Below are 72,089 nucleotides of genomic sequence, written 5' to 3' on the forward strand. Positions count from 1 at the left end.
CTCTGTGTGTTGGTAACCTGAAAAAAAAAAAAGTTCACGTATAAAGATTTGGTTATTTATTTTCAGTAAAAGTGGATCATCCACTGCGTCTGCTCTGACGTGCTGTGCCTACCAGCAACTACAAATCTGTCATGTGTGCTACGGCGGTCCTACAGAATAGTTATAGTAAACTCCGAGACGCCTATATTAAATAATAGTCGTCATGTTTTAAAATAAAATTTAAAAAGCGCAAAACATCTAAAAAATATGTATGAATATCTTTAATAGTTGGAGGGTTTTTTTTTGTCTTTATACTTTTTTAATAATTTTGTTGGCTCGAGTTTCGCATTTCTATTCAGGCACATCTGAAGACCCCTATTCACTAAGAGTTTTCAGTGTGACCTCTACTGCAGTTGAAAATACTTGAGAGCGGAGACTGCATCTTTTGATTTTTCTGACGATGTAGCCTATCTCTGTGTAGATAGAGTGACTGAATTTCTTTTAGCACGAGTCCTTTCATTTTTGTCCTCAGCCATCGCAACAAGGGCATATGTGCGCCTTTCTGCTTAATTTCGGAGTAGGGGTGCTGTGTGTTGCTGGGGTAGAGTCCGTTTTAGCAGCACTGCATCAACATGGTGAGTATGACATCGAGCACCTGCACGCAATGCTTCCACTCTTTTACCGTTATCACAGAAAAAATATCAATATATTAAGATATATGCAGTGGCTCCACTATTTTGTTTACGTTAGCTTTCATATATTTTAGATTAGCTGTCAGATATAGGTTAAAAATCCTCTTTTTAGCTTAGCCTGTTAGCCCTAGCAGGTGTTTTTAGCTGTTGCTTTATCACTTCTAACAGCTCTCTTTTAATAATATATTTGTCATATTGTTAGATATGCTTTTGGTGTCAAGATGGCTTATGTTACACTGAATGTAAGTTTATTCAATTTAAAGCAGGATATCAGTGGAGCTCTTTATTAGCTTCCTAGCTATAAAATTAGCCAATATGGAGAAAAATAACCTGAGTTGTGATCAATTGTATGACCATTCACAGTGATTGGACGAAATATTTTAACCCTTGATTGGACAAATTATATTACGATATGTTTATTAAAGCAGAAATAAGAAAATAACTTGATGGCAGACACGTGTCACTTAGGTCAAAGCTGGGTACCAGGTGTGTTCATTCATTTGACCTCCAGACGCTCTCAGGTAGACTGTCAGGAACATCTGACACACTCATTTTTAAACCTGTCACAGTTATCATATCTAAATCTGTCAGAGTTATTGCAAGTTCAAAATTTGCGTTTACCAATGTATAAACAAACCTTAGTAGTAATTAGCATACATGCCATAATTTAGTGATTATTTATAACATCACTTTTAAAAGATCTTAGGTTTGTTCTATATCAATTGTTTCTTTAAAAAACACTTAAAGCTATTTAATGGATCTTGGATATGGGTAGTCACTAAAACAGAAGCGATATGGCAATTAGTTAGCCTGATAAACCAGACTAAATGTGAGAATAAATGTGTAATTTAGTCTGGTCCCGATGAATGAGACATTGGAAGATTGTTGATGAGAACAACCCAGTGTCTTTCAACCCATGGCCGTTTCTCAATATACGTTCTTGCGTGCTTGTGATACTTCATCAGCCTCAGCCCGAGCACTGTTCGAATTGCCGAGAACCCAAAACCGAGATCGCACCAAATCCCCGGATGTTGTTCTCGCCCTGCCTTCTTTATCGAGTATGCATCAGAGCAGACTTGTGCGTTCTTGAGATTGACAGCTGTCCCAGCATGCACTGCGGCAGCAGCAGCTTTCAATGGGGCGCTCCATTGAAACTTAAAAGTTATCTTTTCTGTTGCTGTTGTTCAATAAAAGTACGTTTTAAGATCATTTGAGGCGAGAATATTATACTTTAAAGCGTCTCTATATGGTCCATTTACTGATTTAATGCGTAATTAAAAAAAAAGATTTCCGAAGTTGAGAGGACCTCGGCAACCAGCGGAGCTCCAAAGCTAACGGCAGCCATGGCTAACCGCAGCCTGTCTATAGCAGCCCTCTCTCGGCATAGCCGTGTGTCATGGACTGCTGGCTCTGATGGCGATTTGTTTTTTTGTGTTTTATTTGGCAAAATGTTAATTTGATTTGTGTTTATCTGACTGTGTTAATAATTATTCCCCCATTAAATGAAAAAAGTCAGAATTTATTATTACATAGAGACTATTAATAACAGGAGGTGAAATGCATCTCTAGACGAGCTGAGCCTGTGGTGACGTCACGAGTACGCTTCTGTTCAAATTGACCCATATCTATGCTGCGTGCTTGTATTCTCACCAAGTCCAGACTTTCCTGTGTTCTTGCCAAGACCGGACTTGACGAGAACGCAAGTCTGTACTTGTGTTCCCGTGAATTGAGAAACGGCTCGTGTCTGTGCCTATCGGCCAACGCTCTGACTAATGAGCGCATCTGACTGTGACCTAGGAAGCACGACAGAAAGCTGGTGGGGGAGTGTAAACAAACAGCCTGTCGGTAAAACGGAGAATACGTACTTATTAAAAAGGAATGAGCGTAGAACCTCTTCTTGTTCATGTTTCAACGAAAACCACAAGTCTAATCCTTCCAAAACTGATTCCAAAGCGGAGTCAAACGAGAACTATTCAATAGTTGTTGCCATCTTCCTTGTTGTGCTTTCTCCAGCTTTGCGCAGCTTTGTCGTCCGGCCCTCAAAACCCCACCCGCTTTGCATCCAAAAATTCAAAAACACATCTCTGCATTGTGATCAGCCCGCCACTTTTTGGGCCTGGGGCATCCGTTTAACCTTAACCATCCGTTTAAATGGGGTTGTTGTCTGCTGTCATCAAACCACGTGTAGCCATAATGTTATTTTAAATATAACAAGCATGTGACTACAAAGGCTTCCTGCTTAGAAAGGCACCACTACTACCTCATATGTCACATTTGCAGGGCTTTCTCATCAGATATTTTTTTTCCTGTGTACACATCAACGGAGGTTAGGATGCTTTCAAAACATAACACATTGGAACCTGTTTTCAATTACAACATGGACATTTGTGGTTTACAAGAGGGTTTGAAACTGAACAAAACTTTTGCACTTTTACCAGAAAATGTTGTGTAAACAGGCCTTAACTATTTTCTTGGTCTCAATAAGTTTGTAAAAAAAGAAATTTTAGAGTGCCAAAAAAAGTACTATTTCATCCTTTTTTTTCCCAAACCCATTTTCTAAATGTAGCAGCCATCCACCTGCAACCTGCATCTGGTCAGTTAGTTTTTATTTGTATGATTAATTTAGAATAGCCACTAAAAACGTATTTACACCATTTATTTTTCATGGAAACAAGGTAAATCTCAAACATATACAGCACAAAGATATAATGGTTATGACATTGTCAAAAAATTTTTTTATTTATTGATCTCCTTTGCAGCCCTGTCAACATAGAACCATGAAAATAGAAATGACAAAATGTGTATATACATGTATATAGATGGTTACACTTTACTAAATTAGGTATATATGAAATGCCCATCTATAGAGAATGTATATGTCTTGTTTCTACAAGAAAAAGTCAAAGGACTTGGGCAGATCAGATCATTACTTCTAATGTTTTTCTTTAGCTATGGAAAAACAGTTTAGATTTAATATTAAGCTAGAATATTAACATTTTATGATGAAAGATTACATTTCATATTCTGACATTCATAGTTTTTACACAATACCTCATGAATGGTTTATATTCACTTTAAATTGTAGACATATACAGGCAGCTGAAGACCCCTGAGTCCCTGGCCCCAGTAATGCTGCTACTGCTTGGTTAGTTTACCTAACCTAGCTAGCAGCTAGTTGGTATATCTGAGGGACTCTAAAAACATATTTGAATCTTGATCAACAGACTATACAGATAAGGTTCTGAGGCAGACTTCCCAAGTTAGAACATCTTTAAATTGCTTTTTAATGAACAAGTAAGGACTGACACATTTTCTGACGTTATGGCTGCAGTTGGCTGGAGATCACACTTGATGTCCCTGCTCAGTAGGTAGCCCATACCGGCCTGAACCTGGGGCTCTAAACACTTCAACATCAGTTCAAAAGGAGCTCCAACTTCACATCCTTTCTGAGTAAACAGTCCGAACCGGCTTGCCCTAAAGACCCAGGACTCTGCTGTTTTTGAGGCTGTGAAGCCTTTTGAGTCCCTGGACTTGATCAGTTGCTATACAAGTAGAGGCAATTTACCATTTAAAAGTTTTTTGTTTGTTTTTTGACAATAGCTTATTTGATTTTTCTGTTTTTGGAAAACAAAGTATGAGTCAACGATAGAAACAAAACCAAACAAAAATCCCACATGGTGGCAAAGACAATAAAAAATAAAATAAATGATATAAGTAAATTAAATGGATGAATACAATGACAAAGCTAAACTGACAGTTGAGAGGGTGTTATAGAACCACTCAAAGATTTTAGCAGGGGTAGGTAATTCCAGTTCCTGAGGGCCAGTATCCTGCAACTTTTGGATGTGCCTTTGTTTCAACACACCTGATCAAGTACTTAAATGTTTGAGAGGACTCTACAGGAACTGAGTGCATACTGAGGAGGTAATTCAGCCATTTGATTGGCTGAGTTGGACCAGCCAATCAAATGGCTGAGTTGGACCAAGGATGGATGTAAAAGTTGCAGGATACCGGCCCCCTGTAACTGGAATTTACCAGACCTGTTTTACAGTATAGTGCTTGGTTAACATCAAAACTCAAAAGTCTAATTCTAAATGTTTTTCCAGATAAGCCATGGATGCCTTTCTGTACAGTCTGTGCATTTGCAGAACCAATGTAATCCAAGAAAAGAGTCCAAGTTTTGCCAAGTCTTACTCCAGTAATTCAGTGCTTCCAAAGGGCTGAGTTCCATTGTACTTTGGAACCACTGTGAGAGCTTAGGATGTTCCACTCAAGTAGATGTCTCATCTGGCATTTAAACGGTTTTCATGCAAAGCCTTACTACTTTAAAAATATCCAATTGAAATAAATTATAAAGTTTTGTTTAATACCTTAATATTAGATTAGAAAAGCAGTTGATAACTCTGGAAGTTTGTGTGAAAGTGTAAACACTTTACTGACATGAACACTTTTTTAGAATTCTTTTATTCACCAGGGTTGTCATGTATCATCCTATTATTTACAACCACTTGTAAATAAGTAGTCCCAAATGTATGAAAAATTAATCTGGTGATAACAGATAAAACAGTTTGTCATATGTTACTCTTGTGTATTTTTCTAAACCTTTTAATTAAAATGTGACATTGGTAGGGTGTCTATTTACTTTTGTAATTACATGTGTATATATGTGCTTTTGGGTTATTGACCAACTTAATCTCATTTATGACCAGGCCTACATAATGACAACTGTTTCTGACCTGGTGTGACTAGCTTCTAGAATTAGAGCTAACAGGTCTACCAACTTGAATGGTTTGTTTGAAAAAAAAAATAATTTCAAAATTTTTGCTTGTTGCTGTTGGTTTTAGAAACTTTCTGTAGCTTACATTTAGTGCTACTCTGCATCACGTTGAACTTCTGTGTTAGCATGTGTATGCTTGTGGTGTGTTCAAAAACAGCTAAAAAGAAGTTACTAAACACTAGAAATGGGTTTAACAGATGTAATGGTTGAATGAGATCCATACTTTGCCATGTTTTGTTTAAAAACTCCAAGGAAAAAATTGGGACTTGCTTATAAAAAGAAAAGGCTATGTGATCGGCCAACAAACCCTGAGTGTTGTGTGTTGTCTTTTTCGCTGCCCAGCCAACGTGGCAGGTAGATTGACAGTTTCACCTGCCAATCACAAACGTTTTCCGCATATGCTGGGTTTGTGTGTGCCAATTTCATGCTATAGATACTTATAGCCACTTTATTAGGTACACCTTTCCAACTGCTCGTTAACACTTAATTTCTAAGCAGCCAATCACATGGCGGCAACTCAGTGCATTTAGGCATGTAGACATGGTCAAGACAATCTCCTGCAGTTCAAACCGAGCATCAGTATGGGGAAGAAAGGTTATTTGAGTGACTTTGAACGTGGCATGATTGTTGGTGCCAGAAGGGCTGGTCTGAGTATTTCAGAAACTGCTGATCTACTGGGATTTTTACGCACAACCATCTCTAGGGTTTACAGAGAATGGTCCGAAAAAGAAAAAACATCCAATGAGCGGCAGTTCTGTGGGCAGAAATGCCTTGTTGATGCCAGAGGTCAGAGGAGAATGGCCAGACTAGTTCGAGCTGATAGAAGGGCAACAGTGACTCAAATAACCACCCGTTACAACCAAGGTGGGCAGAAGAGCATCTCTGAACGCACAGTACGTCAAACTTTGAGGCAGATGGGCTACAGCAGCAGAAGACCACACCGGGTGCCTCTCCTTTCAGCTAAGAAAAGGAAACTGAGGCTACAATTTGCACAAGCTCATCAAAATTGGACAATAGAAGATTGGAAAAACGTTGCCTGGTCTGATGAGTCTCGATTTCTGCTGCGACATTCGGATGGTAGGGTCAGAATTTGGCGTCTACAACATGAAAGCATGGATCCATCCTGCCTTGTATCAACGGTTCAGGTTGGTGGTGGTGGTGTCATGGTGTGGGGAATATTTTCTTGGCACTCTTTGGGCCCCTTGGTACCAATTGAGCATCGTTGCAACACCACAGCCTACCTGAGTATTGTTGCTGACCATGTCCATCCCTTTATGACCACAATGTACCCAACTTCTGATGGCTACTTTCAGCAGGATAATGCGCCATGTCATAAAGCTGGAATCATCTCAGACTGGTTTCTTGAACATGACAATGAGTTCACTGTACTCAAATGGCCTCCACAGTCACCAGATCTCAATCCAATAGAGCATCTTTGGGATGTGGTGGAACGGGAGATTCGCATCATGGATGTGCAGCCGACAAATCTGCGGCAACTGTGTGATACCATCATGTCAATATGGACCAAACTCCCTGAGGAATGCTTCCAGCACCTTGTTGAATCTATGCCACGAAGAATTGAGGCAGTTCTGAAGGCAAAAGGGGGTCCAACCCGTTACTAGCATGGGGTACCTAATTAAGTGGCCGGTGAGTATATATATATATATATATATATATATATGTGTATGTGTATATAGGAATTATTTTCTGTAGGTGTGATCTTGTTTGGTCATATGAGTAGAGAGAGAACGGTACATTTTCTACAAAAAAATGCAAAAATGACTAGATAGGGGGTAAATAAAATGTGTTACAGATTCTGACCAGAGTTTTGGCTGCAGCGGTTAGTAGTTTACCTCAGATATGCACTGAGATTTGGCGAGTATCTATAACCCCAGTGGTAGGCATGCTGAATAACACCAAAGAGCATGTTTTACAGCTGCAAAGTTAGTTTCATCAGTAAAACAGGTATTTGAGCACCTATAGAAGCTGGTTATCCCCCCTACAGATTTCATTTGATTGTCGTTTGGAGGGGGTCAAGCGGACTGGGCAAGATAAGGGAGTACATGCTGGGTCAATTTCCCCTAGGTCTGAGATCCTTATGGGTCCCCACAGGGAATGGTCAGCATCCGCATGAGGAAGTCTGTGTGCTTTTGACCTATATAGCATGACCGTTACTCCGATAAAGAAATGTCTCAAGTCAGACAGGCTGTGTTTGCTCACACATCAAGTATGAGGGCCCCCCCCCACCCTCTCCTCCAGTACTTCTAGAGATGTGTTGACTCCATCTTTTAAAGCTCACCCCTTGCAGTGTGTCACTAGGCTTTCTTCTGACCAATCCAAAATGAAGAGTAAATATATCTTACTTTTTTATATCCTCCATGTATTAATCTCTGTAGCTCTTCTTCTTCCTGCTATCATTTTCCAACTATTACACTGTCATTTGCTATGGATTTTGTTATTGTTTTGTTAAGGTATTCAGATCACTGAAAACAAAAGACTTAACATGTTTTTTCCAAATATGTTGATGTTCAGACCAAGTCTACCTAGAACAAAACAATAAATCTAATATATAAATACAGAAAAAGTAACAATCTTTTTAAGGTGACCACCGAGATGGTGATCAAGGGTTAATAATATTGAGGAAATGGGAATTAGTTAAAGAATTTGATTTGATTGAAATCACTTAGACTTTATCTAGACTGTTAAGAACACAAAGAGACGGATAATGGGTTTTTAAGTGTAGTTTAACTGGCATTGAGTTCAAGCATCGCAGCCATTGGACTCCCCCTGGAAAAGGAAAACATTTTATCACAGATTAATTGGCCTTTTTTCCTGAAGTGTGCACAGAAAAAGATATAAATGATTCTTACCGATTGCCAAGGAGAAACCCACCAAAAGATCTAAGCCCACAGTGAGTGGATAAAAGCACAGCTTGATGGGAATGATTCTGGCCTCTTAAACCTAAGCGAATATTGATCTGAGGTTTCTGGGCTGAGATTGAGCTTCTTTTGTTGTTACATCTTTGTGTAACAACCATGAAAGCTCTGTCTGGCCAAAAAAACATGATAAAAAATGAGTAGTAGAAGGGTTAGATAGAAAAATTAAGTAAATTTATGGAAGATGCAGCACTTATGCATTATAAAATGTGCCGCTGCTTCACTGCTGTGGTAAACCAGGTTTGATGGTTTGCTTCCATTTTTCTGTCATACGAGTTATTTTATTTAGTTCATTCAGATTTAGTATGTCCATTTGAACCTTCAAACAAAGATGGTAACAAAATCATCCATTTATCACCTAAAACATCTCCTCAATTAAAGGACTGATGTCTCAGCAGGACCTTTAAAAACTAATTCATGTTCATACTTAGTAGAATTGATTACTGCACCAGTATCCTCACAGGTCTGCCTAAAAAGTTGATTACAGTTGCAGTTTATTTTAAGACACTACTTCCCACCTCCTCATACAGCTGAATTTTATTAGTAATATATATCAAAATATCATTTAGTGTAGTATCGTAACTGGACTGCACTTATAGTACCTTTTCAAATCAGGAGTCTTAACCGAAGCATTTTCCACTATATTAAGGAATTCACCCATTCTTCCACATACTCTCACACTGAGGGTGGCATGCTAGATAGTAGCCACAGCTGCCCTAACAGAAGCCACGCTGCTGTACACAGGGTCTTCTGACCACCATCCTACATAACAGCTACTGAAACGCTTCAACTAAATATTTACAAAATGGTGTGTTAGAGGATTTTTGTCAAAATTGCAAAATAATTGTAAGAGGTTTGTTCAGGGATCTTGTGGGCAAACTTGGCAGTCTTTCTCATGCTTTTTATTTTATTTTATTTTGGATGTCAAATTTATATCATATCGACCAAACTTTAAAAATGTTATTTTGAGTTGGTGCTATATAAACAGATTTGAAAAATAACTACCTAACTGTGCTTTATTACTCATAAAAAGAAATACAGTTTTTATCATACCTGGCTTGTCAAGTAATCACCACCAACTACTTTTTTCTTGTTTATACTTTCCCTTCCCTTTGCTTTTTTTGTTTTACTACAATGTCAGGTTGAAAATATCAGTAAAATGTCATCCATTACCATTTCAATTATTACTGATGCCAGAATGATGAAATGACATTTTACTGAAGGCTCCTAATTTATTCTTAAAGTTACTCTGTTTGATAGTTATTAGGGAGGAAAAACCGAATGAATGAACATTGTTCTGTCTTTTTTTTCTGTTCTAGTTTTTGGGTTGTAATTTTACAATACATGAAAGTATCCATAAAAATAATAGAACATTGAATAAGTTAAAAAGTATTTACCGTAAATATCTTTTTTTTTTAAAGACAGTTTTTATTTCCAATGTTTGTAGTGTCTATCAATAACTTTATATACTTTTCCTTTTTTTCTTACAGGCTTTGTTTGGCGTGCAGCTGGTGGTTACCATGGTAATGGCCAGTGTTATTCAGAAAATTTTACCTCATTACTCCTTCGCAAGATGGCTACTGTGCAGTGGCAGGTAATATAAGATCATTCCTTACACCTGAATGATTTGATTAAAAATGTAGCTGATCTCTGTTAAAGTTTGACACATTTAAAAGTGATACATGTTGAAAAGGAACAACAGCCAAACACCATGGCTAATGTGTCCCGTTTTCCCCTTTATGAAGAAATTGAGCAACATCTATTACATTTTATTATATGTGCATTATTATCAGTTTATATGCATGGCAAGCTATGTTTTCAGATAACAATAATCTTACTTCTTTCATGAAATATTTCAAAAATATGTATTTACCAACGTACAACTATGCTTTAAATCCTGCAGGAAGAAGCACAGATACTTTGGTTATTGAACACATGGTAGTATGTTTACTGAAAGCAAACCTTCTTGCTCTTATTGACACTATGACAAGCAATGAGCTAGGGCTGCAACTATGATTATTTTGTTAATTGATCTACCCTATTGTTTTTATTTAATCAATTAGTTAGCAGATTGCAAAAGCTAACTTAAAGGATAATTAAAACTGACTTTAAACCAAGTTGAATTTAACTATGCCTGTTGAGGAGTTTTGGATTGAGCATATTCACAAGAAAATGTTTGTCATCTTAAATGTAAATTGTTTTTATATATTTCACAGTTTTTGCATGATTACCTTTCTTAGTAGGATGCTCTTTCGGTTAATGGCATGTATTAGTCTCTATAGTATAGTCTAGTTTAAGATTTATACATTTCCAAATTAGTTGACAGATATTTCAATAATCGATTAATCTCAATGAATCCAAATAATTGTTTCATCTCTACACTGATCTGTTATTTAAAAAACATTAACTATTAAAAACAATGGTTTCAACTCATACTCTGAAGAGTAATGGGCATTATAGCAAATCAAATAGTAATACTGACAGGCTTACGCAATGCTGGTTGATATAGCACTCACGAATATTTAAATTCCTAACAATTTTACATGTTTAGTGTTAAAGTTTTTTTACAACTCACCGAACAGAATAAATGCTGTTACTTGAGTTACCTCTGTTCCCTGAGCTTTCCCTATAGTGCCATTTGAATGCTAAAGGGACCTGCAATTGTTCCTTTCTGCCTGACTTTCTGTCTTGCTTGGCCAATTTCGCAAACCCGGCATCTCCATTGATGAGCGACGTACAGCTCCTAGTAGAGTGCTGGCACAGCTTTTACAGTTGTGTGCATTTAGTTTTCTAACAAACTGACAAACTTGTGAGTGAGCCAGGAAGTAAACCTTGTAATAATGGAGAGTGAAATTGAAAGCGAGTGGAGCCATGCTTCCTTTACTTCATCAGGATTCAAGCTGCACTTTCCTGTACATATTGAGGTTTTTTGATAAGTTTTGAATCCCATTTTTGGAAAAATACAATTTAGAAGTCAAGTCTTGATTAGGAGGCGGTATGAAATTCTGATTGTATGACACGGCATCAGCTACTAAACACTACTTGGGTATCTGAATCCTTTCTGATGAGATTTATATATAAAGAATAACCAGTTCATAACTAAATGAAAGAATATATATATTTTAGCATCAGAAAAAGATAGGAGGGTTGTTTCCCCCACTATGTTATAAGCCTTGCAGGCCGCCAGGCTTTACTTGCTCCCCCCAGCTGACCACACAGCTCTGATATTGTTCTACCTGAGTTTCTCATATACCACATTTCATTCACTTATCTTGACTATAAGTTGCTTCTGTGTACTCTTGAATAGCTCCCCATCCCCCCCATCCTGAAGGTTCTTTTTTTCTTATTTAGCCTTTCCTTCAGTTAACTGGTTATCCAGGGTTTATTATTGGGGAAGCATTTCACCGTTCTGGTGGGATAAGTGTCATCAACACAAAAATTGGAATATTTATACACTCAGTCATTGTATTTATTTCTTCTTTGTTTGGGTGACACAGTATAGCTTTCATAAGGAGGCTCATAATTTTGAGCAAAGACAAACAAAAATTAGACCCGATTTCCCTAAGAGGATTCTTGCTTTAGAGATGTACGAGTCCTGAAATTTGCCTAAAGAAGTCCAAAGTATTCAAGTTAAATATAAACTGAAGTATTCTTTGTTTACTCTATTAAAGGTATACTATGCAACCGGTGTTGATTTTCCAGCGAGGCTCCCCCCAGAGGGCGAAAGTAAAAGTGCACTGTCGTAAAAATGCTCAGCTGTTCTCCTGGTTTCTCCTTCAAGCCAGGCGCGGTTGTTTTGAGCTTAGCAGACAGGCGAACGCAACAAATGACTAACACAGTGAAAGTATGAACATGCACACAGAGAGAGAGAAACCATTCCAATGTTACTTACAATCGCATCAGCAGAAACGCTAGGTCCGCGTCAGCCTTGCAGCCTTCTTTTTATTTTAGCTCTCGCCATTCGGAAAAAGCTTGCCTGATGTTCACCCGTGTACGACTCCTCTCTCTGTCCGGAGCCCTTTTCCTCTTTCTTGCCTGCTCCGACATGGGCTTTCGCTGTTTTCACGCTGGTTCCGCCATGATAACTGCACAAAGATCGCCACTGTGCTAGCAACGAGCATGCTTTTAACTGGGGGCGTGTAGCAGTTCTCGCCGTAAAGCAAGACCGACTCTCGCGAGACTTCTGAGCCTGTTGGTGCGGGCCGAGGGCTCCTGCAATTGCAAGTGCTGTATTTCCCCCACAGACCACCAGGGCGGCCGAGAATACCTTTGTCCAACCTGAAATGACTCATTTAATCATCCAAAACGTTATGGAACACATTAATTAACTGAAAAATGTTGCATAGTGTGCCTTTAACAAAGATTGATATGTAGAGCCTCATTCTATTTAAAATAAAACAAAGGAATATGTTTGTTTATTTGTTATTTTGGATACTTTATGGTTGTTAAAAGCTGTGTGATTTTCTGGACGCAGAAGAGAGACGATAGACCAAAGAGAGAGAGATGAAAATGATACTGGCTCACATTGTGACCACTTATTGGTCAATAGAAATGTTCTTGCCATCCCAGGTATTAATTTTCTATGAATCATTGCATGCAATTTGTGTGTGTGTCTGTATTTTTCTTTTCTTTATTTTGTTCTTTACTGAACCACATATATCAATTGAGAAACCATACAATTGATGTTATAGACAATAACTGCTGATAGGTGAGTAATAAATACATACTTCCAACTCTGTCTATAAATCTGACATGCCAGGATGCCCCCTATTCAGCAGCCATAACCACACCTCCATTCTCCTCCTTCTCCCGTCTTCAAATTTGAATTGATGAAAATAAACCCCACTAGAGCTGCTTACTATATATATTGGTTGTTTTGTTTCTCTAAAAGCACAGATTGATGGTTGGTGCTGATGAAGGTGGTTATTGCTGTACGTTGTAACAGCTTGGTGGTAAATGTCTATTGTACATTGTTTAAATCAAACTTGATGGTATACTAATGTTTATTAGATCCATATTGCATAGTGTATCATGGTATACAGGTGCTGGTCATAAAATTAGAATATCATGAAAAAGTAGATTGATTTCAGTAATTCCATTTAAAAAGTGAAACTTGTATATTATATTCATACATTACATACAAACTCATATATTTCAGATGTTTATTTTGTTTAATTTTGATGATTACAAATGACAACAAATGAAAATCTCAAATTCATCATATCAGAAAATTAGAATATTGTGAAAAGGTTCAAAATTGATGGCCCCTGGTGCCACACTCTAATCAGCTAATTAACTCAAACCACCTGCAAAAGCCTTTAAATGGTCTTTCAGTCTAGTTCTATAGGCTACACAATCATGGGGAAGACTGCTGACTTGACAGTTGTCCAAAAGACGACCATCGACACCTTGCACAAGGAGGGCAAGACACAAAAGGTCATCGCTAAAGAGGCTGGCTGTTCACAGAGCTCAGTGTCCAAGCACATTAATAGAGAGGCGAAGGGAAGGAAAAGATGTGGTCGAAAAAAGTGTACAAGCAAGAGAGATAACCGCACCCTGGAGAGGAATGTGAAACAAAACCCCTTCAAAAATGTGGGGGAGATTCACAAAGAGTGGACTGCAGCTGGAGTGAGTGCTTCAAGAACCACCACACACAGACGTATGAAAGACATGGGTTTCTGCTGTCGCATTCTTTGTGTCAAGCCACTCTTGAACCACAGACAGCGTCAGAAGCGTCTTGCCTGGGCTAAAGAGAAACAGGACTGGACTGCTGGTGAGTGGTCCAAAGTCATGTTCTCTGATGAAAGTAAATTTTGCATTTCCTTTGGAAATCAAGGTCCCAGAGTCTGGAGGAAAAGAAGAGAGGCACTTCATCCACGTTGCTTGAAGTCCAGTGTAAAGTTTCCACAGTCAGTGATGGTTTGGGGTGCCATGTCATCTGCTGGTGTTGGTCCATTGTGTTTTCTGAGGTCCAGGGTCAACGCAGCCACATACCAGGAAGTTTTAGAGCACTTCATGCTTCCTGCAGCTGACCAACTTTTTGGAGATGCAGATTTCATTTTCCAACAGGACTTGGCACCTGCACACAGTGCCAAAGCTACCAGTACCTGGTTGAAGGACCATGGTATCCCTGTTCTTAATTGGCCAGCAAACTCTCCTGACCTTAACCCCATAGAAAATCTATGGGGTATTGTGAAGAAGAAGATGCAATACACCAGACCCAACAATTCAGAAGAGCTAAAAGCCACTATTAGAGCAACCTGGGCTATCATAACACCTGAGCAGTGCCACAGACTGATCGACTCCATGCCACGCCGCATTGCTGCAGTAATACAGGCCAAAGGAGGCCCAACTAAATACTGAGTGCTGTAAATGCTCATACTTTTCATGTTCATACTTTTCAGTTGGCCAACATTTCTATAAATCCTTTGTTTTTATTGGTCTTTAGTAATATTCTAATTTTCTGATATGATGAATTTGAGATTTTCATTTGTTGTCATTTGTAATCATCAAAATTAAACAAAATAAACATCTGAAATATATGAGTTTGTATGTAATGTATGAATATAATATACAAGTTTCACTTTTTAAATGGAATTACTGAAATCAATCTACTTTTTCATGATATTCTAATTTTATGACCAGCACCTGTAGTCATATAAGACTGCTAAAAGAGAATACTATAAAAAGACCATGAAAGGTTATGCAAGAAAAGAAAAATACTTTTAGGTATAGGTTTCAATATACAGAATAATCACTTTTGTTTTTGAAAAAAAGATATTTATTTGGTTGATTGGATCAATTGTATTTTTGATTAGTGTAGAGAAGGTCTCCAACCCTGGTCTTCAAGACCTACTGTCCGGCAAATTTTAGATGCATCCACTCCTACACAGTCAATTCAAATGACTGGTTACCTTTTCAGCATCTTCAGTTTGGCAAAGGCCTCGTTAACGAGCCATTAGTTTGAGTCCGCTTCGTTGGAGCAGTGATGCATCTGAGACTTATGTTGTAGACTTTTTCAGTCCAGTTTAAGCCCAAGTTATTTTAGATTTTAAAGTAGATTTTCTCAGAAGTACTCCAACATTCTAAGAAGTATTTAAATGACCCTTTCCTTGGATACTGAATCATGGGCCACTATATGAGTTATTTACTGTAACTCCTAATGAATTTCCTGAAAGAACTAAAATTGTATTCTTTGTAACCTCTTCGTCCAGTAGGCCTCATTTAAACCTGTATATGCTGCAACATGTTTGAACACAGCTCACTTTGTGTAATTATTGCATTAAAGGTAATGTAAGGTGGACTCTCCAAAACGTGGTGTGAATGACATGCATGTAATTACCCACTATGGAGGTCTTAATGTGTTTTCAGTTATTTTTCTGAAACTTAGATTCCCATGTATCCATTTGTCTACCGTTTACTCATTTCTGCATCCATCCTTCTACGGATTCATCCATTGGTTCATCAATCAATCTGTTCATCCATATTACTGTTCTTTTCTACCTATCTGTCCATCCATCAATATGCCCGTTTATGCATCCATCAATGCCACTCATTAATTCTACTGTAGGTGTTGTAAGATCCACATTTACATGCCAAATTCCAAAATTCAAATAGAACTCTGGAAATTATAGCGTAAAAAAGTATAAATCTTTTGCCTTGGAAACTGGAAGAATATCTTGGCTCTAAACTATGAGGATCAGTGTGTTTTTGATTTATTTATTTATTTTTTAATCAGAAAGAAATTTGTAAGTGTAAGTTTTCTCTAGGAAGCTTTCAATGTGCAGTGACTGTATTATATGTATGTATCGACTGTGTCACAGTTACTAAGCTGTTGTCATTATGCACTGAGTACTTTGTTTTTTTAAAGTGAAATTGTAAAATGTATGATTTATATTATAAATCATAGTTTTCAGTGAAACTTAAATATTTCTGATAGTGATGGATTTAAAAGTAACAAACAATGGGTGAAATGTACTTCTCATAAAAAGCAGGGTTAATAAACACACAGTGGTAATTTGATTCATTTTAATGCAGTATTTCTAAATCCAAACTTATTTCAGAACAAATTTAATCTACTTTCTGCTCAATGATCACATAGTTGGATACATTTTGCTTTAATCTGTTGTAAACATGTATTATATCCACAAAAACATCTGCTTTGTTTTGTAGCTTTTGACTCTTTGCGGCTGTATTTCACTGTTTGACAAAACATCTTGTCCCTTTTATTTTTCTGCAGTCTGCGGTGGTATCAACATCCCACAGAAGATGAGTTGAGGAACCTGGCTGGTAAACAAAAGGGACAAAAACGGAAAGACAGGTGGGATACTTTTTTATTTGGGCTGCTATTCTGAAAGGTAATGGTGTAGAATGCTGCAGTTCCTATAAAAGCAATATATTTTTAAAATAGAGAGACTTTTATTCCTAAACATTGTTTTCGACTTAAATTATTTTTCATCTCCGAAAAGGTTTCATTTATGCCGAAAAAATGTTATACCATCTGTTTAGTTTACTAGCTGTTTCTGCTTTGCACCCCACACCCACCTACCCTGGCAGAGTGAATCTGAATAAGGTATCTTGACGTTAATCCTTACCATACCACATGGTATATCTGAACTAGAGATGTTTTTTGTAGTCCTTTCTCTGACCCTGTCAGAGGCAGGTCAAGTCTCTCCAGCACCACATGTTCAATAATTCCTTTAAGAAAAAAGATGGACCACTATCCTTTTCAGCTCTTTTCAATCAACTCCATTTTCTTTGTTACCAGAGTGACTCCCTCAGTCAGGGGTGGAGCTAATCCTTTTTTTTTTCCTGTGAGGTGTCTCATAGATGAAATCTGTCAAGGGCATGTTTGGTGCTAGCGTCTTACGGTGGCATTGTATTTCTGAGTCCAGGATGTACGCAGTTTTTCTCTATTCTCCACCTGTTAGTGTTGACCTCCCTCTGTTAACATGAAAGAGGCCTCTGGTATTTGTCACGAAGGACTACTCAACTTTTTTTTTGCCATAGGCTCATTCAAGATTACTATAATCCTCAGGCTTCTGAATTTGGAGATGGGAGAGAAAAAGTAATAATGAATACAAAGTTGAAAAATCTCTAGCCTACTTTGATTATAATGTTCCTGATTCTAAAAGTAACTTCTAAACCCTGTGACACCCAACCTTAGCAGCACTGAGGCTAATGATTGAAGGGTGTAATGGAACTTTTAGCTCATTATATTACATTTTATTAGGTATAGGGCTGAAACAATTAATCAGATTCATCATGATTAATTGATTATTGAAATAATTGTTAACTTATTCCGTAATCGATTAATCGTTAACTGGACTATAGACACTCTAAAATATGCATTTAGTGTACAGAGCAACATACATAGAGCAGTAACTATATCAAAATTGTGAAAATTTAAACATTTTGCATTTAAGATAAAAAAAAAAGAATGTTTTTTGTCTACCAATATGCTATATCCAGAACTCCTCAAATGGAAACGTTTTGGTTTCACCTGGTTTAATTTTGTAAAAAAAAACTTCTTTAAAGAACCTTTGGCCATCTGATTATTAACCAGTTAATCGAAAAAATTATGGACAGATTAATCGATTTGCAAATAAATCGTTAATTTCAGTCCTAATAAGGTTCATAAGAGCAAGGTGTCAAGTTACAGGAATCGCAAAATGTATGTTAGAAAATGTTCAAGGTAATTTTGTTTTTTTTAGTTCAGATTTGGTCGATCTAAGTATCGTACATTTTGAGCAACATATGAGGGGGCTCTTCCGTTCAGCAAGGTACAGGTAAAAGGTACAGGATGTTTAATTTTAAAAATACATGCACATTAAATATTAATACAGTGTGGACTGTTATTAGAAAGCATTTTAAAAAACGGCTTACAAATGGCATTTATGAAGAACTTCCAAAAAGAAAGTGCTGTTCCTCAATAGACTCTACAGAAAACTCAGAATGTAAAGGACAAATTCGGTAAGCATTTGCTGTAATGTATATTGAAACACCTGAAATGTCATATCACAGTTTTAATAAAGTTTTATTATGATACATGTTGATATTGAATTATTGTCTTCATTTTGTGTGGTAAACCCAGTTTTACTCCTTGTGTTTTTACACAGCTTTGAGATTGTCTATGTTTCTTTGTATTTTAATGTTAACACTGATTTTCTTGGTGCTATCCTCATGTACTAGGAAGTACAATGGTCACATAGACAATAAACCGCTAACGGTTCCAAAGGACATAGACCTGCAACTGGAGACAAAATGCATCACAGAAGTCGACACATTAGGTATGTTTTCAAACTTCTCCAACCCAGAGAATTTCAGACAAAGTTTATTTATGTTTTTACGTTGTATTGCATTAACACTTAAATAGTATAGTAATTTTAATTTCTTCTTTTCTCCCTTAGCATTGTACTACTTTCCTGAGTTCCAGTGGCTGGTGGATTTCACAGTAGCAGCTACAGCAGTGTATCTGATTACAGAGCTTTACTACAGTGTGGCCCAGCCCTCAGGGGAGATGAACATCAGCGTGGTCTGGTGCCTACTTGTACTCGCCTTTGTCATGTATCCTTTCATCATCCACTCCCTTCTCATTCTTAATTTTAATCGGAAATCCATCCATTAGATGTCTTGCTAAAATCTATTATTTATTTTTACATTGTAGACCACCAATAGGGAGGGTTAAACTGCTGTAGTCTACTGTATAGAGAAGATTAGGACTTTCCAGTTTGTGTGCATGCAGATGAAATGACTAGAAGGCATTTGTGGCTAAATTTGGCAATAGTTGTTTACATATACTGACTATCTAGTCTTATAAACCTGGATCTAGAGAGGAAAATGGGAGCTATCCCAAAAGACTTGCAGCTGCAACAACAGGTGATTTTAAACCATTTGAGTTAGGAGGTTCCATATACAGATCCCTTCATATTTTTCAGTTTTAATTAGTGAAAAAGTTTTTAAAAAACAAATATATTTAGTTTATGTTTCGGTGTATTTCCTTGACAGCTTTTTTTCTCTAGTAAAATCCTTTCATCCCTCACGGCCCACTACTTCAAGCTAGAGGAAGGAGGCGAACGCTCCCTCTGCATAACCTTTGCTTTCTTTTTTTTTGTCAAAGCAATGATTATTCTCATTGTCACCGAAAACTATCTGGAGTTTGGTCTGGAGACAGGTCAGTGCATCAAAAGTTTTTCTAAAAAATTACTTCAAAGAGTAGACAGCCTTTTTTCACTTCTTATGGCGAGTCACTGTTTAATCTTTCTTCACTCTCAGGTTTTGCAAATTTTTCTGACAGTGCTCAACAGTTTCTAGAGCATCAGGGCTTAGATTCACAGTAAGTACTTATGTTTTTGTGCATATAGTTGTAGTTGAAGGGGGTTCTAACATAGTGGAAAATTATTCATCTGTGCCACTTTTTATTTAAAAAAAAATCTTAGCATTATTTGTTTAGCTCTGACATTAACGCCTAAAATGACCATGATTGTTTAAATACATGATCTAATCTTCATCTAACTAATCCAACAGTATTACATTCATATTGAGCTTGTTTTAGGCTTTTCAACTTACTTGGTATACTCAATGTTATATTAACATTACTCATAGCCTGTATTTCTAAAGCACTTTTAAAATAACAAAGGTCCTCAAAGTGCTGGACATACAAATGAAAACATTAACATTAAAATAAACATAATTTCCAAAATGTCAATGAAAAGACAACTCCAAAATAACATAAATTACAGGTCCATTAATGAGATCGATATTAGAGGATTTAAAACCGTTTTAAACCATATAACAATTGTGCTAATAGTTGAGTTTGAGCTGCTGTTTTATTTTTTTAACTAATGTCCATGTTCTCTGTCCGTGGTACTGAAACACTGATGTGTGAAGATTGTTTTAAATGGTCTTTTACAAATGTTCTTTAGCCAACAATCAGAAACATTATTATTAAATTAAAAGCTAAAATACCTTATGAGTGTTATACTGTATTATACTATACATATGAGTTCACATTTTGCTCTCTCACCGTCTAGTTGTTTTTTTTTTTTTTTTTTTTTTTTTAAACAAAGCCTTTTACATAATATGGTCTCAAAACTGCATGAGCCTTTTTGTTTTTTACTCTATACATTTTTATAATTATTAGCAGGCTGTTTTTTTTTTCTTTTTGTATATTTCAAACATTTTATATTAGCAAATGTCAATGTAGTAGGGCTGAAACAATTATTCGAAATATTCGTGATTAACTGATTATTGAAATGATCATAAGCTATTTTAGTAATCGATAAATCGTTAGCTTGAGTATTGAGACTGTAAAACATTCCTTTATCTGACAGAGGAACCCACTTAGTGCAGTAATTATACCAGGATTGTAAAAACATATGTAAACATTTTGCATTCAAGATTAAAAAAGTTGTTAATCTGTTAATATGCTCTATCTAGAACTCCTCAAGTGGAAAAGTTTGAGTTCCACCTCGTTTAAAGAACCTTTCGCAATCCGATTCTTAATTGTTTAATAGGAAAAATAATTGACAGATTGTAAGCAAAATAATTGTAAGTTGCAACCTTGAAATGTAGTGTTTTTGGACCTAATCATGCTTAGGAATGGTTTACATCTGCTTGCTGTCTTTTAACATAAATTGCAAAGTATTAATGAATACTAATGAGGAACCCCACACCCTCAGCAGTTTTGCCTGTGTGCAACTTTTACCTAATCATGTCATCATAGAGTTTTGCTTTTGCTTTTTGGTTACATTTAGGGCATTTGGATGAGAATTTTTAAACTACATCCTTTTATTTCTCACAGGGGCCCCATATCTAAACTCACCTTCAAGCTGATCCTGGCCCTTCTCTGCTCTCTGATTGGAGCTTTTCTTACGTTTCCTGGCCTACGATTGGCCCAGATGCACCTAGATGCACTTAATCTAACCACGGCAAAATTTACACAGTGAGTTTTTGGTTTCATCTTGTTTTTTCTGCAGTAGGTTTCATATTACCCTTGGGGCTGAAATACTAAGATTCCAAATAAGGAACGCTAAATTGCTTGTGAAGTGATTGCATGTGGAATTTGTGGGCATGTTTGATGTTTGCAAAACAGATAACGGGTGCAAAAGAGGTGTGGACACCCTTATTAAAATGAGAGTTCTATGTGTACCACTGGAGATTTCAGGAGAGCAGAATAGATTTGAAGTTAAGTAACTTGTGCAAAATTTTGTTTTTCTCAATTTGAGTAACTGAATTAGTACTGCTATGGAGATTGGACAGCAAAAAAGTGAAACACTGAAAATATAACAAACAAGTAAAAGTCTAAATTTGCCACTGTAAAATTTAGAAGGCTTCACTGGTGAATTGAACCACTAACTCTGTGGTGGATGGCACAGAAAGCAAGAAGATTAAAGACTGTGAGCTTATGCTGTTCTAGTGATTCTTGTTTTGGTTATTCTGTTTTTTTTTCCATGTTATTTTTTTCCTGAATTTGGCATCGCTAAAGCAAACAAAACATTCCCATTTTCAGTGGTAAATGATTTTATTTATAACAGTGCTTTTCTCGTCCTCCACTGAAGTTCACTTTTTACTGTAGTCAAATTCACCCAAACACATTCACTAATGCGCACATATTCATACACCGATCTGCAGGTCAGTAAGCAATGTGCCTTGCCTTAGGGCACATCGACATGTGACCAGGGGAAGCTGGAATCGAACTAACAATCTTTCCGCAGCGTTACTCACTGATCCACTGTCAAAGCCATTGTGCACTATCACTGTTTATTTGTAGATCTCCATCATCCTCCTCCTCAGCTCAGTTATAATTAAGATAGAGTTTGTTTATCATGATTGTAACAGGGGAAGGTTAGATTTCTAAAGCAGGACATTAGGGTTAAAATGAAAGACTCCAGGTCAGCTTTTCAACAATACACTAGGTCAGAATGATAAAGCTTTGCAGCACTGTTTACCAGATGTCTCTGCTTCTTAATTGTTTCACAGAACTTTGCTTTATATCAACTTCCTTTCCCCTCTCATTATGGTCCTGCTGTGGGTAAAGCCTATTACCAAGGACTACATACTGAATCCCACTCTTGGGAAGGAGAGTGTGCCTTTGTAAGTAAAAGTATCATGTCCTTACCATACAATACTATATACTGCTTTTTTTCTTTTAAATACTGTAAAAATCATATTTAGTTCTCTTATCGGCAAAAATACATTTCCAAAAATAAAATCTACATTAGAAATTGTGTAAATGTTGACTTCTGATTAATTTGTAATGTTATGCAACTTTGCCTAATATTGCAGTAACTTTCATATGAACTGTCAACGTAGAAACTTGTAACTTTCTATTACAGAATGACTGCTGACTGTAATATCTTAGCAGCAGAGATTCTAATGAATTAGAGGTGCTTTACATTTGCACGATAAGACGAGTTTAAGAGATTTAATATAGTTTAATTCACCAGTTTCTGGTCTCTCTGCTGCAAGTCAGCTTCTGAGTACTGTAGATCTACCGGTATATGATCTTATACGATACAGTTTAATGTTTCCATACAGATTAGAGGTTTTTAATGAGAAGTAGGAGAATGTTGAGTTTAGTCCCTCAATGAAGTGACAACAATGCAGACGTTGTCTTCATACAGTTGAATGAAACCAAAAGCAAATATATTATTGACAAAACAGTTTTGTTTTTTATCTTAACTCTCATCGTTAATTCTAACATGTCTTATACTTGTTGTTTGAAGTCTGTCTCCTATCTAACTTTCTTCTGCCTTTGACATAGTCTGTTATACACATCAAGGTCAAACCTGATTAAGTTTAATTTCATGTTACACTACCCCCTTTTCACCTTTTTATACCTCAATTTCACCCTCTCTTGCTTTTTCCTCTGAGCTGTTTGTGTCTCTTTTTCCTCCCCTCGTCATTTCTTTCTCTCTCAGCATCTCTACTTACTATCCAGATGGAGCTTTATGATGTTTTTTCGAACCAGAAAAAAAAACAAACTAGTTTTCTTTTTGTTTCTCCTCCCTTATATCCGCCTTCCTATTAATACCAGGATGAGTGAGGAGACATTTGATACGTTGAGGTTATGGCTTATTATACTGATGTGTGTGCTCCGACTCGCCATGATGAGACATCACCTACAGGCCTACCTCAATCTGGCACAAAAGGGTGTGGACCAGATGAAGAAGGAGGCAGGACGGATAAGCACAGTTGACCTGCAGAAGATGGTAACTACTTTGTTCTTGCTTCTTGTTCATGTTTTGCCGTATTTAAACAAAACCTCAACTGCTTCCTTTATAAAATACTTCATACTGCACCTGCTTGAAAAATAAATATCTATTACTTTCTATCAGTAAAATCTAGAATAATAAATATTTTAGTTAAAACGGTTTTGAAAATATGCTTACTTAGTTGAAAAATACTGACCGTTTTATGCATTGTTTTATGAAAATAGTTTGGTAAATGTAAATATGTTGTGGTTTTAGTATTTGCATTCTTATGAAGTCAGAATTCTGCAATAAGTGCACAAGCATAATAAATACTCTAATGAAAAGTTTTATTTAAAGATGGGATTAAAAGATAGCTAAGAGGAAAGCTCCTTTCGTATTTTAACAGCGAAGACCTGACAGTTATCATAAACAAACGGCCAAAAAATGTGATCAGATTGCTCAGCCAAATCCGAGCGCATGTCATAGCAACCGCCGTAGCAACTATATGCTTTGGATGCAGCCACAGAACCAGTAATGTCAGGTGTGTACCTGTTTCAGGGCGCTCATGTCAATTTTTGTCACTTTGAGGTGGGAACCAACCTGAGAAGATAAACTGCTTGTTATTGATTACTTTTCAGGAAAATTCTACCGTTGTAATGCTGGACAGATGATGCTTTACAAAAGCCTCAAACTGCAAAGAAGTTTAAATGCCTGTGTTCACCTATAAACTAGAGTTAATTCAAGTCTTACTTTACTCAATAGAAACAGTGAAGCTAGCATAAACTTAGCTCATACTTCACATTCTTCATTTTAAAGCATATCAGTACTCCTGTCAGAAAAGTGACAAAAGTTGACCTGAGCGTACAGAAAAAGGTCCACCTGCAAGTAGGACAGAGCTGCCAGTGCATAAAGAGCAAGAGCAGGGAAGGAGCTTTTAAAGCAGAAGAGAAACTTTGAGAGAAATCGGGTGACTAAAATCAGGGGATATTTTTTTCATTTTGTTTTTATTATTGATTTATTTATTTTTTTGGATTGGCCCTTTTTTAACCAGCTATTGAGAAATTCAAAAAGTAAATCTTTCTCCAGTCAGTGACAGCCACCCTCTGTGGTTTGGTTGGTGTTGTTAAGGGAAGATGAACAAATGTTACATAGAAAGAATAAAAAATCAATCTTCCACAATTTCAGATCTAGATAAATTTTATAACAAACCTTAAAAAAAGATAAATAGGGCAACTTCGCTCAAAATTTTTCCTTTTTTTTTTAAACAACTTAAATGAGCCACATGCACGTCTTAAAGGGAAGTCATATTTGAATTTTAAATCATTCTGGCTTAAACATGTTTATTAATGTACTCTTTATCACTTGATATTGTCCCAAAAGTTAGAAAATTTCTATTTTTAAAAAAAATTTCGTCATCTTATGCAGGCCAGTTAGTTATACGTCAGCTTGTACACTTAAATTCGGCCAATCATGCATCAACTGTCATCTGTCAATCAATTTGTTTTCGGTCATAGCATCTTGATTCAGTTGTTGCAGCTAATATACGCGACGGTTGAAATAAGAATTATTTACTTTACCCTTGAGTTACGTCGGATGGACGTCTGTGTCTTCAGCAGGCATAGAGCAGAACTGGCAGCGTTGCGAGGCAACGGCTCAAACATGTACGGCTGTAAGCCTTTTACACCAAACCAAGCTTCTGCCGCCCTGGCGTCCTCTTCCACAACATTTTTGTCCCCGCTTTCCTCCTCTAAATACAAAATGTGTGACAGAGGAGACTCATCCATGACCTCAGACACAAAACTCTCCTCCTCTTGCATGTTTTCGCTGTCCATAGCGTTCCTGACAGTGTTGTTTCTAAGTCACCAATTTACTTGGTCCCAATGTAATTTCCCATTAGGAACCTGCTAGCACTAAGTTGCTATCTGGTTAGCAAGATGCTTCTGGCAAACTGGCCAAACCCAAAATGCTTGCGAACCTTCTTCCGCAACAATCCAGCCCCCTTGATAAATGACCAATCACATTCACTTTATTCACTCGTGTAAATCGGGCACCACTCAGGAGAATTTGGAAATGCAATGGTTGGAACAGCCGTTTCCCTACGACTTTAACATATCATAGAAAAAATAGATGTTAAGAAATCCATGGGGCTCATTTAAGCTGTCTAAAAAAAATAATAAAACAGGTTTAGCAAAGTTGCCCTATTTATCTTTTTTAAGCCCCTTTGTGAAATTGAACCTACTAGATTGTGATATTACTAGGGCTGCAACTAACGATTATTTTAAAAATCGATGAATCGGCCGATTATTTTTTCGATTAATCGATTAATCGGATAAAAAATATTTTTTATACTAACCTCTTTATTCCAAAATAAACATTTTAGACAGAACAAACAAGCACACAAGTACAGGTTGCTCATTAACTGTAAAGGTGCAATATGAAAAATAAATGTTTGTGTTAAAACTACGCAAACTTACATGAGAAATGTAGCTGTACATCCACAAAATATAGGGTACTTTGTTTCATAAGGTGCAAAAAAAGACATTTTTGTTTTTTAAAGCCCCTAAGGGGTTCAAACAATAGGTCCCACCATTTCAACAAATGAGGTTTTTTTAGACTAATAGAGTTCTGCCTTTTAAGACAGGAAAGTATAGCAGTTAAAGTTGCTACTTGAGAAAATACTTAACCATAGAGATAAAAATAGCCCTGTGATTCAAATTATAAATTGTATTTGGAATAAAAATGAGAGAACTAGGGGTGCTAAAAAACACATCCTCCAAAGACAGATATTTACATGGGAATGTGGCATATAATTAATAGACATATTACTGATCTTCCTTGATTTTATTCTGCTTTACTTCCATAAATTGCAGGATCTTCTTTACTTTATCTTTGCCAGAAGATTTAAACTTTAAAAGCCTTGCCCTCATAATTTGCAAGTTAATTTTTTTATAAAGAAAATATAAACGCTGCTTAAGCTAATTCAAATGAAATTAAAAGTAAAATAAGTAGCCAACCTTATCACTGTCTGTAACCTACTAACACTGTAAGGAAAGCATCAGATGAGCTACCTGAGAAACTAACGTTACGTTTCCCCACTTTAAAACGAAACAAACATGGTCGCTCATCCTGCTGATCAGCTCTCTTCACTGCCATCGAAGGCTCCAACGTGTTTCCTTTTCAGGTGCTGCATCATAACAGCGGTGCTTCCGCGCCATGTTAATTTGTTTTTACAAAAGTTGCATGTTACGACTTTTTTCGCTTTACAAAGCACAGGCTATTTTAATTATTGTGATCAATTTGCGCCGTCAACCCGGCGCATGCGCGCTTCATTTGCAGTCTGGACGCTGAGGGTAAACATCCTCTGACTGCAGCGCTGAGAGGGACTCCTGCGGGAGCGGAGTTGGGATGGGGGAGGCGCCCCACGGTAGGCTTGTCCCGATCCGATACGTGGATCGGATCGGGACGCCGATATTGGCAAAAAAATGCGAATCGGCAAAGAATGTAAAAATGCCGATCCAGACTGCCGATCCAGTTTTTAAAAAAAAATCCGGTCCGTATTTTCCAGTTTCGCCGATTGAAACGATCCATTCCACTATTTTGCGCCAGTGTTCCCCGAATCCGGTCCGCATTTTCCAGAACACCTTCAACACACCCACAGGTCTTTTTGGGTCTGTCTCCCGGCCTAACCATTAAAACAGGTGAATTGGAAGATAGCGGGGAAGGGGATCCGTGGTCAGCCGTGTGGGATTATTTTATCCTGCATGATGTGTAGATAGAGACTAGGTGTGGAGGAGATTGGGGAGTATAAGGCATTTTTGTGTAATAGTTCACTGTTATTTGCACTGTTTTTTTTTAAGCAGTGTCTTTTTTCAAGAGTAGAGTCCTGATTCTAAGTTAATAGAATATTTTCCACTCTTGTCTGTTTTGCATTTTTATTAAAACTTACAGTAATACTTGCACCTTTAACTGTTTACGGTTTTACTGTTCACTGTGCAATTTCAGATTGCTATTCATAATTTTGTCCAGTTTGTGTTTATCTCTTAATAAACAGGTACGTTTGTTGTTACCAAGCATTGTGTTTTATTCAATCTCACCTAATTCAGCTGGCTAGATGTTATCAAGAGTACTAAAACCCTTTTCAACATGAGTCTTACAACTAAGGCTAAATACTTTAACTTAAACTTAAATGCATGCTTGAATAGGCTGGTATCGGCCAGTATCGGTATCGGATCGGAAGTCCAAAAACAATATCGGTATCGGATCGGAAGTGCAAAAACCTGGATCGGGACATCTCTACCCCACGGCAATGACGACGGCGGCGGATGACGCATTAATCGCGCGACACAACTAATCGATCATGAAATTCGTTGCCAACGCTTTTAAAGTCGATTTTTATGGATTTTATCGATTCATTGTTGCAGCCCTAGATATTACCATAATATGAATCGCTGTAGGGATCTGTATTGTCTAAAGTTTACACATGGAGATTGTTGTGGCTGTTTTTGTGCAGAAACATTATGAACTAATGTTCTACCTGTTCTAGATTGCACGTGTTTTTTACTACTTGTGCGTAATCGCACTACAGTATGTGGCACCACTGGTGATGTTGCTACATACAACTTTGCTGCTAAAAACTTTAGGTGAGTGACTCCTATTTATCCTTTAAAATTTTGTTCAATTGTTTTTGTTTTCTATAACAAAATGCAATCCTCCCATTCGCTACAGGTGGTCACTCCTGGTTGATCTTTCCAGAAGAAGACCTGCCTTGCCTCCATAATATGAACCCTGATTCTGTGTTTGGGGCAGAACAAATAGCAAATCCAAAACCAGATACAGTGGTGGAAACTGGAGCCCAGGCATCTGTGGCCCAACTTTCAATGGCTCTGGGGGGCTTACGGACTGTTTTTAGCCCCCTACTTTTCAGAGGCCTCTTCTCCTTCTTCACCTGGTGGATTGCTGCCTGTCTTTTCTCCACCTCTATTTTTGGCCTCTTCTACCACCAGTATCTAATGGCAGCATAACAGCAGCAGCAAACTTAAAATGCGGCATTTAAACCTCTACAGTGCTACAACCGTATGTTGGGAACGGACTGACAAAGACTTTATGTGGGGCTACCGAGGCCTACTCGTGACTCTGCTCCTCCATTCTTACTCCTCCTCGTCTCTGACCGCCTCAGAACAACTGATCATATCATCAAAGCTCAGCTCTTGGTTTTATTCCCAGTGCTTCCTCCACAGATGACTGTGAACTTTTGATTTTACTTGTAGAAAAGTGATGTTTTTATTAATTTGAGCAGCAAATGCTGGAAGTCTTTATAAGGCTTATAATCATAAATTGTGAGAAATAAATTAATTTCATCACTAAAGTGACATAGCTTTAAAAAATAAATACTACAGACATCTTTATGAATTTGAATGATAAAACAGTTGTTAATTGTAGTGGACACTTTTTAAAATGTGGACTTTCATGCAATTCTGCATTGTTTTATAGAAACTGGGGGCTAATCTGATTTATTCACAGCAGCCCTCATGTTATAAGTCTTTAATCTTAAACGGATTCAGATTCATGTTTTGTAAAAAAAAATAATAATAATCCTAAATGTAGCTTATTTACTGCTCAATGCAGATCAGTCAGAATAGGATTTAAAAATGTTATCCTAACCTTTAAACAGTCTCTTATTTTAATGGTTGTCAGGTCATTTTTAAAATAGAGCATCAGGCTCGGGATGGTATGAAAATAATAACACCACAGTTTGAATAACATACTGTAAAATGAATATAAAAAAAATTTAATAGATAATCTTTTTTTTTTATGTGAAATCAGAAGTTCCTACTGCTGTTAAGCTCTCAGAACATATTGTTTATAATGCTACTCTAGGCTCCATAGCGCTGGAGAAATGGCTCCTTGGACACTTTCTCTGGTTTTAAAGGAATTTCAATATAAATAATAAATGAAAATTTTAGCAGTTTTTAAATCCTTGGTACTGACTTGGTACCAGTAACTTGCTAATGCCTGAGTTATTTGAAAACTTTCTGGAACTATGGAGTATGATTGGGCAGACACAGACATACAATCTGGGAACCAGGGTAGATAAAGCCTCAGTTTAAATTAAATGCATTGTAAAGAAGCTACATTTAAATCTGGATTGTAGTAATCAGACACTTTTTAATGTCTTTTTAGTAGTTTGTTTTTTCTGTATTTGTTGGGAAACTGATATCTACCTTACTTTGTTCACCTTTTTTTTGTCTTGCTTAAGTGCTGGTCATTTCCGCCCTTCTGTAAAACGCCAATAAAAAGATATATCTCATGATTATGACTTAGCTATAGCTATGACATCATTATGAGATATAAGTTGTTGGTTTTTCCGATAGTGGCTAAAACAGGCTTCCACATTTCTCCCCTTCACCAGGACTTAATGTTTCTCTACCTGACTTTTTCAGGATATGAGAAGAGGTCGTTTTGTCGTGAAACGTGTTCAACATGCATCACTTTCTGTCCAACTTAGGGGCTATATTTACCCACTTTGACGACCAGTGATTCAAATAAATACTCTGTAATCCACTCATAGTGTACTGTAAGAAAATGTCTTGTGACTTTGACAGATATTAGCTCGCTGCTGGGGATTACTCATAGTTCTTATGGTTTTAATCGCAGATCATAATGTGTCATAACTGGCCAAAAAAAGGGATCTAAACCTCCAATATAATTATATATTTAACTGTTTAATTTATATTTGCAATAATTAGTTAACTACCTAATGAATTTAACTGTTACTTTATATCGAACACATGGATGTAAACTGGTAGAAGGTCGAGACCAAATGACAGTTGGTACAAAGATGGGTTATTAGTTCTGTCTTTAAATGTTAGAATTTTTTTTTCTTTAACAAAATGACCTGCTTTTTGTACCTGAAGTGTCTCACATAGTCTTAAAACTTTATATTAAGGACCAGAGAATCTTAACTGAGGTTGAAAGCATGGCAAACAAGAGCTGTTCTCACCAAAGAGCAAAGTGAAACCATACTTCCTTGCCCTGAAGTTCAGGTGGTTGACTGAGTTTAAAAAGAATAAAAAGGATTTCTGATGTATTTCAAGTTTAGTTTGTTGCTTTCATGGTTTTACGTGAGCCATTTTAGTAGGTGTGTGATAAGATGAATCGGTTTTATGGTAGACCAACATGGGCTCTGTCGGCGCCCGGCATCATGTCCCTGTCTGCTGGTTTCGTGTTCTCAGCTGTTCGTCAGCGCTATACTCAAAGGGCATTTTGATGAAAAGAGTCAGCTGCTGTCAAGATTGCACAGTTTGTTCCGTTTTTTTTTTTTTCTTAACCATCAAATTGAAGAACGTGTTTGTTTTTGTTGGTTTTTCTGTTTGTTTTTTGGTTCACAAATATACATTTTAAAATTGTGCCAAGTAAAGATCGTAATACCCAACAATCTTTTGCTAAGTTGCTGTAGGTTGTATTTCTGCTATTGTAGGAAACTGCACTGGAACACTGAGGCCTTGAGTTTTCCGGAGATCTGACTAGGTGCATTATGGAATACTACTGTAGTTTTGGTTCAAACAAAGACTACAGGTGTTCACTAGATCTTAGTGGAAAGTGTTAGGTTGGAAGGAAAATATGCGCACAAGAAGTCATGTGCTGTTGACTTCCTGGCCAACATGGTTGCCCGGTGTTGTTAGGAAGTAGGACGCAAAGTTTTAAGTTCTCTTTGGTCCAACTCTTTACGTTTGAGCTTCAGTTTTGATTGAGCTCTGGTTTATTAACTCCAGTTTTAAGTGTTATACACAACTACATATTCTAGCAACACCATATCAATTTCTTTTTCTGTGTTGGCTTTAGTTTGTATCTGTTGGAAACAGTGGGGAATATGCTCATAGTGAATGTATCAGTCCTGCCTAATTTTATAATTAATTGATTTAAGTTGATTTTACCCCATCATTAACTCCACATCACTGCAATCCACACATTCCTTGTCTAATGTGTTTAATCTGAATCTAATGTTGGTATTTGACCTAATCGTTTTTTCCATTGATTTTGGGGGGTTTTGTATTTATTTGCTGAAGCCTATGAACATTTCAATTTAATTGTTTTTTATTATTGAAGTGCAAAATGGCTATTTTTTTTTCTTTGTGTTTGACAAATCAGTGACAGATTAACTTTTATTTAACCTCTTGGTCTGGGTAGTTGAAATATATTTAGGATATTTTCAGAATTCACTGTTCAGATGAATGGTTCTGATGATTTTCAGGTTGTTGTTTTTTTTTTTTACCAGTGAAAATGTTTATTACTTATTTTCGATTCACAAACTAAAATAACAGACATTGTTTCATGTATTTATTTCTGCTTTAGATTTTGTCTTGAATAAATTATCTTCTTTACTATGTCACTTTTTTTTATTTTACACGTCATTGTAAGGTCCTCGGATGTGGTTATGAGGTCCTTGGATTCGACTTGAATTGAAATCCCTAAATATAAATTTTTTCCCCTTTTTTCATTATAAACTTTGTTACCAAACAACAAAAGAAACCAAAATGTGAATATAGTTATATATTTATATATATGCTTTTATTTTATCTATAAGATCATTCAGATCATCACCCCAGAGCAGATTTAATGTAGATTAGGTTGTAATACAGACTTTTGAACCATCATGCAACAGCTTTCTAACAGCAAGTTTTGGAGATTTTTAACCTCACCTGACTATTCTCTTTGTGTTCTTGTTACCACAATTCTGTGGGAATAGGAATTGTTTTGTTTCAATAAAAACAAAAAATTGGTAAGATTTTAATATATCTTTAGTAGTGAGGGCATGGAATGATTTTAGATCTGTTTAGGTACGGCTACTTTTCTCCTCGAAGATTTGAAGGGACACAGCAGACCACTATACAAAGTGACAGACAAAAATAAACATGTTATTCAACTCAGTAAACAGGAAATGGGAACTTTATATGCCCATTGTTAATATGAAGATGGTAAACAAAGCAAAGCATGTCAGATATATTTTGAATGATTGTTTAAAAAAAAATAAATGGATCCTTTGTTTAGGGATTGTCCTCAATAGCACTTTCTCTTAAGATGCATATTCACCTAGAAAGCTCCACTTGGTGAGCAAAAAGCAAAGATATTAGAGCAAAGTTACCGAGATATAAACATAATGGACATATATGAGTGATATTTCAGAACCTCCGTATCTGATGCAAGAGGTTCAGTTAGGAAAATGAAATGGTAATTGTGTTAGACCTTTGTGTGTATGAAATGCTCCATGTCCTTGTTCAATCTATAATATTGATTTAAGCAGTCAGTGGTCATTGATTTGCTTTTCCTTGTTAACTGTCTCCATTCTCCAGGGAAAGATTTGTAGACTTAGGGATAAAATTGACAAACACTCCCAAAACTCCTCTCAATGCACGCTGTTCGCTGGGAACAACATTGGGGCAGTTAATACAGGACGAGTGGCATTGTCCACATGAGCGGGAAAACTGGGCCAATGCATTCACTCATAGGTAGACAGATCAATAAGACAGCCTCCAAAACAAACCACTGGAGAGGCTCCTTTATTCCTCTTGAGTGGGGCCTTTTCACAGAGGGCCCTTCTTCGCAGCGCGCCGTGGAGCAGAGACCCCCACCCCTTCATCACCACAACACAGCATGAGGAACCGAGAAGCTTCTGAAGGGGTCGACGCTACAAAAGCGGGCTTTCTGTCTAGCACAGAAGGGCTAACCCATCCCAATGTTGATTGTGAGAAGCAGCAGCCATACTTACTTGATTGACCTGACCTTCTCTCATGAATGGTCGAAAAGAGCACTTTACATTGCTTGACCTCCTGTTACCAATTTTTAGGTGTTTTTTCCTTTTCAGTGATACTTTCAATTAAAAGAACGAAAAAAAGCATTTGGAAAGGTGTTTTTTTTCTCAGAATGCCAATTATAGAATGGCTGAGTGAGATCATAGCAATCTTAATATAAAACATTCAATCACTCTTTTTCTAAACCATCACAGCAATTAAAGCAGGAAAAAAAGTGTTTACTGGTGTGTAGTATAACTGACCTTTTTTTTTTTCTTGCTTTCACTACTAATTAGTTTAATTTGTTATATATTTACAAGAAAATTGATTAATTTTTTTATTAGACATCCATAATAATTGAAGATATGTAAAAAAAAGTATTTGTCATGTTCATAAAGATTTCATCTAAAGGTTAAGCAATTTCAGACTAATAAACCATATTTGCAAAAGATTTAACTTCAGTAATGAGTGAAATTTGACAGTAGGGATTTGATTTATTTAAAAGAAAACGAGATTCAAGGTTTTTGTCATTTGCATAGTCATAAAATAAAGCACTAAGAAACAAGGAAGAGTTTTGTTGCATTTTATTAAAAAATAAATGGAAACGACTTTTAAAATATACATAAACAGTATGAGAGTGTTTTAATAAAAAAGGAAAAGTAAAGCAGACTGCAGGCCGTGCCAAGAACATATTGGTGTATTGATATCAAGTGACATATATGTTAAACACATTTTTAAAAATACATTTAATAAATATTACTACATGGTATTAAACACATTTTCAGTGCCATATTTCATTTGTTTTGTCTTTCAGTGATTGGGAACAACAGTTAATATGATACTTTTTTCCCCCAACTTATGCCAGAGCTTATTCACAAACGGCCAATGTTGAGGCTTTCATTATTTATTTCACGATTAACAGAGGGTCCAGCACCAACACAGACGGAGAAAAACGGGCAAAGAAAATGTGACCCTGTCCTTGCAAACACTGTTAACATCTCATCTTCCTTAAAACCTGAAATCTGCTGCCTTGTGCCTGAGAAATGAAATGACTGGCTGCCCTTGAAGTAATCACCGCTCCTCTCAGATTATTTTAATCTTTGATTAGCATTGTTGGGTTTGGGGTTTCCACCCTTCATTGTTGCGTGCCTTTAATTAGAGCCACATACAGAGTAGAGATGTGTGCATAATCTTCCTACTCCAGTAAATCAAAGGCTTTCTCAAAGCAACATTTTTGCTCACTTTCTATGCTCTATTTACAAGACAACTCATAAGTTGTCCCTTTTATTAACAGCATTCAGGCACAAATTTAAATGACAGAATATTGAATTCCAAAAATGCCTGAATATTTTTTTCATGGATTCCACAACAATAAAAAATAATCAAAAAATATTTCCCTGAATGTCCCACTAAAACAGATGCCTCCTTCACAACAAAAAGCAACAGGATGGACTGCCCTCTAGTGCCACCGCCTGAGCGTGGCACATTAAGGATGGGGATGGGGGGCACACACAACATGTGCAGCAGCAGCTGAGTATCTGCTTCTGCTTTTCAGTGCCGACCAATCACAGAGCCCAATGCTAACTCGTTCATACATCAGGTTGAAGAAGCTGGCGAATGCAAATGCTCTGGGATCAAGGTGTCTCCTTGGTAGTGTTGCAGCACTTGTTTCCTCCCTTTCATGTTAAAATGATAAGAGTAATAATGTGGCCGGAGAACAGGCCTCACATTGAGCCGGAGGAAGGATGAGTGTAGATGAGATCTTTGATATGGATATGTTATTGCCATTCATGCAGCAGTCTCAATGACCGTTCATTAGGAGGATTTTTGGCACTTGAGTGAATGTGGGACTTGAGCTGGAATAAAGGCGCTGCACATGATGTTGCCTGTTTCTTCTTTGAGCTACATCTGAAATAAATGATGAAATAAATAATATACCAAATTCATTATTCTGCATTGTTCTACCCACACGTGTGAGACAACCAGCTTTCCTGCTCTGCGTGCGTCCGCTTCAGTGGAGCTAATTTTCAATGTTAGATTTTATTAGGGAAATGATTCAGCCTGCATTCATATAGCAATTCTACCCCCAAGCCATCATCATATGGCGATAATGTCAGCCAATGTTTCTAATTAAGACAACATAAATATCCGTGTCTTTGGGAATTGTGAAAGTGTTTGGAATAAGGACGATAAAATAGTGATTCATGCTCTGAATTACAGATATTTTTTCAAACAGTTGGTTACTGGAATTATATTTATTTTATTTAGATTGATATATTACTGTGCATCAGTGAGCCTATATGTATGGGTATAAACTCTCTTTGTTAGAAAGTAAAAAAAAAATCAGAGATTTCAGCAATACGAGAATACCTCTGATCATATTGTCTCCTTGTGCTTAAAGAAACAAAAAAAACCAATTCTATAAAAATAGCTTAAACAGTTTTGGCGAAAAAATTTTTCACCGTTTGCATGTGAAAAGGGAAATTGCCCTTAAGTTTGCTACTTGATCTTGTTTGCTTGTGAGAAACGTAGATATTGACACGCTGCTGATTCATACAACCTTTTTGACCTTCTTGCAAAAGCATGTCAGGCAGAGGATGGAGGGTCGCTGGAGTTCTTTGGAGTGGTCCCCTGGGAGACTGACCCCTGGACACCAGAGACAAACCTGTCGTGCTGCAGACACATGTTGACAGTCCGTTCACTTCTACTGTCTTTCCTGTAGGGGAAAAAAAAAGTTTAAACTTTTTTAGGACAGATATATGCAGACATTTTAATGCTCTCATTTAATACACATTTAATAAAGGTCAGGCCCTTTTCGTTTTGCATGTATAAGAAAAAATGTAGGATTTGGTCTCATTTGACCAAAGCCTCTTTGTTCACATTGTAACTCTTTTTTTCATTTAGCTTATGGAAAACTGCAGAGGATATATAGCCTATCAGGATGGAATATTTTCTATGTATAAATGTATGTACAAGAATGCATGTTGTATCCACCTTTATTATTAACATATTGACAGCTATTTATGTAATTTAAGAGAGTTATCTAAGTTTTATTAACAAACAAATGTCTAAAACTAATATATGTAGTGGTGTGTCAATTTTAAAAAAATCCTATACTGTATACTAAAGTTTGTAATGTGTGTCAAAATATATATGAAATGTTCTTTGGGTGATTAATTGACAGTATTTTCTATGTGTGATATTACCTGCTTAAAGTAGGCTCTCATATACACCAGAAACTATAAATGATTGAACAGCCTTAAAATGAAACTTTTTGCCTTTAAAACACTTTACTCAGGAGTATGAAAAAGGAAAAGCTTAAGAAAAAAAAAACTGGCACACTCATCACTCTCAACTTTGTTTTTAAATGAAAGATTGAAAATTGCATTTCACTTCTCAAGTATTACAATGAAGACGTAATATAGAAATAAGACATTTTCTTCCATTACTCTCTCAAAAGGGCTATTATCTGGTAAAGGTGAATGCATCCTGAGCAAGAAAAGCAACTATCATTCATCTTCTGCAATGCATGGCTGTAAATTATGGCATTATCTTCACTGCCACAGAAAAGAAAGGCTGAGATGAAGAAGGGTTTTGAAAATAAAGAAAATTATGTGGGTTGAAAGGAAAAAGACAAACTGTTCTACATACACACACCCTTCGGCGTGAAGTCAGTGAAAAAGATTAGGCTGGGCCTCATCCGGTGGGGCCTGTCAGATTTATTTCCGACATCAAGGAACTCTCTCCTCTCTCCCAGTCTATATCCATCAGAGCTCTGTCTGATTTCAGTGTGGCCAGAGCTGCTGCGCTTGGAGGCTCAGAGCAGAACTTTGTGGAGGTGTGTCTGTACATTCATGACTATGTTTCAGGAGGAGTCTGTAAGAAGCAGTAGTTGCCAGGGCACAGGGCCCCTTGGCATTCTGCCATGTCTGGCATCCCGGCGTGCAGTGGGAGCACCAGTCACCAGTGGAGGTGAAAAGCAGTGACACTGAGATGAAAAGGGGCCCCCCCCACCACCGTCCCATCCTCAGATTTGTTAGAAAATAATGAAAAAGACAGACGGATATGGGGAGAAGACGAAAGAGAGACTTTTAGGAAGCGTAAAATCGCTCTCACTGTAGTTCATGTCAATATGTCTCACATTTGAAATCCTTATTATAAATTGGGGTGTGGAAAAAGAAAGGGGGATGTGTTTTCATTGTTCAGGGACATGTGCTGTCTCACACACACTGTTCCCCTTGCCCAGACGCCTGTGCCACACCACCCACCTCTGTGGTTCTGCAATGTGTAACCTAGCAACTATTTAATTAAAATAGCATCAGCAAAGATAGAGGCTTTCCCCCCCTCCCTAGCAGGGATTTTCTCCAATCTCAATGCTTCTCAGTGCACCATGAATCAAAAGTGACTCTGTGTCTGCCACTATATTGTACGGCGCCCCCCCCCCCCTCTTTGATTCTGCATTTGGCTGTTTCCACAAAACTAACGACTTGCTTCACTGACTGACACAATGCATGTGGATAACATGTACAGCATGAGATGTTAGAAATGATGATTTCTAATGTGGGGATTTACACAAGAATCTCACTAGACATCACTAAGAATCCAAGTTATTCACATATAAGCATAAATCAAAACAAATTAGTTCACTAACTACAAGAAAAACAATGAGTATTGTGGAAATCATAGTAGGCCCAAAAATGTTTGGAAAGACATTTTTTACAACTGTTCACAACTTATCTTTATAAAATACACTGATTTAAATTCAAAACTTATGGATTTTTGAGTGAGCACCACTGATACTGTTATTTAGAGGCACTTTTTTATGATGTATGCAGAGCAAAAGAGCAAACCATCAAAAAGGTCTAAAAAAATAGGTCTTCCACTAAAAGAAAAAAAAACCTTACTTTATTAGCTACAGTTTTACACAGAAACCATAAATGATGGACTCTGCTGAAGAAAAGCCTGCTACTGTATAGCTAGTTTAAGGCTAGGTAATTTTAGCAAAGTAATTGTAATATTTGGAAAAATTGTTTGATCGGAACAAAGACAGCAAAAAATATGTTTAGAATGATAATGTTTTTCTTTTTTTAAAAGCATGCCAAAATCGAAAAGTTAAGAGGAGAACATCATGGTGTAGAACTGTCTCTCACCACATTGCATACCTCCTAAAACTAAAGGCAGGATTAATGTACTGGGATATTTTTAAACAGAGTTCTAAGACAGACTATCCAATAGAGAGTTTTTCAGTAGCGCAACGATTTAAACACAATGGCAATTAAACTCTAAATGAAACAAGGTTATAAGACTGCTAGAAAGACCAAGGCAATCAATTGGGTTGAAAATTAATAAAAAAAGCTTAGGATCAAGTAGTGTCAATGATCTGAAGAAAGTGTGTGTTAAAAAATGTGTTCAAATCATACCTGAGCAAATTATGCAACTCATTTCTGCATGCTTGTCGTCTTATTAAGCTGCCATTACCCAAAAATGGTTTTATTTAGTAGTAAATAAGTTTTACAAAGTGTTTTCATAACTAATTTCCTTTTTCATTCCACTTCCCGACATATTAATTGATGTATTCCTTGTTTTTTTTATGGATTTATTTACTATTGTTAATCACTTTAGTAGTTACAACCTGTGTGAATAAGATGTGAATAGCCCATTTGAAAATAACAATACACGATGTAATCCATGCTTATTTTCAACAGTGTTTGCGGCAGACTGACTCTATGACTGAGGCTCAAAGATTCAGTGTTGGACCTTATTCTACTGCAGCCAAGGTCATCTACCTCTCCGTCCTTCAGAGAACTCAGTCGGAAATTAATAAAAAACACCTCCCCTTCAAGAGTCCTCCTCCTACTTCTCTTGTTATTCGTCTACCCTGCTTGTACCACCATTTTCTTCTTTGTATGCCAAAACACTGCAGTGCCTGTTCCAACCTGAAAAGAGGCACCTCTTACCATGCTCTACATGTGTGCCAGGCTCGGGCAACACAGAGCAATTAGAAGAAATGTGAAGCAGCTCTACATGTCAGCGTACGCCACACTCACTGCCACTCAAACTGCATCTATGGGAAGCAAACAATGGAACAATGTTCTAGTATAGCTGTCAAAACAGAAGGCCTTGGTTTTGTTTTCTCTCATCCCTTTTTCTCACCTGTGTTGATACCCTAATGTGTCACAGAGCTGCAAAGTTAGCTGCCCTTTTCTTGATTTTCTTTAATGTCACATTGCTACCATGCAGGTCATGAACAAGATTCAAACGGGACCTTTTTAGTTCCTCTCTGTGGGAGGAACAAAAAATGCAATGCACTGAAAGTCATTGTAAATGGCTCTAATGATCCAGCATCAAAATGGGAACATTACAGGGTTCAACTCCGTCTAAGGGACCTTCATGCTTTCTTCCAAAACAATGACATATTTCTGCCTCTTATATCCTTCCCACCTTCGTTTTTCATTGTCTCTATTTCCTTTACACACATTTCTAAAAGACATTTTATATCAGGAAAAAGGAATGAAAGAATCAGAAAATATAAAATGGATCCCATCACATGAATGCTTCTGCCTAATAGTCACTGAGAAAATCACTCTCTACCCAATTTAAGAGGATTCTGCCACTGGACCCTTCTTTGTGTGATCTTTTCAATTAAATGTATCAGTAAAAGAAAATCCACTTGGCTTGAATATATTCAAACTTCAGCATTAGTCTGGCTTCTGCTGCAGTAATAGCAAATCAGATGTTAATTAAGTCATTCTTCTAAATCAGATTTTTAATATTTGCTAAAAAAAACAATTTTTGTCATCCTGTTACTTTAAATAGAAGCAAGAAATACAACAATAAAATGTGCAAAATTCTCCATCTTTCTAACTTTGTTCTATTAGCTTGGAGCAAATGCTACAAATAGATTTTAAGTTACGGTAATGCATCAACACTAAAATCTCTATTTAATATGATTTTAGTGTTGCTAAAGCTAGAGCTTTGTTGTGTTTTTCTCATATCAACCAAAATTTTACATACATGCTTGGAAATATACTGTTTTTTAAATTCATATAATATTTTTAAATTATTTATATTTCGTGTTAGGCAAGTAAAGTTTGTATACAATCAAGAGGCAAAAAATTCTAATTACTGTACACGAGGAAAAATAAGTACTTTGCAAATGGCATACAGGCAACACAAATAATTAAAGAGAATAAAAGTGATTCATTGAAATAACATTATAATATTAATAAGGAAAAGGATAGATAAAAAATTAACGTTGGACTGTAAACTTAACTAATTTATGTTAAGATATCAGAGTCAGAGACCACATTTAACAAATACATTTTTATGCCCTGTTAAAGATACCTGGAGTTCAGTCCTTTTACAGTTTCCTGGGAGTTTATTCCAGATTAGCATAAGAACTAAAAGCTGCTTCTTTAGGTTTAAATCAAACTACTACCTCTAAGGGAAAAAAAGGAGCACATTTATTCTTCTTTATGTTAAATTACTTTAGAAAGTAGACTTATTCAAAATTGGAGGTCATACCTCAAAGAAACCAGAAATCAGTATTGAATTAGAAAATAAAAAGAATAGCAATGAAAATAGTCTAAAAGCCTTTACTTAATAAAAATACAATAATGCACAGTTCAAAATATAGATAGTTAAATAGCATTTTTTTCTTTAGAAAAAACTAAAATCTCCATTTAACACGTCTTTAAAATGCTACTGTGTTCTCCCCTTTAAGCTGTAGTCCATATAGCTTATGTAAATCTTGGAGAATGTGTGTTCACACAGCGATTTGCATAATGGCACATGATTTTGACAGAGAGAGGGACCCCTTGACATTTTTATAATGGCACTTTACAGGGTGGACAAGGTTGGGGGCAGGGTGGTAAAATGCAAGGCAGTAGTTATGGAACAAAATATTGGGGCCTGTAGAGTATCTGCAAGCCAAGAAGTGAGACAGTGATTCCAGGGTAGGTTGTGTTATTAGGAACATCGTGTTCCATATCAGGACTTCTAAAATGAACAGAGATGTAGACGTATGTGTGTCCTCATTTGAAATGTATTCCATTTTTAAAAAAATACAAAAAATGAATTGATTTTATTAAACTTCTGATTTTCTATATCTATATTATTTCTAATATTTGGTCATGTTACATTCTAATTTCTCACGAATTTGTGTCGCACCAAGTATCACATATTTATGCTCTTTAATGTCGGAGTATCTCCCTCCCCCACCACTACCACACACACATATACACACACTCCTCCCTCCAGGCGTAACAGTTGGTCTCTAACAGATTTGCACAACTACCACATCTATGGAATACGTCAAGGTCAGTAAGGAGAAGAGCATCCCCATAGTATGATGCTGTTGGCACTGTTTGTTTTTTTCAGCCATGTATGGTAAAAAAAATGCATTTTCCACATCTGTGACTGCCACATAGAATTCATGGAATTTGTATGGCTTTATTTCAACTAAGACTTTCTCTTTTCCACTTTTCAATAGTGGACACATTTCTGCTGTTTAGAACTATTAGTGGATTTCTGCAGCTCCCATGCAGCTCTTGGCTGCTTCTTTGACTGTGCTTCTTAGAGCAAAACCTTTACCAACCAAAGTTTAGCATCTGGAGCAGTTCATGCCAGTGTGAACCCAACCTGGACCCTAAAACAGACCAGAAAACTATACCCTGCCAATCTTAGCGCAATATATCCCAATCAGAGCTGTTTGCTTGCGCTGTGAATGCATACCGTCCCAGCAGAGCAGGAAATAGAAAGATGGATGAGATGTAAGAGCATGTGGGTAAAAGAAATGGAAGAAGAATAAAACAAGAAGATGAATTTGAAGACAAAACTATATGAACATGTCTGGTGGGGCTACTTAGAGTGGTAAAGGTCCATAAGTTTATTTTCTGTATTTGTATTTTTCTTGATTAGTTCATACTGGAACAATACTGCTCCCTAAACACTCCCTTGAAACTGGAATTACATTGTTTAGCGAAAAAATGTCTAATTTAAAAATCTCTGTTAAAGCAAACCAGGCTGACTGAAGGGGTCACTTTTACTGATCTCTAGCGGGTTTAGATGGATGGTCAGGGATCGTTAGGCTCATAACTTTACTATAAGATAAGATATGCGACATTGATCTAAAAAAGATACATTCCCTGTCACAACAGCTCTTGGTGACACACAAACAGAGTGCAAAGTCGAGAAAGGTGCAAGAAGAATTATATTAAGAATGCATGAAGGTATCTATGTACATTATCACTACGGTTGCTACTAAAATGTATTTTTTTGGCCCATCAATCAAATTGGTAACTACCTTTTTGACTAACTGATTAATAATTGGATAGAAAAAGGTGCTTAACAGGTAAATCTTTACAGAACTCGAACCAGCAGAAGCGAAAACTAAACGACTCAAGAAATTCGGGATAGATTCCAAAAAAGTTAAAAAGCAATCCACCGGACTTTGTTTCTAAGTTTGAAGATTTTTCGGTTCCCATCCAGGAAGCTTTTTTCAATTCAAAATGCCAGAAATAGCATTGAGTTTGAAGTTTTATAGAGTGGACCAAAGCAAAGCCTTTGTTTTGGTCCTTGACTTTTAACTTTTTTGGAATTACTATGACCAGTATGACAGAATCATCACCAGCAATTCTGATAGAGCATATTGACTAAGGAAGAAGATATATATATATTTTTTTTATCTTAAATTCAAAATGTAAATGTTTTTTTCTACAAAGATAACTTAATTACTGCTTTGTAATTAGGTCAAGTCTGTATAAATTACAGTTTTGACCTAATTCCTACATTTTCTATGCTAATTGCAGCTCCAACTTCTGAACAATGGACAAACAATGCTCTGTGAAACACTCAAAGCTTCTAAAAATGGTTTTAAACTTAGCTCTGCTTTACTGTACCTGACCGCCCTGACAACTATCCAGTATTTTATCTTGTACGTCACAAACAGCCCTAGTAAAATATATTAAAGTTATTATTTTTAATGTAGCTACATGTGAACGTATGAATATTTTTTCACAGCATCAAAATATAATTTCCCTCGCCCTGAATGGGAGGGATATTTTCATTAATTACAAAAGACTCGGGAGCTTTCTATTTGTTTTTGCTTAGAGACAGCCAAATTAAACCCAGCGAATGTGGTCCTTGTCATCACCAGTGGGATTGATGGAGTCCCAAGTCGCAGACAGGGCTGTGCCCGACCGACACAGTTGTCTGTGGGAGAGGCCACCAGCAAATTAAAAGGTCACAGACTCTGATGGCTCTCCCTTTCTACTCTGACACACTCCCCTATGTCTTGTCTGAGGAGCACACGCAGCAATGACATTATTTTAGCTTGCCCAAACAGATTAGACAATACTGCAGCCTAAGGCCATATGCTGTGCCTGAGGCCATCTAAAAGTCCCCCCCCATGTATATGTCCATGGGAACAAGAGGCTAACTGAAAGGACTGTCTGGAAATTACACCCTTGACATGTCCCGATGGAGGTATTTCTTTTAAATTATGCTGCATAGATAACACAAGATGGCTGATAAACAGCAGTCAATTCATGGCGCACAAAAGGATAAAGTTACACAGAAAGAAATCAAGTAAAATAAAACAGAACTGATTATTTCTGCTTAAATTTCTTCTAAATATATATATTCTTCTATATATATTTTGATGGGACCTTGAATCTAAAACCAAACACATGGACCTCAATAAAAGAAAGATTAAAGATTGAGTCTTTAAAACCTTGAAATAAGGAACATTTTAATGTTGATGCAACCACTGTATTCAGGACTCATGAATCCCTTTGTTTGTCATACATCTGTCTCACTCCATGCTTCAAATCTCTGCCATGCTGACATGTAGACACACTGGAGCATAAGCAGTTACTTCATTTAAATGCATAAAGAGCCTCACTCACACCCTTACACACACCTGACACATGCATTAATTAGGACACAAGACACAGGCTAGCCTCTCCATTCACACCCTGAGTCTCTCTCATTAGCATGACAGTGGCTAGCGGTGGATGGGGGCCTGTCGGCTGCAAGGTTCTCTCCTCGGGGCCCCTGATTAAAAGAAAAATTCCTTGGACGGTTCCTTTCATCGCTGCACCCATGCAGAGACTGCTAGATGATCCTCGATCTGCAAACTGTCAAGTGTACCTGTTTCTATGGGTCCATCTCTCTGACTCACTTCCCCATCTCTCCATGCAGCATCCTTTCTCCGCTCACTCAGACCCACTGCAGTCTGCCTTTCTTCCATCTGAATGTAATTGTCACCTCACTTCATAATTTTTCATCTAGGCTTTTTGGACTTTCCTTTTTAGGGATTTTAAAATATGTATGCAGAGGAGGAGGCATAGATGTTGCTTGTTCTGCTCTTAGATACACATCAGACAATTATTGGATTCACAATGACAGCTCCAGGTGACCAATAGAACAGATCTGGCTCAATGACAGTTCATTTCCCTGTACTTAGAAACCCCCTCCCCTCTTTACAGCACAAGGGGATCGTAGCACCCTAACACCTGATGTACTGGCTAGCTATCATCTTAGGCCTTTCCCAATGGGTCTCCTCCATCCATTCTGGATTTCAAGGCAAAACATCTCATTAGCTGTGGTCCTTGAAAGAAGGGCACTCAATTTGGAATTCAGTTACACATTCCCTTTGAGTGGGACTGTAAGGCAAATATGAAGGCTGGTGGTTGGAGGAACCGAGGAATGGAGACAATCTCAGTCGAAGGCTGAGGCCTTGGACCCCAAAGGGGGAAAGAGCATAGGGGGATTTAAGGTCTGCTAAGGCAGCCATAATTTCACACCATCATCGACTCTCAGGGGCCATAGATTTATGCTAATACCAATTCAGGGGAGAGGGACTGGAGGTTTGCTAAAAGGTGTGCAATTTGAAGTTGGTCTCTATTCTCAAAGTGTCCATGTTTTTAAAGGCTCCATATTTTAAAGTTTACTTTACTCTCACACTATTTTACCCATAGTTTTACAGTTAGCAACTCTGGATGTTATGAATAACATTATTGACACATGATGGCTGAAACCATTTTTATTTTGCCACTACTCAGATAAGCAGGTTATAGGGTGAGAAAAAAACAACAACTAACTTCTCACTTAGAGAAATGCATCAAATATTGCCGTCATAGAGTAATCAAATCTTTATAAAAAGCATCAAGTGCCCTACAAGCCAACCTGAGGTTTAGAAGTGATACTGGGAACAAAAAAACAAACAAAGTCTTTCTGTGTTTCCATTAGAAACTTAGAAATGTGGAGAACTTTATCCACAGCTGTGTTAATCAGTCAGATAAGATCAGCATTTAGCTTATTGACAGCAAATGTTAAATCTGGGTTTTGGTTAAACACAAAGATGAATTTGAATTCACTGCACATAAACAGAAAATGATTTTATGCTTTAGCAGGATTACGATACAAAACATGAAAGCAAGACAGGATTGACTCACAAGACACAAAATTACATTATCAATGAGGATCCAACTCCAGACAACGAAATACTGAATAAAACCTAAAGGGTAAGCTGAAAGGAAGAGACCGCATACCTCTGATGATCTGTACCTTTTGTGCAAGGTAAAGGTTGAAAGACTCCTGTCCAATCTTTTGAAATTTTATTAAATAAAGAATTATATCTTTTGGAGGAAAAAACTACACAAAGTACAAACTACAGGGGTGTTAGTGAAGTGTAAAAAACAATGCTAAAGCAAATTAAAATATTCAAAAATGTTAACATCTACACATTTTTGGGGACACCAGTAATCCAAAAGAAATCATTGTGCATTCTTAATGTAATTTTTATTGTCAAATTTTAACACAAATGCAGTCATTGAAGAATATAGCAGGGTTTTTTTCCCCCAAAAGGAGCGAAATACCCAGAATAATGTCTTCCTGGACTCCATGGTTGATCAGCACAACTCTTTGAGATACAGCAACATAAAGGAAACGCCACCTGGTGAAACTTGCGGTGTGCACACCACATACAGCACTAATGATGGCTACATGGCAGCGACTGCATGCAGCAGGGGGCAGGATGAGAGCCTTAACAAGGAAATTTCACAGAGAGATGGGGTCAGGGGTGGCAGAACTTGGCAGATTCCTGACCATTCTACATTTCACGCAGATGAAGAGAAGGCCATCATGTGCTCCTTCAGCTAAAGTGGAACTTTTAATTGGGATTTGGTGATATAATCTATACCAGTTAGAGATGCTGGTGTCATGCTGGGCTTTACAGTTAATTATCAACCATGAGCAATGCAAAGGATGTGGTGCGATAATGTAGGAACTGATTGGCTCTGTGCTTTCATTGATTTTTCTTTCTGTCCTACTGATAAAGACATCTATTGATCTCTTTTTCTGTTACTTTGCCACAACAAACTGAGATGAGATCAGTAATAGAGGATGGCATCATGGTGAGATGGATACATATACAGCATGACGTGAAAAATGATTTAACCTTCATGAAAAACAATAAATAACCCCAGATACATCCTAATTAGGATGTAACTCAAAAAATGTCACAATATAGTTGAGCTTGAGTGATTTAGAATATTTTTTGAACCTTTATTTATAAAAGTAGTCTCAGTGAGATCCAACTTCTAATTTTCAAGAGAGACCTGTTGAATAATTATGTGATAAAAGAGTGTTAACATATTTATAGTCAATATGAAAAGTTTGATTAGGAAAAATAAAGAATCTCAGTCTCAAAAGCAAAACAGCTTTTTAACATGCACCTCCCTATTTGACTAAAATAACTGATCAATCAGTCCTTTAATCCTAACTTGGAAAGGTTTATCAGAAAATTTAAATACGGGCGAAAAAAGTGTAGGTACTATACAGGTATTTTATGAACCTGCAAAAGGTTTCAACAATTTAAAGTTTATTTAATTTTAATTACAAGAATGATTTCCCTATCTAATTCAAGGAATCGATGAGGGACGGTTTACCATCACAGAATTACTTGACCTATGACATTTGCATTAGTCACCAGACTGTGATGTCAGCAGCACCACTTGCAGGTTTTCCAAGTTTTGGTGTGAGAAGGGTTTAGCAATAACAACCTGCTTTCTTGTTTATAGCTTGTGTTATTATTTCTAAATCATATTATATGATGTGCATTTAAGTGCTGCTGTAGTGAAAAGTTACTCGTGTTGAGGTGCTTTCTAGCAGGTAGGTCAGGTAGAATTTCACTGTGTCTCCTGGGAACTGAAATGAGTATTAAGTGAGTCTACTTGACATCTGGCTTTCCTATAAGTATGTTCTACATTGTATATTTCTCAGCTTTTGTTCAGCCAATCTAGATAGGGCAAACATAATGCAGTTTATTTAATTTTCAGGCAAGAAAGAACTCTTCACCTGCAGCCGCAGCTAGAAATTTGTGAAAGTGGGCATACGCACATATAATGCCTGTCAAAAGTCAATTTCTTCCTCCTTAAGCCATCTCTCATTGCTGCAAATTGAACTGTGCCACACAGATAGTGTGTGTTAAAGGGGTTGCACACAAAGGTGGGAAGAGCCAGGAAAAGCTGCTGGTGCTGCACTAGCCAGCTGCTGCCTGCAAGCATAGAGGAGAGAGAGTACTCATGCCCTACGGCACACTGCAGGGGCTAAAACGTTCCTCCACATCTAAGCTGGCAGCGAAGAGTCTGGAGGCATACATGGGATTACACCCTGTGTTATTGCCCAAGGCAGTCACCAGCAGAGGCCCTCACGCATTCTGGAAAGCCACACAAAAATTATATTGCACCTTATAAATGTAAACAAATTTTAAAAGTGTGTAAACTCTGCTTTTTTCACCTGAATTAGGAGGAAACATCAACCTGGTTGTTTCTTAACGTGGTTAATAAAAAACATGATAGATTAGCCTTTTTCCTGAGGCTGGCAGCAGGTGACTAAATGAAAGAAATTCTCAGAGGAACAATAAAGTTGACAGTTTTAAAGATCTTTACTTTTATCTCCAGAACATGGATACAAGGCTGAAACAGATACTAAAATATAGTGAAATCAATCAAGTGTCAAAATTTGGAACATTTACGTGAATGTGCAATCTAAAAAGAAGACCCCTTTTCCTTACAGTGGTGCAGAGCCCAAGGTGACATTTTCCTCCTTAAACCACAATGAGATGCATCGCTTGCAAACACGTAGGCAAGATCTTAGCAGTGAACAAATGAAAGGTATCTTTTCAGTGCTGTGCAGGAGAACCCAGGGGGTGTTCTCTACTGTCGGCTAAGCACACAGTCCTCCCCAGAAAAGCCCACTCACAACTATTTGCCCTACATATTCAAGAAAACCTCCCCTAGTAAGAACCGAAAGGTCATATGAGAACCACAACGCACTTAATGATTTAGCCTGATGAGAAAATGTATATCTTTGTTTTAACCATATAATTATTAAATGTTTCTGTCAGTCACCATTAAAATGAAATCTAGTGTGTTTGGGGTTTTTTCTGCTTAAATTTTAGTATCAGGAATAAGTAATCTTTTTTGTTTTGGGTAGTTTATGTCTCACCTTTCACCTTCTGATGTATTCTAACCAAGCTTAAGAGAGAAATAAAAAAAAAATGTCAGAAACATTTCTCTTACTCTCTCAACCTTTGTTCCCATTAACAGTTAGTGTTCGGAGTAATTGTGATTTGAATGTCACCCCAAATCTGTTTAATGATCCAAAGAGGGAGCACAGGTAAAGTGCTTTTAACAAGAGGGCCCTTATTTTACCATCCGCAAAGGAGCAGAGAGGAGCAGAGCTGCTTTTTCACATCCAGCTTCAAAGCAGCGCTTCAAATTGTGCCGACGAGACTTAATTTCCTCTTATCTGAGTGTATATAGGTCCTCCACAGTGAGAGTGCACTGAGTAAAAATGTGAGGGGATGGTGGGTGAAAATGTATAGAGCATAAAGCACCACAGACAGTCAGGAAGACTCAAATTAGATAGATGTGAAAAATGGTGGAAATTGTTAAAAATTACAGTCGTCTTCTCATAAGCATGGGTCTAATGTTATGACCTCCTCCGGACAAACCTGAGTTATTCTTCATAAAAAAGGGTCTAGGATATTAATTTTCCCATGATTGTGCATTAATAAACAAGCTCTATAACATAACTAAAAGAGTAACTAGAACAACCTGTAGATGTGATGCAAGTGTGATGAGGAGTCTTCATCATAGTCTTGATTAGAGTTTCAACAGTTCAACAGTCTGATGGCAGCAGGGAAAAGGCTGTTGCAGAATCCGCTGGTCCCGCAACAAATGCTGCAAATCCTCTTCTCAGGGGGCAGCAGGGAGAACAGTCCATGGTGGGGGTGTGAGGGGTCATTTATATTGTTACAGGTCTTTAATGTAGAGAAGAGGAGCCCCAGTGATCCTCCCTGCTGTCCTCACCACTATTCTCACTTCCTTCCAGTCTGAGGCGCTGAGGCACTTTTGTAGAAGGTTGTGAGGATGGGTGGGGACAGGTGGGCTTTCCTCATCCTCCACAGGAAGTACCAGCTCTTTTGTGCGCTTTTGAACAGTGAGGTGGTGTTACAGTCCAGGTATGGTTGTCTATGATGTGCATCCCCAGGAATTTGGTGCTGCTGACCACCTCTACAGCTGAGCTGTTGATGAGCAGTGGAGCTGCTCCTTCATCTTCTCCACGTTCAGGATCAGGGTGTTGTCTCTACACCAGTCCACCAGCTTCTCCACCTCCTCTATGTAGTCCAGGTCTTTGTCATCTCTTATGAGGCCCACCACCATAGTGTTGGGTGCAAACTTCATGATGTGATTGATGGTGAACCTGGGGATGCAGTCATGTTGCATCAGAGTGAACAGCAGGAGGCCGAGGACGCAGCCATGAGAGGAGTGTGTGCTTAGGATGATGACGTCAGAGGTGTTCAGTTTATCCCTGACTGACTGAGGTCTGTCGGTGAGGAAGTCTAACAGCCATTTGCAAAGTGGTGTGCTGAAGCCCAGATGTTCCAGTTTCATTTCAACTTATCACATTTAATTTCAGTGATCAGGAAGTATTTTAAAGTTATATTTGTTTTTTTATATGTTTAGGTCATATCCTGTTACCCTAATCTTAGAGTGGATGTAGAAACCTCGCCTGAACAATATATGAAAAATTATCTTTAGGTACAAAACACAATACCATAGATATGCCCCCAAATCCACCTAAACTGATTTCTAACCTGCAGAAATAATCCAAAATGTTCTTTGCCTTCATCAATAGAGAAATCCCATTCTGACAAAGCCACACAGATTCATGGGTGGAGGACAGACATGTAAATATTTATCACATGCAAAGCATTTTTCCAAATCCAGTACTCAACTACGCCTTAAGTTTTCTGCATGCCTTTTAGTACTTTTGAAAGTCAGGTGCAAACTGATCAAAAATATCTGCATTAAAGCGTGATTAGTTTGGCACAAAGAGGCACTGGTACAATATCAGAATATGGATAGATATTGTGTGTGGATCTAAACATATTTAGACTGTCAGAAATAATCCTTTAAGGAGACATGGCAGGTGTATGTAGAGAGGTAGGTGGTTTGATTGTGCATCTGTTCACAACATATATTTCTTTTTATTATTGACCCTATACTTAATAATACCTAAGAGTAACTAGACAAGGTTAGGCTTTATTTTATGTTACTTTTGTTCATAGTACTTGGAGATAGGCAAGAGGTGCACTGTAATTATTATGTTGTATTATATTATTTTTTCATTACCATTATATCCTTCATCTCGAAGGTTTTAAAGCTCATACTTCTTTTATGGCCAGACTCAAACTGCTTTTAGAACTCGTAATTCGTTCATATTAATGGATGGCACCAAATCAGGTTGCACATCTTAACATTTGTGGAGCAGTCTTTTTAGATATCCACTTGTTGAACGTACTAAACAAATTTGCTTGTGCAATTAAGCACCTTCTACTTAAAATCAGGATCTTAAAGCTATAGTCTGTAACTTTCAGTGACATCTCATGTTCAGACTACAGTAAGCAGCAGCATGAACCAATCCCCCCACAGCTTCTCCCCCTCCAACAATACAGAGTCTGTCATCGTACAAAATGGCTTCCGCAACATTCACAACACCTGTGGACATCAAGTGATGTTCACATAAATAATTTAATTAATAGTATTTTAGTTTTCATTATTTTGTTCATGTTAGTTACAATAACAACTTGGTGTGTACACATGAGGGTAGAAATGTGTGTGACTGTGTGCAGCTCTATCTTTTATGATGTCAGTGTTCTGCCAAAAGTCTGCAAATACTCCTACAAGCAGCATTACTTCATACAGACGCTCATTAACTCTTCCTCATGCGAGTGTTTAACATATTGCATGCACAGGGTACTAGAGTCTTCTCTGCATGCATGTGGTTTAATTGCCACACCGCCTCCCTCCTCGTTGTGTGTGGACCTGTTTCTGTGCGCTCAACTTTTGTCACTTAGAAGGCGTTACCCAACGGACAAATCAACTGGCCTGTGATTGGCTGCTTTTTAAGAAAATCACGCCTCTGAGGCTGTAAACTTCTTCCTACTAGTGAAGCAACTTCAGGCTAACAGTTTCTTTTCCAGAGTTGGAAGTTGGTAAGCAATGTCATCATTAGATATAACATGGTCTGGATGAATACTGGATTCTCACTGGCTGTAAGGTGTCTGTTAAAAAGGTTTAAAGGATATCTAGTAGCCAATCACAGGTAGGTTGCCTTTTCCGGTTGGTAATACCTTCCAAGTGGCATAAGTTGACATGAGCGCACAGGAAGAGGGAGGCTGCCCCCGAATTGATATCAAACCACAAGTGTGCAGCAAAGGAACAAGTTTATATATAGAGGCACCATGATAGTCTATTTACACATGTAACATCCTGGAACACAGGTAAGTAAGGGGACATAAAACAATAAGATGAAGAAGTTGACAGTTCTAAACAATAAAAGCACATACTTAAAACAAGTAAATTTATGTAAACCAAGATGTTGAAGCAACTAATCTGTACAAAACAAAACAAACCCCGGTATAGTAAATGTTTGCAGACTACAGAAAATATGAGCTATGTCTAAATCAAAACAAATAAGAATGTTAATTGAGAATAAACTATCTCTGTGCAAATGGTGTTCTCACCCACTTTGTCACAACCGCATCATCACTCCCCTCAGCAGTATATCTTTATCTCTCCTAGAAAATCCAGATACATCCCACTCTCCATTTTTCAAAAATCAAATCAATCACCTTCTGTCCATGCCTCCTCCCAACTGGAACATGGAGGGACACAGGCATCTGATGTTTTTCAGATCTCATACAACTGTTGACTGGTTTGGCAATTCCTCATTGACTAGGAAGGATAAAATCTGAAGATCATTCTACTTGCATTTTAGGTTGCCCTCATGAGGGAGACAGATGGCAGCAACTCTGAGCCCCAAAAGGTGTTCCTGCACACCTCATCTCATGAGCTAAGGGATTTAAAGACTTTATAAAGTACAAATAAATGTGTGTTTTCTCAGTTTGTCATACCATAAAAGTACTTTTTTTTATTAATTACTCGTCTGATTTTGAAATATTAAAAACACAACTAAGCATATTACAGTTTTTTTGGATTGCTTACACACTAAAGTTAAAAGTAGTACACTATTAGCAAAACCTTACACTCAAGAAGCAAAACATCAGCCCATATTTGCACAACTATAAGCACATTGTCAACCTCACACTTGTTGCAAAACTCTACACACAGTGATTTGCAAAACACTAAACACACTTAACATACATTACACACAAAAATCTATTATGAAACCACTTCCTTGCAATACCAAAGCACTGACTGTCAAATTACTGCACCTTCCAACCAATTGATTCAACACAGTCATCAGGTGTGCAAACACTTGTTTGCTACACCAATCAGGTGTATAAGCACTATAAAAAGCAGCAGGTGAGTTCATCGGTCTTCAAGCACAATGGAAAGAGTCAGCGAAATAGTAAGACGAGGTGGAGGACGAGATGGAGGAGAAGGAGGAGGACAAGGAGGAGGAGAAGGACAAGGAGGAAGGGGAGGAAGAGGAATCAACAGAGGAGGAATCAAAGGAAGAGGAAGAGATGGAGGCCATGCTGGAGGTAGAGGAAGAGGAAGACAAGAACGTGCTCAAAGAGGACCGAATCTGACAACTGAGATCCGCGCAACACTGGTTGACCACGTTGTCAACCACGGCCTGACGATGAGGGAGGCTGGACTGCGAGTACAGCCAAATCTAAGCCGATACACAGTGGCAAGTGTGATAAGAACATTTCGACTGGAAAATAGGTAAAAATATCATCATATCAAAAACATCTAAACGGTTTCAGCAACTGCTTACAGTACTGTATTCTATGCACTATCAGCACTTCTGTTACCTTTTCCTTTGAAATTACTGTACTATTGTTTACCGTTTTTTTTTTCTACATAGGATTGAGGGTCAAGAACGACGAGAACACGAAGGAGGGGAAGAAACATAATTGGCCACAGGGCTATAGTCAATGTCCCAGGGCAACGTGGGGGTAATATAACACTCTGTGCAGCCATTACACAGAATGGGGTCCTCCACCGCCATGCCCATATGGGCCCTTACAACACAGAACTCATACTTACATTCTTGGACCAATTGCACAACATAACAGCAGCAAATCAAATCGATCATATGCAATACATTGTTGTCTGGGACAATGTGTCTTTCCACCGCTCTGCTCTGGTTCAGAAGCCACATTTCACCGTCCTATATCTTCCACCATACTCTCCACTTCTCAACTCTATAGAAGAGTTTTTCTCGGCATGGCGGTGGAAGGTATATGATCTCCGTCTCCAGGCTGAGGTACCCCTCATCCAAGCCATGGAGGAGGCCTGTGACCAAATGGAGGTAGCAGCAATGCAAGGATGGATTCATCATTCAAGACGTTTCTTTCCAAGGTGTCTTGCTAATGAAAACATTGCCTGCAATGTTGATGAAATTCTCTGGCCAGATCCAGCTAGGCGAAGAGACAATGTCTAGTTTTTGTTTCGTTTTGTTTTTTACAGTAAACTTACAGTACAATACGTAAAGTGACATTTTGTTACAGTATTATGAATCTCCATGTCAACATTTTGGGCGTGTTGAGAAATAAATGACTTTCTTCAGTCTGCAACATTGGTCTTGTGTTTGGTGAATTTACATTATATTTGTACTTTGTTGATGGTAGCCAACTCTAATCATAGGGAAGTAGAAGTGCTAAAAGTGTTTTAGGTTTATCACAGCAGAGTGTAACTCGTGCAAACAGAGTATAGTAATGTGAAACGTGTGTGTTTCCTATGGTAACAAAGTGTTACTGTTTTTAAACAGAAGTGTATAGTTTTTACAAGAGTGTTTAATTATGCAAAGGATCTGAAGTGTTTTGCTAATTGGGTGTGTGGTTGTGCTAATTGTGTGTAGTGTTTTGAAAACACGGGCCCTGTTTTGAAAATCATGCTTAAGCAATCCAAAAAAACTGGAAATTACTTCTCAAAAGTAGTGAAAAATTTTAGTTTTCTCAGCCCTGATATGCTGAAGCACGTGTCTGCTACGGCCGCTGAAACCTCACCCAATTACTTTTCTATTTAATGCAAAAAATATGCTAAATATTATATTAACATTCTGATTTTTAATTCAAGGTGATCAGTGGAAGCTTCATTAATGTGTGAGTCATGTTCAATTAGGACAAAGAAGAGAGTAGCTCTGCTCTTTGGCTGCAGATATGGGCTGCAGTTGCTGTGTCGGACTCCCTGTGTTTCGGAGGATGAAGAGGGTTCGCTGACTAGCTGTTGGCTGAAGACAGTAAATTCAGAGAGATCTGCATGCCACCAAAGTCTCCGACAAGACAGGAAAAAGTTGCTAGATTTGTCACTAGTTTCGTTTTTAAAGTAAAGTTGCTAGAGGGATCTAAAAAGACAATTTATATAGCGACAAAGTTGGGCGAGCCTATCCTGAAGGAAGCTACATAGCAAGATATGGCCGTACTTTTAGACGCACAAAAAAAATCCTGAAACACACATTTAATTCCAGTGCCACAGTGTGATCCTAAAAGGTTAAGGGAGTTTTAACACCCGTGGATCAATACATTTATGACATTTAAGTATATCGTATTATGAAGTAACTCTAAATTCTCTTTACACAGTTTTTAAGGATCTGAATGTAACAACTTCTGTGGCTGAGTGTTTACCAGTTGTAACATCAAGGCTCCCTGATTTCTAGGTCCAAGTTTCAGTCTTCTGCCTGCTGGTTGTTACATCATTATCCTCTTTGTCCAGGTTGCTGCCGGTTCCCACATCCTGTATCTGAGTTCACTCTGAACCCCGTCAGACTCATCAGTTCTGCTTGTTTTTGGATGCCTTTTTTAATGGCACCCTCAAAAGTATAGTGCTGCAACAACCTGTCTGCCCTCCAACGTCACACCAGTGCTGCTTTTCCACAAGGATTCTCATCGGAGAACAGAGAACGGTCTCGGACGTTCTTCAGCTATCAGAAACAGAGCGATGTTATGTTGTGAAATGGGTGGCACCCAGAGGGGCAGAGGCGCTTTCACTTTCGACGCAAGTGTTTTGCTTTGGGGTTGGAATAAAACAAACATTTTATTAGAAAACTATCACCACATGGTGCTAAAGGCATTATTTCACCTTATATTCTTTGCCTTAGAATATATCATGAAAACATGATATATGACCTTTAAAGAAGGATGAATTGATCCATTGAGCTTAGATATTTAGAAGAAGAAATGTGTAACGGGCATTCTAGTATATTTACACTTTTGACTTTTAATGCTCTCCTGAAATTATTTCTTGGAAAATGAAGGTAACATGAGTGCCCCCCCCCCTCTCCAATAAACCACCTTTGCTCAAAAACTACAGTCAGAAACCTTTGAGGTTGGATTGAATGAATGTAAAAAGAGAAAATGTCAGCAATTCCATCTCTGAAGATTTCAGATAGAGAGTCTGACAATGAAGGCACATCAAAGGGAGATGCAGGCCCCACAGTCTTCAAAAGGCAGTGTGAGCACATGCAGGGTTATTAAATAGATGAATATTGACAGGGTCTTTCCTATTTCAGGTGAACAGAATCTCAGCTATATCTCCTCAGAGCCAACAAGAGCCATGAGAAGGCAAGCACAGTCAGGCACTCTCTTTTTCCTTCCAACCATTCACAGCCAACCTAATTGACATGCAATAACCTCCAACACTTCACCACCCAGCCACCCCCTTATCCTCCACACCCACACACTGCTAACTTTGCCCACTGGACCGAGATGTTGCTGAGCCAATCAGGAGAGGTTTTGTTTGCTGAACTCTGATACGTCCTTCAGCACTTTGGCTTCATTCATCTCACCAAACAATCCCCCTAAGAATTTAACTGGTAGGTAAACACATTGTACATTCATAATGATGGGGGCACCTTGGCTGTCGGTGTGAATATTTAACCTGTCATCAAAGGGAGGGGCATGCTTATAAATCTATGTCTGCCCTCCCAAGTTCAGGTTCATGGTTTGGAAGTACGAAAGTCGAAGCTAGAGAGACAACAAGTGAATATTCTTCAGATCTAACTGCCTATGGAATGTAACGGAGCTTTAAACATATGGAGTATGATAGAAAATTAGGTTGGTTTGTAACTCCACAAGAACACAGGGGTTGCTTAAAGTGTCAGATCCATGAATAAATAAATTCAAAAATGAAATGACGCCCGCCCACACAGCAGGGCTAGTTGATTGTAGATATGTGGATACGCTGTGGTTCAACAGAAGCACACAGCTCTGTTTTTGTTTCTTATATTTAAAGGTTTTATGCCCAGTTTTCACAATGAAATTGAAACAAAGTTTGCTTCCTGAGTTTTTCAGGAAGTTACGACCTTTTCCCGCAATATTCTATTCTGTTGTTTAACACCCGATAAACAATTCTCATTCTGTTGTTCAACACCTAAAAACTCAAATCGTGAGGGGCCAGGAAACAATTCTGCTAAAGCGAGAGGCAAGAAAATAGCTGCAATCAACCAGTAGATTGCAGTGTTTTGTTCACGATTTGGAAGGATGGAAATATTCCATCTGGCCAGTTTTGCAGTTGATATGCTACTGGTAATATGTTCAGCCTAGGTAAACTCACAATGGGCTGACTGGATGTTTTATTGAAACTTGTGTATTGCAGTCAGGAGCTTCCATGGTCTATTGCAAACAGGCAAACAGTGTGCAATAAGGGTTTATATTACTTTATGTGTAAAAATTCCAGTATTTGCCATTTTTATTCTAGGTTAATCTTAAGCAAATTCCTTCTCTAAGTATGAACTTGTAGCTGCTTATAAAGAAAGGCACAAATTACATACTTTTATTGAATAATAAAATAGCCTCTACAAGGAGTTACATTTAAGGTGCAAGTATTTCAGTTCAGTGGTTTAGCTTGGTTCAGTTTGATTTGTTTAAGAGAATCTGAAAACCCAAAAGAGTCAATTAACAATCTAGAATCTATAGGTTGGAAAATTGACTCAGTAGAAAAAGTATTTCAACCCCCTTTCACACTTATTGAAACCCTTAATAATGATATGTAATTTAATATTTTATGTATTATGTAATTTACGGAAATCTTTATAGAAACTACTTTCAATTTTGAGTATCATTGGTCACTTGGGTCTCCCACATCAAGTTAGGAAAGAAAGACACAATTGTCAGTCCCAGTAGGTAACTAAAGCAATATAGCAATGTACACAGACATTGTAATTTACACTATTGTTTTAATTGATTGAAACTATAGCATCTATTCCTAATCAAATTTCTTCAAATATTCCTGAGCTCTAAATATGATATTACAGTTTTTTCAGAATGCTTAAGCGCTGATCGTGATTCTTGTAGCACAATTTCTAAAACTATTAATACGTATAGCAAAACCACTCACTGAGTTTGCAAAACTAAAAGCACAAACACTGCATTGCACTCAGTTTGCAATTTTGTAACACACATTTTGCAAAACTGTAGGCACAATTCACTGCACAACACTCTATTACCAAATTTCCAACACACTCCTAGTAAAATCATACACATGTATGGCTATCATTAACACTATTTTGCCAACTGTCTGGCACACTTTCACATGTGAAAACTGTTTTAGATAATTAGTTCACTTTGCAATCAGCCTAAGCACTATAAATAATAATAATTGATAATGACACCATCTTTCAAAATAGGCAATAAGCATTTCTTCATGAAGTCATGTACTTGCACGCCACAGAATAAGAATGAAACAAATTTACAGAGTTCCTTTCGAGAGAAACACAGAACATGTAAAGCAACTGTGATATGACTATGTGCAGGTAAGCTATAGTGTCAATGGTTCTGAATTTGGAAGTGCATACTGTAGTGCTGTGCATGGGCCTGATGTGATGCATTTGTTTTGTCTTGTCCAGAGAGTGATGGAACTAGAAGCAGATGCCATGGGACTAGGGCTGGGCAAAAAATCGATTTAATCGATTTATCGATTTTGTAGTTTACAGTTTTTTCTGATTGCTTAAGCACATTTTTTGTAACTATTGGCTATTTTTGCAAAACTCTACACACAAATAAGAAAACCTTTCACCCAATTATCAAAACATTGCAGTTCTCTTGCAAAAGCGAACACAGCTATATTAACTCTTCACACCTTTGTAAAAATGGTGTTTTCGTATCAAACAGTAAACACAAACCATCATCTACTAAGCACACAATGTGCCAACTACACACTGATGGTATGAATACAAAACACATCTGGCTTTCCCTTTCTCTGTGTACAGATGTCAATTTGAGGTCATACTTTTGTCATAGTGTCATGTAAACATACAAGGATCCAAATTTCAAGTATTGCTGTTTATTCACACTCATCAAAACCAAGACAAAGTCAGAACACAAAATAGTAATTTTACAAAAAACAAAAAAACAATCAGCCTACATCATGTCGTCTTTCTGGGTCCGGCCACAAAATTTCGTCCACATCGCATGTGACATCCTCCAGTCCAAGGCACCGGGGAAAATATCTCCTTGAATTCCATATCCAGGCCTGACATGATGCCTGGTCAATATCTCCACATGCCTCCTCCATTGTCTGTAAAAGGGCTACCTGTTGATGAGGATAAAATTGTCCCATATGATGACATATCGGGTACTGTATGCTCTGGTCTCTGAACAGTGAGCATGTCATGTAAGGTGTCCAGAAATGCAATAACGTGTGCAGTGTTATATGGGCCTATGGTTGTATGATGGTGAAAAACACCATTTTGGCTTATAGCTAACTCTGTAAATTTGTTTCATTCTTATTCTGTGGCGTGCAAGTACACGACTTCATGAAGAAATGCTTATTGCCTGTTTTGAAAGATGGTGTCATTATCAATTATTATTATTTATAGTGCTTAGGCTGATTGCAAAGTGAACTAATTATCTAAAACAGTTTTCACATGTGAAAGTGTGCCAGACAGTTGGCAAAATAGTGTTAATGATAGCCATACATGTGTATAATTTTGCTAGGAGTGTGTTGGAAATTTGGTAATAGAGTGTTGTGCAGTGAATTATGCCTACAGTTTTGCAAAATGTGTGTTACAAAATTGCAAACTGAGTGCAATGCGGTGTTTGTGCTTTTAATTTCGCAAACTCAGTGAGTGGTTTTGTTATACGTATCAATAGTTTTAGAAATTGTGCTACAAGAATCACGATTAGCGCTTAAGCATTCAGAAAAAACTGTAAAAAGATTTTTATTTTGCAAACTCAAGTTTTTTGTCAAAATAGTTTTTTCGGACTTTTCCGCGTTTCTTCCTTGTGGGTTACCGTAGCGCGATATTATGAGCCAGCCCCCGCCCTGCGTAAACACAGTCAAAACAACATGGCAGCGTGTAGGAGAGAACTAACGTCAAAGAAAGGCACAGGTAATTCCGTAATTTGGAACTGGTTTGGTTTTGATGCAGCAGACCAAACACAGACGAAGCCTTGCTGCAAAATTTGTTTCAAGGCTGTTGCTACTGGAAGCACAGTAGGGGCCTACAACAAATCTTTTCCAGCACCTGAGGAATAAACATCGCGAAGAATGGGAGAAGTGCAGCCGGCTCCGTAGCGAAAATGCCTCCTCTAGCACACCTGCTAAAAAGCAAACTACACTTCCTGAGAGCTTTACAAACTGTGTGCCTTATGATAAGAAGGGAGCGCGATGGAAGGCGATTACAGAGGCGATCACGTTTTATATTGCCACAGACATGCTGCCAATTTATTCTGTCGAAAAGCGAGGCTTTAAACACATGTTGAAAGTATTAGATGCGAGGTACGATGTCCCCAGTCGCAAGTATTTCGCCGATGTAGCGCTGCCTCACCTGTACAATACAACTCGGGAAAAGATCCGCAGTGAGCTGGAGGAGATGCAGTTTTACTCAGCCACAACGGACCTGTGGTCCAGCCGGACGATGCAGCCATATCTGAGTCTGACGGTTCACTACATCAACAATAGTTGGACTCTGCGCAGCATCTGCCTTCAGACAGCGTATTTCCCTGACAACCACACTGGTGAGATAATTGCCCATGGCTTAAAAGACGCTCTCAGCTCCTGGGGACTTTTGGAGGAACGACTCGTCTGCATGACAACTGATAGTGGCACCAATATCATAAAAGCCCTTAAGGACAACAACTGGCCCAGCTTGCAGTGTTTTGGCCACAGACTCCACAATGCTATAGGTAAGAGTCATAAGCGTCGTTAGACCTATTTAAGGGTGGCTTCAGTCACCCTTTCTTTGGCATTAGCCACCCTATAATTATTTTGCGATTTAAAAAAAAATTTTTTTTTTTTTCTGTATTTATTTTTTCCTCATACTTTCCCAAAACAAATGCAGTAAAGCACAGAATAAAAGCCATAAAGAAGACAAGTTAATCTGAACAATCATAGGCGTAACTTCCTTAAGGACTGGTGTGGACATGTCCCCACCAATATTTTGTACACGTATTTTGCTTTCGGTGCTGTGTATATCTGATTAAAACCCCATTCATGCCGCTCCTCAGAAAGAAAATAAAAAAAGTTCCCCCCGCTGCTCACCGTCCACAAACCCCGACAAAAAACTCAGAAAAAGGAATCTGTTGCCTCTCGCTTTCTCCCCATCACCCCCCTCCAACCTCTCCCCATAACATTTGAATTGAAGATATCCGCGGGTGACGGGTCGGGTTCGGTAGTCATCCTAACGGGTTCGGGCGGGTGCGGGTTGGTAAAACTCGACCCATGCAGGTCTCTAGGCTACACTACATTCAGTATCGTTGCCATAGAAACAGACAACAGCGCCAATATATCAGAATTATACTAAAACACACGCAAATAATTTCCCACATAAAAAACAGGACTTTCAGTCCATTACAGTTTTCCGTTTTTACAGGGTTGTTTATTTTGCGTTTATTAAGTGATGGCTGTGGTATATTAGCTTTCACTGCAATAAGCTTTCGCAGCAGTGATTGATTAATTTAAACACCTGCTCTACTGATGGTCTATCGGAGTTGGTGTTTAGGTTGAACATAAAGAACACCTTTTATTTGAAGCTTCTTGTAGCTACTGTTTTAATCCCGGCTTTACTTAAAACTTTTTCCTGACTTTGATAGTGTTGCCATTCAGTAGCAAGCACTGCGCCCCTTACACGTACATTTAAGATTTAGCGTGTTAAGTTGACAACTCATGAGCAAGCTGCTTTTTGCAATCTAGCAGGAAGGTAAGAAAAGGATCTTGCAGGTGTGACGTCACTCTGCAGGGGGTCCAAAGATAAAAGATTTAAACAATTTTGGCATTGTAATTTCAGATTTAAGGGAGTTAGAAAGTTCACTTAGTAAAAGTGCAAATAATAAATCTGATTACTGATTACTTTTAAGCTGGTTGAACATACTGCGACAGACTGGTGACCTGTCCAGGGTGATCCCACCTCTCACCCAGAACGTGGCTGGAGATATGCACCAGCACCTCCTGATCCCACTGAGGGATAAGGTTAAAGAAAATGGATGGTTGAACATAGTCCGCTCTCCCAGATTCTATCAAATCAGTATTGATACCCTCAGGGGCGGATTTAGGAAATTTGGGGCCCTAGGCAAAGACAGGCAGGGGGCCCCCTGAGAAGAAAACCCATAAAACAGACCCATTCTACAGATAGAGAAATGTTAATAGAATAGACATCCATTATTTGTTCTAGGTTTTGTCCCTCTCTTCTTGTCCCTTTTTCCTCTCTATTTATCAGCGTTCTGATGGCATTTTAGCCAAAGGATTTTTATCAAAAACATAATTAATGTGCACAAATAAGGATTAGTTGTATTAACCATACATGGAAACAGAGTTTTATGGGGCCCCCAGGAACTTGGGGCCCTAGGCAACTGCCTAGTATTGCCTAATGGTAAATCCCCCCCTGGATACCCTGCTGGTGGATGTTCTTGACAGAAAGACGGAGTTGCTTAATCATATTCTGCTTAAGGTCCCATAAGATCTTGTCCGAGTCCTGGTTTAAAAGTAAATTAATTTTAAAAAGTGACCTAAAATTGACTGTCAATAAATGTTCTACAAAATTGATATATTTCTTTGATTTGTACTGTCTGTTTAGATTTATGTGATATTTTTTGCACAAAATATATAAGTGAATATTGTAACAGTTATGTTTTCAACTGTAAGCATTAAATTGATAAATGTTATTCGCATTTTTATGGCTTTATCCTTTCCAACAAAAAAAAAAAAAAGGCGTCGCGCAGGTAGCTCCCTTTCCTTATGAGCCGTCCCCACCAACTTTCAACACAAAGTTACACCCTTGTCTTAGACAACGCCTTAGCAGGTGCACTGAAAAAATTCGGCACACGCTATGCGCGCGCATTATCTTCTAGGGGCTGAGCCACCCTTGTCTCTTAAACCTAGAGACGCCCCTGGTAAGAGTTGGTGTAAGAATAAATAGGTGCACATACTTGCACATTGTAAAGTATATTTCAATAATATATATATTTATATAATATATAATATAATATATTTTATAATTTAATAGCCAGAATATGTTATATATTTCAACAGGTTTACACACAGACATAAATTCATACTTACAGTTTATCTTAGTTTATTTACATAAATAAACCTGACTTTTCCATAATCTTCAATGCATTCATTATACATTATGTATTAAACTGTGTTATTGTCAACAATGGGTGATGAGGTTGCTTGAGGACCCAGATGCAGAGACAAGTGAAGCAGGGATGTGTTCTGAAAGGTTTAATTGCAGACCAAAAAGCAGCGGAGGCAGAAATCCAGAAATCCAGCTTAAAATATAAAACAAACCAAAATCATGGAGACATCAGGGTAAAGACAAGTCTGAGGAGCCGGGGTGAGACGAGCTGAGTAGACAACACAGCAACAAGAAGGAACCAGCACTGAGTGACTGCAGAGGTGGAGTATTTAAGGACAACCAAACAAAGGATGGACTAACGAGCTGAATGGGGAGCAGGTGTGGGTGGAACTGGCAAGAGGGAATCCAAGAGAAAAGAAAACAATCACAAGGGGGCAACAGAGAGTAACTAAAGAATGCTTGAAGATAATGGAAAATAAAAACAAAACAACTGATAACAGAAAACTCAGAGTAATAACAAATAGGAACCATAACAGTACCCCCCCCTCAAGGGCGGATACCAGACGCTCTTGGAGCCCAAAAACAAAACAACCCACCCAGGGTGGGCGGAGGGGGAAACCAGGAAGGAGGGCAAGAAACCAAAAACAAAACAACCCACAAAAGGTGGGCGAGGGCAACCTAAAGTCTCTAGAATTCAGCCGTGTGGCCGGGGAGGAGAAAGAGTCTCTGGAGGCCGGCCGTGGGGCCGGAGGCGAGGTGACAGAGTCTCTGGAGGCCGGCCGTGGGGCCGAGGGCGAGGTGACAGAGTCTCTGGAGGCCGGCCGTGGGGCCGAGGGCGAGGTGACAGAGTCTCTGGAGGCCGGCCGTGGGGCCGGAGGCGAGGACGAAGGTGGGCCTCTGGAGGCCGGCCGTGGGGCCGGAGGCGAGGACGGAGGTGGGCCTCTGGAGGCCGGCCATGGGGCCGGAGGCGAGGACGGAGGTGGGCCTCTGGAGGACGGAGATGGGCTTCTGGAGGACGGAGGTGGGCCTCTGGAGGACGGAGGTGGGCCTCTGGAGGACGGAGGTGGGCCTCTGGAGGACGGAGGTGGGCCTCTGGAGGACGGAGGTGGGCCTCTGGAGGACACCGGCGACACTGTCTCTGAAGAAGGGGAACCTTTGGAGAGGGACGCCGTCTCAGACGCAGACTCTGCAGGAACCTTGGGGGACGCCGTCTCAGACGCAGACTCTGCAGGAACCTTGAGGGCCGCCGTCTCAGACGCAGACTCTGCAGGAACCTTGAGGGCCGCCTACTGCGGCACAGGAACAGCCTCAGAGGGGGCCGCCGACTGCGGCACAGGAACAGCTTCAGAGGGGGCCGCCGACTGCGGCACAGGAACAGCCTCAGAGGGGGCCCCCGACTGCGGCACAGGAACAGCCTCAGAGGAGGCTTGGAGCGCCCGCTGAGGGGCCGTGGAGGCTTGGAGTGCCCGCTGAGCTTTATTTTAGAGAGCCTTTTACTTGTGTGCTCAGGGATATCAGGATGACTCTGAGAGGGCTCAGGGGTCCCAAGCGCTAGGCTAAACGGCCCACTAATGGGCTCAGGAGTCTCTGGCGGTAGGCAAAACAACCCGCTAATGGGCTCAGGAGTCTCTGGCGCTAGGCAAAACAACCCGCTAATGGGCTCAGGAATCTTTGGCGCTAGGCAAAACAACCTGCTAATGGGCTCAGGAGTCTCTGGCGCTAGGCAAAACAACCCGCTAATGGGCTCAGGAGTCTCTGGCGCTAGGCAAAACAACCCGCTAATGGGCTCAGGCACTGGGGAAGCTGCCCCGCTAATGGGCTCAGGCACTGGGGAAGCTTCCCCGCTAATGGGCTCAGGCACTGGGGAAGCTGCCCCGCTAATGGGCTCAGGCACTGGGGAAGCAGGACCGCTAATGGGGACTGGAGCTAGGGAAACAGGACCGCTAATGGGGACTGGAGCTAGGGAAACAAGACCGCTAAGGGGGACTGGAGCTAGGGAAACAGGACCGCTAAGGGGGACTGGAGCTAGGGAAACAGGACCGCTAAGGGGGACTGGAGCTAGGGAAACAGGACCGCTAAGGGGGACTGGAGCTAGGGAAACTGGCTGGCTAGGAGCTGATGGAGGTGGCAGGAAAGGAAAAAGATCTTCCCTCTCTCCATAAAAGTAGTGCCTTAACTGAGACTCCTCAATATGGGGAGCTCTAACTGCAGGGGGTGTAATACGTGGACCTGGTTTGAGTTTTTTTAGAAGATGGGACTAGCTGTTTGTCATAAAGGTGACGACTGAGACTATGGGAGACACTGACCTGGTTATGGGGGATGCTAAGTCTAGCAGCTGGCTGACCAAAGGGAGTGGAGGCGTCAGGCTGACCCGCCGGAGAGGGAGTGGAGGCGTCAGGCTGACCCGCCGGAGAGGGAGTGGAGGCGTCAGGCTGACCCGCCGGAGAGGGAGTGGAGGCGTCAGGCTGACCCGCCGGAGAGGGAGTGGAGGCGTCAGGCTGATCCGCCGGAGAGGGAGTGGAGGCGTCAGGCTGACCCGCCGGAGAGGGAGTGGAGGCGTCAGGCTGACCCGCCGGAGAGGGAGTGGAGGCGTCAGGCTGACCCGCCAGAGAGGGAGTGGAGGCGTCAGGCTGACCCGCCAGAGAGGGAGTGGAGGCGTCAGGCTGACCCGCCGGAGAGGGAGAGGAGGCGTCAGGCTGACCCGCCGGAGAGGGAGTGGAGGCGTCAGGCTGACCCGCCGGAGAGGGAGAGGAGGCGTCAGGCTGACCCGCCGGAGAGGGAGTGGACTTCTTCCCCCGGCGACGCTTACGCCTGGAGGGAGCAGTTGGCAGGGGAGAAACAGAGGTTGAACAGGCAGCTGCTGCAGGTGATTGTGGTTGAGGTGGAGGAGGTTTATTTAATAGCTGGGCTAAAGCCGCCTTGTGGTTCCACTCCACCTCTTCTAAAATGTCCAGAAACCCTAGGGATGACAGGAGAGTTGTTTGGGGGGTTAAAATCTTCTTTAGGTCGGCTGCAGCACATACCCGTCTCCAGGGAGGGCTGAGAGTGGCAATCCTGTCCAGTGTGAACCGACAGTTCTCCAGGAAGTGTGTCATGCTTCCTGCCAAGTTTGACTCTGCTGGGTCCATGTTGGCTGGTTCCTTCTGTCAACAATGGGTGGTGAGGTTGCTTGAGGACCCAGATGCAGAGACAAGTGAAGCAGGGATGTGTTCTGAAAGGTTTAATTGCAGACCAAAAAGCAGCGGAGGCAGAAATCCAGAAATCCAGCTTAAAATATAAAACAAACCAAAATCATGGAGACATCAGGGTAAAGACAAGTCTGAGGAGCCGGGGAGAGACGAGCTGAGTAGACAACACAGCAACAAGAAGGAACCAGCACTGAGTGACTGCAGAGGTGGAGTATTTAAGGACAACCAAACAAAGGATGGACTAACGAGCTGAATGGGGAGCAGGTGTGGGTGGAACTGGCAAGAGGGAATCCAAGGGAAAAGAAAACAATCACAAGGGGGCAACAGAGAGTAACTAAAGAATGCTTGAAGATAATGGAAAATAAAAACAAAACAACTGATAACAGAAAACTCAGAGTAACAACAAATAGGAACCATAACAGTTATAGCTATTAAAATTGTGATAAAAGTACAAAACAATTTTGAAAACTCACGTAATCAAATATATAGTTTGGAGTGACAAAGTATTCTAAATATCTTTTCACATTTATTACAGAGAATGGTGTGAAGGATCCAAGGATCGATCGGGCCATAGGGGTCTGCAAAAAAGCTGTATCAGCCTTCTCCTACAGCTGGAAAAAAAGGCGAGACATGACAGAGGTGCAGGCTGAGCTTGGACTTCCCCAGCATCTTTTGATCTCAGAATCCCCAACACGTTGGGGGTCTCGTCAAAAGATGATTGAGCGCTTTCTTGAGCAAGAGAAGGCAATAACTCGTGTCCTGGGTGCAGACAAGAAAACGCGTCATCTTGTTCCCACGTGGCAAGATTTGGAAGTATTAGAAGCCACCAACAAAGCAGTGAAACCTCTCCAGGACTTCACTGATGCACTGTCAGGGGAATCATATGTCAGTGTGTCATGCATCAAACCAGTGCTGCATTTGTTTAAAACAAGTCTCCTCCTGCCAGAGGAGGAATATTTGGAGCTAACAAAAACAATCAAAGCTAACATCATGCGTTACCTCGAAAGTAAATACTGTGATTTGGAGAAAGAGGAACTTTTGGACATGGCCACACTTTTAGACCCGAGGTTCCGTACAAAATACATTGATGCTAGCAAACTGGAAGTTGTCAGAAAAAGAGCAGTGTCTGAGATCGCTGCTCTCTGCAACTCTACCACAGAGGAAGCTGGTCCCTCAACTGTTCAAGAGAACACCCCGGCAAAAAAGAAAATGACTCTGGGTGCCTTCTTTAAAAACAGTGCACCATCCACCACGCCACACCCACAATCTGAGAAAACAAAAATTGAGACTGAGCTTGCAACATATTTCCTTATTCCAGACATAGAGCCAGACACAGATCCTCTTGAATGGTGGAAGCTGCATCAGCCAAACTTTCCAAGGCTAAGCTTACTGGCTAAAAAATATCTTTCTATTCCAGCCACTAGTGCCCCCTCAGAGAGGCTATTTAGTGTGGGTGGGGGAATAGTTACCTGCAACCGGGCCTGCCTTAAGCCAGAGGTTGTGGACAGGCTCATCTTTCTTGCAAAAAATTTTTAGAATGAGCATGCACAATGTTTCAGAGATCTAACAAGCATGTGTTTTGTTGTTATAGATAAAAGTTTACATTTGTTCACTCTTTGAGCAGGCTTTATGTCTGCCACAGGCATGTTTAATTTTTTTATATTCACACTATACTGAGAAGATTTTATTTTTTCAATTGTAATGTTATATGTTACAAAATTTGTAATTATCTGATTTCTTGAACAGAAAATTTAAGCTATTGTAAGGTTACTTGAAGTTGCACTTTTACTTAAACCTGGGTTAAAGCTTGAAATTGTTGAATGACAGAGCCTTATTTACTTCTTGTTTTGGGATTCTACGCATCTTGACTCTTGAGTAGAATCATAGCAATAAAGTTGCACTTTTGACACTATATCTGATGTCTTCAGTCATTTTTAAGTGCATTGAAAAAAAAAAAATCGAAAATCGAATCGAAACTCAAATTTTTCTTTAAAAATCGAAGATTTTTTTTTTGGGCAAAATCGCCCAGCCCTACATGGGACATGAGCTACTTTTTGTAGATGAAGCTGGTTTTAACCTCAGTAAAACCAGGAGACGTGACAGGAACATTATTGGACATAACCAATACATAACATAACCATGTGTGCAGCTATAAGCCAAAATGGTGTTGTTCACCATCATGCAACCATAGGCCCATACAGCTCTGCACACATTATTGCATTCCTGGACACCTTACATGACATGCTCACTGTTCAGAGACCAGAGCATACCCAATATGTCATCATATGGGACAATGTTAATTTCCATAGGGCTGCTTTGGTCCGCAACTGGTTTACAGACCACCCATTCTTCATGGCACTCAACCTGCCTCCATACTCTCCATTCTTAAATCCCATTGAGGAGTTCTTCTCTGCCTGGCGCTGGAAAGTGTACGACCGTCATCCTCATCAACAGGTAGCCCTTTTACAGGCAATGGAGGAGGCATGTGGAGATATTGACCAGGCATCATGTCAGGCCTGCATACGGCATTAGAGGAGATATTTTCCCCGGTGCCTTGGACTGGAGGATATCGCATGCGATGTGGACGAAATTTTGTGGCCGGACCCAGGAAGACAACATGATGTAGGCTGATTGTTTTTTTTGTTTTTTGTGAAATTACTATTTTGTGTTCTGACTTTGTCTTGGTTTTGATGAGTGTGAATAAACAGCAATACTTGAAATTTGGAACCTTATATGTTTACATGACACTATGACAAAAGTATGACCTCAAATTGACATCTGTACACAGAGAAAGAGAAAGCCAGATGTGTTTTGTATTCATACCATCAGTGTGTAGTTGGCACATTGTGTGCTTAGTAGATGATGGCTTGTGTTTACTGTTTGATACGAAAACACCATTTTTCCAAAGGTGTGAAGAGTTAATCTAGCTGTGTTCGCTTTTGCAAGAGAACTGCAATGTTTTGATAATTGGGTGAAAGGTTTTCTTATTTGTGTGTAGAGTTTTGCAAAAATAGCCAATAGTTACAAAAAATGTGCTTAAGCAATCAGAAAAAACTGTAAACAGAGGCCCACTTCTCTTAACTCATGTTCAAAATTGGCGAGACATGAGAACATTGGCTAAAATAAGGCAAAGTTTTTATCAATCTTAATAATGGTGGATTAAGTATTGACTAACTAGCCCAAAGTTGCCCATATCTACCAAGCTTATCTATCAAGGTGAAGTTGTTTGGGTGGCAAGAGTGGTAAGATTCGTTAAAAAGTCAGAAGCCTGATACTATGGTTTCTGTCATTCTAACAACAATTATATACTTTCTACAATTCAATTAAACTCAGTTCAGTTTATTTATATAGCACCAATTCACAACAAATGTCATCTCATGGCACTTTACAATTCACCAGATCATACAGTCAAACTGATTCAAAGTTTTCTATCTAAGGAAAACCAGTTGATTGCATCGACTCATTGACACAAAGGCAATCCCTGACACCAAGCATGCTTGTAGCGACAGTGGAGAGGAAAAACTCCCCTTAACAGGAAGAAGCCTCCAGCAGAACCAGGCTCAGTGTGAGCGGCCATCTTCCGAGGCCGACTGGGGTTCAAGGAGATAAAAGCAGACATAGAAAAAGAATCAGAGATACAAAAGGCAACTGTCAACCAGCTCCACAGGAGGTCACGTCCAGAAAAACACAAAGCCTGGCAGACGAGCTCTGATCCAGGTCTATGTCAGAGAACGAAGAGAGCACATCCAGCCAGTCACAGTGAGAGAAGCAGGACCACTGAAAAACAGGCCAAGCTTGAACATCTATAAAAAGGTGTTGATGGCACCATTTCTCTCTAGGATGGTGTCACAGCCAAACAGGAACAGCTTTTTCTTCATTTAAGTTCTGAATATTTCATATTGAAATATGTTCCATTGTGTCAGCAAGGTTTCAATTTTTTATTTAATAAATGCCTGTGAGTGGCTCCAAGTTGTCATACATACCAGCCAAATCTTAAGGAAGCAGGTGAAACCACATCAAAATGAGAGTATCTTGATTAGAGCAGAAATTAATCAAATTGTGATTAATGATATCAATGGGTCATTACAGGAATGTTTGAGTTGCAGTTGTGTCGAATTTGCAGGTGGGTTGCACATACAGTGTACTGTTGAGTGTGAGACAAAACACTAATGCTGTGAAATACTTGAACATATCAAAACAATGTCTGTAGCCTGCATGAAAGACTTATGTAAGCTCAGCAGGTTTGTATGGTGTTGTTTTTCCTTGGTAATAATGCCTTCCTAGTTCTCTGAAAAATGAGAATACACTAGTGTGTGACAGAGGTTTAAGAAAAATGGAAAAGTATAAAATTTTGTTGGATACATTAAAAATTTGGTGATGGATTTGTGACGCTGTTGGCTCATTTCTTTCATAAATGCCCTTAGAACCTAAAATAATAGGATATTTTAGATAAGATTCTGTTGGCTTCTGCTAGGACACTAAAATGGGTCATTGTTGGGTTTTTTGATAGAAGAGTGAATAAATTGTATATAAAATAATTAATCATAATTAAACTTTTTGATCGCACCTTGGAGAAATTTACTTCTGCATTTAACCCATCCCCTTGGGGAGCAGTGGGCTGCCATCGTGTGGCGCCCAGAGAGCAGTGTGAGGCTAAGGGTTTTGCTCCCCCTTAAAAGTCAGCACAGTTTAATACAGAAAATCACCACCCAAAACCCCAGACAATCCTAAAGCAAACCTTTCTAGAGAAAAACAAAGCAAAAAAAAAAAACAACAAAAAAAAAAGGAGAGGATTCAGGACCATGGCCAATCAGAAGATTTGCTAAAGAGAAATGGCCAAAGATTCCTCTGTGTCTCCTCCAGCATATATATGGAGAGCGCTGTATTGTGCTGTGTGTTAGGGTTCCCTCCCATGATTTTTCAAAGCTAACAACCACACAGTACTTTCATATCAATAAAGCACTTTTTGTAGATTACTCTACAAGCACATGCTGCTGGAAAACTAGACTTCTAAAGAGCTATCGGAGACACAGAGAGACATAAGCAGGATAACATTGAAGAATTATGACCTTATTATAGGCAGGAATGGGTATTACGCGTTCTTTACTGGTATGAAGGAATAAAAATGGGCAATAATGGCAAAATGATATATTTTATTTATTCATTTAGAGGATGTGCAGTTATTATTCAATACTCGAGTGCACTGGCTTCGGTTCAAAGCCTTTGTCAATAAGGAGCAGATGTAAATGTACATCTTCTAAGTAAAGAGAAGTGAAGTGAAATGCAGGACAGGATCTGTATTAGTGCAGTAAGACCATAGTGAAATTTAAACATAAGCAAATTCAGAAAATCTTAACCAATACAAGGAATAACAGCATATCCAGTTTGGTTAGGAGCAGTACAAAACACCAGAATTAATATACTTCCCTTTATCTCTATATCATGTCATTAGTGGAATAGTATTGAGAAAAC

The 72,089-nt window shown here is 38.7% G+C and overlaps 1 protein-coding gene across 1 annotated transcript; it reads left to right on the top strand.

Annotated features, from left to right (window-relative positions):
* The first annotated feature begins 375 nt into the window (after window positions 1-375).
* Window positions 376-31,962, top strand: tmem161b (transmembrane protein 161B). Its single transcript, XM_038269831.1, has 12 exons — window positions 376-614; window positions 9,875-9,978; window positions 16,624-16,704; window positions 18,576-18,673; window positions 18,794-18,950; window positions 19,406-19,557; window positions 19,659-19,719; window positions 21,187-21,327; window positions 22,365-22,478; window positions 23,422-23,596; window positions 28,122-28,218; window positions 28,304-31,962. Exons 1-12 carry the CDS (start codon window positions 612-614, stop codon window positions 28,597-28,599), a joined length of 1,479 nt encoding a protein of 492 aa, XP_038125759.1. The 5' UTR covers window positions 376-611; the 3' UTR covers window positions 28,600-31,962.
* The last annotated feature ends 40,127 nt before the right edge of the window (window positions 31,963-72,089 follow it).

This window comes from Cyprinodon tularosa, unplaced genomic scaffold (assembly GCF_016077235.1).
Source record: "Cyprinodon tularosa strain WSP-4 unplaced genomic scaffold, ASM1607723v1 ctg74, whole genome shotgun sequence".
NCBI lineage: Eukaryota > Metazoa > Chordata > Actinopteri > Cyprinodontiformes > Cyprinodontidae > Cyprinodon > Cyprinodon tularosa.

Coding starts and splice junctions, on each gene's coding strand:
- tmem161b (XM_038269831.1), top strand. Junction 21,328..22,364: donor ACCACGGCAAAATTTACACA/GTGAGTTTTTGG, acceptor ATTGTTTCACAG/AACTTTGCTTTATATCAACT. Junction 23,597..28,121: donor CAGTTGACCTGCAGAAGATG/GTAACTACTTTG, acceptor TACCTGTTCTAG/ATTGCACGTGTTTTTTACTA.